The sequence below is a fragment of the Zootoca vivipara genome, chromosome Z2, assembly GCF_965207765.1.
Source record: "Zootoca vivipara chromosome Z2, rZooViv2.hap1.1, whole genome shotgun sequence".
Classification (NCBI taxonomy): Eukaryota; Metazoa; Chordata; class Lepidosauria; order Squamata; family Lacertidae; genus Zootoca; species Zootoca vivipara.
The window spans coordinates 4,487,154-4,557,122 of NC_142585.1; the positions used below are offsets into that span (position 1 = coordinate 4,487,154).

The window sequence follows — 69,969 nt, forward strand, 5'->3', positions numbered from 1 at the left end:
GACAGTGGGGTTTGCTGCCAAGGAGTGTGGCGGAGTCTCCTCCTTCTTTGGAGGTCTTTAAGCAGAGGCTTGACAGCCATGTGTCAGGAATGCTTTGATGGCGTTTCCTGCTTGGCAGGGGGTTGGACTGGATGGCCCTTGTGGTCTCTTCCAACTCTATGATTCTATGAAAGAAGATTCCACCTCAAGATGAGGAAGAACTTCCTGACAGTAAGAGCTGTTCGAAAGTGGGGTTTGCTGCCAAGGAGTGCGGCGGAGTCTCCTCCTTTGGAGGTCTTTAAGCAGAGGCTTGAATGCTTTGATGGTGCTTCCTGCTTGGCAGGGGGTTGGACTGGATGGCCCTTGGGGTCCCTTCCTCTCTATGATTCTATGCAGGGGGTTGGACTAGATGACCCTTGGGATCCCTTCCAACTCTAGGATTCTTGTGTTTCTTCACGGCCTGTTCGCTGCTGTTGCCTTTTTTCGATACAAAAGTCCCCCTTCGCTTGGTCTATTTCAGGCATAGGCAACCTCGGCTCTCCGGGTGTTTTGGAACTACAACTCCCATGATCCCTAGCTAACAGGGCCAGGGGTCAGGGATCATGGGAGTTGTAGTTTCAAAACATCTGGGGATGTTTTGGTCTATTTACTGTATATATATTTGTCTTTCTTGGCTATGGGAAAAGTGCTTGGTGACGAGAGGAGAACAGGAAGAGGCGCTGAGGGCGGGGGGAAGGGAAAAAAAGGCGCCAAAAACATCCCCTCAGAAACTCGCCAATAGAGAGCCAGGCGGCGAAGAAGGGCGTGTGGCGCAGCCATTGGAAGGCCTCAGCCCCGCCCACTTCCGCCTATTGGTTCCGCCTCTGCCGCTACCACCACCAGCAGCGGCCCCGCCTTCCTCCTTTCTCTTTTGCTTGCCTGCTTGCTTCAGAGGCTCCCAACGGCCTCCGCTGCGCCTTACGTCATCCCCGCGCGCCGACCGGCTAAGGAGCGTCGCGTCGGCGTCTCGGCTCTCGCCGGAAGCTTCCGGCTGGCCTTACGTGCGCGCGCGCGCGGCCCCGCGACAGTGCCTGTGAGGGAGCGAGGCAGACGATGGCGGGCGCCTCTCTGTGGAAAGGCCTGGTCGGCGTCGGACTCTTCGCCCTGGCGCACGCGGCCTTCTCCGCCGCGCAGCGTGAGTTGGCCCCCCTCTCGCCCTATGAGCATGCGCGTTCTGCAGGAGGGGGCTCTCCTGGGGGGGGGGCTCCGCCGGGGAAGGGCCGGGAGGGGGGTCCCAAGGGCCGCTCGGGTTCCTCTCTGGCCCGGGGCCGCCGGCGCTTCCCCACCTCACCTACCTAGATTTGATGGTGTTTCCTGCTTGGCAGGGGGTTGAACTGGATGGCCCTTGGGGTCTCTTCCAGCTCTATGATTCTATGATCAGAAAGAACTTCCTGACAGTAAGAGCTGTTCGGCAGTGGGATTTGCTGCCCAGGTGTGTGGTGGAGTCTCCCCTTAAAGACCTCCAAAGAAGGAGACTCCACCACAGTCCTTGGCAGCAAATTCTACTGTTGAACAGCTCTGACTATCAGGAAGTTCTTTCTAATGTTGAGGTGGAATCTTCTTTCATATAATAATAATAATAGAGGGAGGGAGGGAATCAGGGAGGAGGCCCGCGTTGTAAATGGCTAGAATAATAATAATAATAATAGAGGGAGGGAGGGAATCAGGGAGGAGGCCCGCGTTGTAAATGGCTAGAATAATAATAATAATAATAGAGGGAGGGAGGGAATCAGGGTGGAGGCCCGCGTTGTAAATGGCGATAATAATAATAATAGTAATAATATTTTTTTATTTGTACCCCGCCCATCTGGCTGAGCCTCCCCAGCCGCTCTGGGCGGCTCCCAATCAAATATTAAAACAAAACAGCATTGGCCCAATAGGTAGAATATTAAAACAAAACAGCATTGGCCCAATAGGTGGAATATTAAAACAAAACAGCATTGGCTAGGGTAGAATTAACCGGTGGCGGATTGACGTAGAAGCTCAGCAAGCTCCAGCTTGAGGGTCCCACTCTTTTGAGGGCCCCCCCCAAAAAAATTAAGGGAAAAAAACTGGCTGCACACTCCCAAAATAGTTGAATTCCTTGAACTTAGAATCATAGAGTTGGAAGAGACCCCAAGGGCCATCCAGTCCAACCCCCTGCCGAGCAGGAAAAACCATCATAGCATTCTTGACATATGCCTGTCAAGCCTCTGCTTAAAGACCTCCAAAGAAGGAGACTCCGCCCCACTCCTTGGCAGCAAATTCCATTGTCGAACAGGTCTTACTGTCAGGAAGTTCTTCCTAATGTTGAGGTGGAATCTTCTTTCTTGTAGTTTGAATCCATTGCTCCGTGTCCGCTTCTCTGAAGCAGTGTGATGCAGCAGCTCAAATACAGGATGGGAGACACCTGGCTTGAGAGCAGTACGTGTGAAAAGGATCTAGGAGTCTTGGTAGACCACAAACTTGACATGAGTCAACAGTGTGATGCAAGCCAATGCAATTCTGGGCTGCATCAATAGGAGTATAGCGTCTAGATCCAGGGAAGTAATAGTACCACTGTATTCTGCTCTAGTTAGACCTCCCTTGGAATACTGTGTCCAGTTCTGGGCACCACAGTTCAAGAAGGATACTGACAAGCTGGAACGTGTCCAGAAGAGGGCAACCAAAATGGTCAAAGGCCTGGAAACGATGCCTTATGAGGAACGGCTTAGGTAGCTGGGTATGTTTAGCCTGGAGAAGGGAAGGTTAAGGGGTGATATGATAGCCATGTTCAAATATATTAAAGGATGTCCTATAGAAGAGGGTGAAAGGTTGTTTTCTGCTGCTCCAGAAAAGCGGACACGGAGCAATGGATTCAAACTACAAAAAAGAAGATTCCATCTAAAGTTCCTGACAGTAAGAGCTGTTCGCCAGTGGGATTTGCTGCCAAGGAGTGTGGTGGAGTCTCCTTCTTTGGAGGTATTTAAGCAGAGGCTTGACAAGCATATGTCAAGAATGCTTTGATGGTGTTTCCTGCTCGGCAGGGGGTTGGACTGGATGGCCCTTGGGGTCTCTTCCAACTCTACGATTCTATGATTCTAATCCACGAAGGCCAGATTTGAAGACCCGATTGCCGTATTTTTCGCTCCATAAGACACCCTTCCCCCACTCCTAAAAAGGAAGGGCAATTGACTGTGCGTCTTACGGAGCAACGGGATCCCTCGGCTGCTGCTACAGTCGCAAGCGGAGGGATGCATCTGCGGCCGGAGCCATGGCCCCCGGCTCTCGCTCCGTCGGCTCTCGCTTCAAGCAAAGCGGGAGCTGTGCATAGCCTATAAACGGCTCCCGCTTTCTTGCTTTTCAGCGCACCAGCAGGAGGGGTGGACTGAAGCCCCGGGAAGATTTGGGAGCAGTGAGCAGGCTGTTCACTGTTGCCCCACACTCAGAATATTCCCCCCCCCCCTGTTTTCCTGGTCTAGAAACTAGGCGCATCTTCTGGCCGCTGCGTCTTATGGAGCGAAAAATGTGATAATAATCCCGAAAGAGAAACTGAGATGGTGGTGGCTTTCACCTGTGGTAGAGTTGATAGAAAACCCAGCCGTGTGGCCTCTTTTTTTGCTCTGTGAATATAGAAAAGAAATCAGATTAATTTACCAGCCTTCCTTCCTTTTGCAGATCGCTCCTACATGAGATTAACCGAAAAAGAAGATGAAACTTTGCCAATAGATGTAAGTTAAATGTTCATTTTCATTCTTTTCTTGACTGTGATCTGTAAGATGACGCATTTCCATGTACCTCTACCTACGAATTTATGTAATTTTATTACGAAGTAATAGTACCACTGTATTCTGCTCTGGTCAGATCTCACCTGGAGAATGCTTTGATGGTGTTTCCTGCTTGGCAGGGGGTTGTAATGGATGGCCCTTGGGGTCTCTTCCAACTCTATGATTCTATGATTCTACTCCAGACATGGTCTAAGGCAGAATACAGCCATGGTGGCCCAACATAGGAAGAACTTCCTGACAGTAAGAGCTGTTCGACAGTGGGATTTGCTGCCAAGAAGTGTGATGGAGTCTCCTTCTTTTGAGGCCTTTAAGCAGAGGATTGACAGCCATATGTCAAGAATGCTTGGATGGTGTTTCCTGCTTGGCAGGGGGTTGGACTGAATGGCCCTTGAGGTCTCTTCCAGCTCTATGATTCTATGTGGAGGGTGAAAGGTTGTTTTCTGCTGCTCCAGAGAAGCGGACACGGAGCAATGGATTCAAACTACAAGAAAGAAGATTCCACCTCAACATTAGGCAGAACTTCCTGACAGTAAGAGCTGTTCGTCAGTGGAATTTGCTGCCAAGGAGTGTGGTGGAGTCTCCTTCTTTGGAGGTCTTTAAGCAGAGGCTTGACAGACATATGTCAAGAATGCTTTGATGGTGTTTCCTGCTTGGCAGGGGGTTGGACTGGATGGCCCTTGAGGTCTCTTCCAGCTCTATGATTCTATGAGGAGGGTGAAAGGTTGTTTTCTGCTGCTCCAGAGAAGCGGACATGGAGCAATGGATTCAAACTACAAGAAAGAAGATTCCACCTCAACATTAGGCAGAACCTCCTGACAGTAAGAGCTGTTCGACAGTGGAATTTGCTGCCACGGAGTGGGGCGGAGTCTCCTTCTTTGGAGGTCTTTAAGCAGAGGCTTGACAGACATATGTCAAGAATGCTTTGATGGTGTTTCCTGCTTGGCAGGGGGTTGGACTGGATGGCCCTTGCCGTCTCTTCCAACTCTAGGATTCTATGATGACCTTTCAGTGCAGGCGGCAGCGGCGAGGGCCCGATCCGGCCATAGGCTGAACAGCGGGGTGATGGGAGCCCTGTTGGCGGTGGCAAGAGCGGGATCCAGCGGCGAGGACCCGATTCGGCCCAGCGGGGGGGGGGGGCGGGAGCGCTGGCGGCAGCGAGGGCCCGATCCGCCGGGAGCCGGCTGAGCGCGGCTGCGGCGAGGGCCCGTTTTGGCCCAGCAGGGTGGCAGGAGTGCTGGCGGCGAGGGCCCTTCAGGTGTCGAAGACATTCGTGGGCAGGCCCCACTTTTTTCTCCTTGTGAGTAGAATATTTCGTAAGTAGGGTCATTCGTAAGTAGAGCTACCGCTGTAAACTAGTATGGTTGCAATGGAATAAGGTGGGGGGGGGATGAAAAACCCAGGAAGAAATTGAACGTTTTCACTGGCTTGTGGACTTGTATGGTAAGTGCACTTGATTTCTGGCTTTTGTTTTTTAATCTGCCCTATTTCTACAAACTGAACCTGAGCTTTTGTTTCGCCCTGCTCCTTCCCCTAATCAGCAGCCTACATTGCAGTGTGACGGAGAGCCATCTGAAATTTGGCACCTCCCTCTTCTCCCTTAGCAGCATCCCTTGAGGAATTGCCACTCTCTCCAGTCAGTTCTTTGACAGTAAGAGCTGTTCGACAGTGGGATTTGCTGCCTAGGAGTGTGGTGGAGTCTCCTTCTTTGGAGGTCTTTAAGCAGAGGCTTGACAGGCATATGTCAAGAATGCTTTGATGGTGTTTCCTGATTGGCAGGGGGTTGGACTGGATGGCCCTTGGGGTCTCTTCCAACTCTATGATTCTATGATTCTAATAGTATAACCACCTAAACATTAGGAAGAACTTCCTGACAGTAAGAGCTGTTCGACTGGATGGCCCTTGGGGTCTTTTCCAACTCTAGGATTCTATGTTTCTATGAACAATCCTGTCGATCAAAAAAATCTCTGGAGTTAGGCAGTGGGAACGGTTAGTGCGTTACTCTCTGGAAAATTATGATGATGAGTGCATATATAATAATGCACGACAAATATAAACAGAAAATACAATTATGAGAAGAGACAAATGTTCCAACCTTAATCTTAATAGGTAAGGAATACAAAATATTAAGCAGAAGAAACATAGAATCATAGAGTTGGAAGAGACCACAAGGGCCATCCAGTCCAACCCCCTGCCAAGCCTGGAGTACTGTGTCCAGTTCTGGGCACCACAGTTCAAGGAGGATACTGACAAGGTTGTTTTCTCCTGCTCCAGAGAAGCGGACACGGAGCAATGGATTCAAACTACAAGAAAGAAGATTCCACCTAAACGTTAAGAAGAACTTCCTGACAGTAAGAGCTGTTCGACAGTGGGATTTACTGCCAAGAAGTGTGGTGGAGTCTCCTTCTTTGGAGGTCTTTAAGCGGAGGCTTGACAGACATATGTCAAGAATCCTTTGATGGTGTTTCCTGCTTGGCACAGGGTTGGACTGGATGGCCCTTGTGGTCTCTTCCAACTCTAGGATTCCATGATTCTATGATATGATAGCCATGTTCAAATATATAAAGGGATGTCATATAGAGGAGGGAGAAAGGTTGTTTTCTGCTGCTCCAGAGAAGCGGACACGGAGCAATGGATTCAAACTACAAGAAAGAAGATTCCACCTCAACATTTGGAAGAACTTCCTGACAGTAAGAGCTGTTCAGCAGTGGGATTTGCTGCCAAGGAGTGTGGTGGAGCGAGTCTCCTTCTTGGGAGGTCTTTAAGCAGAGTCAGGAATGCTTTGATGGTGTTTCCTGCTTGGCAGGGGGTTGGACTGGATGGCCCTTGGGGTCTCTTCCAACTCTATGATTCTAGGATTCTATGATATGATAGCCATGTTCAAATATATCAAAGGATTCTATGATTCTAAATCACTCAAGTGCTGCTTCCTTTTTCATCTGTTACAGATAGTTCTCCAAACATTGCTGGCCTTTGCAGTCACCTGTTACGGCATAGTACATATTGCCGGGGAATTTAAAGACATGGATGCTACTTCCGAGCTGAAGAATAAGTATGTTTTCACCCATTTCTTTCTGCTGGCATTGTCCCTTTGCTCCGTGCTCTGCTTTTTAGTCTTTCCCCCAGGCAGCCTTCCAGGTCCATTTAAAGAGGGGTTTTTTTCTCTCTCTCCCGATCAATTAGAAGATGTTTAGCAGTCGTAGCTGCCAAGTTCTCCCTTTTTTTAAGGGAAATTCCCTTATGCTGAATAGGCTTCCTCGTGAGAAAAGGGAGAACTTGGCAGCTATGTTAGCAGTTGTTATTTCATCATTTGCACAATGCTGTAATAAAAATTGCTGCACATCCATCTCGCACATGGCAAAGTGAAAAGGAACCTGTTCCGTGCCGCTTGTCTGTCAATGACTATTCTTATTATTAGTAATTATTATGATGATTGGATTCGTTCGTTACTTTTTCTTTGCTGCTGCGACTCAAAGCTACTTACACACCTTAAAACCGGGGCGGGTGGGGTGGAGATCCCCACCCACTCTAAAAGGCCAGATAGTTAAGACAGCTGCCAAGTCTCCCGTTTTCCCCGGGAAATCCCCATTTTTCCAGCTGTTCCTAGCTGAAAAAACTGATTCCCCCCCCCCCGGTTTATTCTGGCGCGGCGGCCATTTTGGAACTGGGCGGCGCATGCTCAGAAGCGACTTTTGAGGCTGCTCTGCCCAGTTCCAAAATGGCTGCAGTGCGACTTATTATTTATTTTTCTCTTAATTTTTACAAATGCTTCCTTTTGGCAATTCTGGCGTGGCGGAAGCTTCCCTCGCCAAGGGTTCGATCAAATGTGAGCCAAACTACGGCTGTGGCAGCTGCTTAGATTAAAAACCGAAGCTCTGTTGCTTCAAAGCAGGGGAGAATGTGCCTAACGGAAGCATAGCTGTCAAGTCTCCCATTTTCCCCGGGAAATCCCCGTTTCCCCAGCTGTTCCTAACTGAAAAAAACGGATTTTTTTTTTTGTTTTCTCCCGGTTTATTCTGGCACGACGGCCATTTTGGAACTGGGCAAAGCAGCATCAAGTGTCACTTATGAGCATGCTCCGCCCAGGTCCAAAATGGTGCCAGCGCTACTTCCGGTCTGCTCTTTCCGGCCCGGCCCCTTATTTCCCCAACAGCAACTTGGCAGGTATGGTTAAGAGCCAGATAGGTGCCTGGTTGAAAAGGAAGGTTTTTTTGCCATGCTGACGATGAAACCTCCATGTTTAGCAGGTGTCCACCCTCTGGACATCAGCAGAAAAATAGCAAGGCTGTAATTTTCATGCCCCATTCCTGATTGATGCAGGAGGAAGGAAGCAGGAGGAAGGCTTGACCCAGCAAGACTGTTCTTGGGGTGACGGGAGCCAAAGGGAGATTTGCTCAGGAAGCGGGGGAGATCTTTGAGGAAATGGCAGAACAGGCTCTTTGCTTTAGCGCCTCCTGGACGCCCGCTGCTTTTTCTGCCTCCCATTATCCCATCTTATTGCCACATTTTTGGTAGCCATCCTGGCCCCGGCATCTTTCTCTGTCTTGATCTCCCAGTGTGCATAGCTGCCAAGTCTCCCGTTTTCCGCGGGAAACCCCCGTTTTTACTTACCTTTTCCCGGTGGTCCCAGAAGCTGCGTCTCCAAGGGCGGAACAGTGTACATCCTGGGAAATACAAGGCTGAACCTGCGTCATAGTTGCCAAGTACCCCGTTTTCCCCGAGAAACCCCCGTTTTTACTTACCTTTTCCCGGTGGTCCCCCGTATCACTTCGTCTCCTGTTTTTCTCCTGCCAGCGGTCTTTTTTTTTTCTTTCCGGTATGCCCTTCTATGGGCACCCAAAATGGCCGCTGCTGGCTTCAAAAGTCGCATCTACGCATGACCGGAAGTGCATAGGCGCGACTTCCGGTGTCAGCGACAGCCATTTTGGTGCCCATAGATGAGCGGGGCGACACCGGAAGTTGCGTCGACGCACTTCCGGTCATGCATAGAAGCGACTTTTGAAGCCTGCGGCGGCCATTTTTGGTGCCCATAGAAGGGCAAAGCAAGACCGGAAGTTACGTCGGCGCAACTTCCGGTGTCACACGGCTGCCGGTCCCGGATTCTGCAGTCTGGGACGTGGAAGGTAAGCCCAGTGTGGTTCCTGTGTTTCGTTGCTGCTGCTGCTGCTGCTTCTACTTCTAAGAACAGATCATATTTTTATCTTGAAGATCGATTTTTAATCTCTCTGCTTGCCACCATTGCCCCATGCTGGTTTCCTCGTGATTTTTAATTTTTATAACAGGCATCCCCAAACTGCGGCCCTCCAGATGTTTTGGACTACAATTCCCATCTTCCCCGACCACTGGTCCTGTTAGCTAGGGATCATGGGAGTTGTAGGCCAAAACATCTGGAGGGCCGCAGTTTGGGGATGCCTGTTTTATAAGATACGCTGAGCAATGCATATTCATTTGAAGGGTGGACTAGAAATTCTGACTAGTATTGGGGCAGGAGGCCAAGCTGAAACTTTTTCATATGTCCCAGGGAGATCTGAAGGTCACCTTGGCTGTGGCGTTTTAAACAGAATGGGACTGTGATTTAAGAGCTATGATAAAATAAGTAAGTCTAAGGGCATGGAGTGCCATAAGTATGGTCTAAGGGCATGGAGACTATTATTACATGCTACTCCCTCCCAGAATTCGACACGCTCTCATCCTGGGACCAACATAAAATCCGGTCCTAAAGTGAAAGTGGTAAGATCACTTGCCAACTACTTGATAGACCTGACGGAGCCCAATTTGAGAAGAGCGTTGACTATGGCCCGTTTCCATTCTATACCCACAGCCTTCCTGCAGGGGACTTACTCAAAGACCCCTATTACTCAGCGCCTACGCCCATGCACAATGAATGAAATAGAGGATTTTCTACATTTCTTTTTCTACTGCCCCATTTATGAGCCAATAAGATCTAAGGTCCTCTTCTTGATCCCGTCCACCATTACATCTAAGGAAGACTGTTTGAAATCGCTTCTTGTGGACGCAAATCCCCAAATTTCACGTGGGGTGGCAATCTTCATAGTGCAGGCTCTGAAACTCAGGGCTACCCTGACGGGGTAGTGTGTCCTAGACCGGGACCTGTTTTAATTTTAATTTTCTCTTATTTCATTTTTAACTGAATGTGCCGAGCCTCTTTTGGGCTATTTTATGCTTTACATATATCTGCATATTAGATTTTTGGGGCTGGCACCTAAATCTTTGCGTTATTGTCTTAGGGTAATTTAAATGTTATTACACCAGCAATATCGCCTTGAATTGTGCTTTGTTGCTTGTCTCTGGCATTTTGTATTGTTTTTATTTTGCTATGGCTGTATGCTAACGCGATAAAGGTTTGAATTGAATTGTGAAGTGTGCATGCACACGAAAGCTCATACCAAAATAAAAACTTAGTTGGTCTTTAAGGTGCTACTGAAGGAATTTTTTTATTTTGTTTCAACTCAGACCACCTACCTGTAACTAAGAGTTATGAGTTGTTGCCAATTGCACTCCTCTCTCCTGCTTTTTGTTTCAGGACATTTGACACCTTAAGGAACCATCCCTCCTTCTACGTATTTAATCACCGGGGCCGAGTTTTATTCCAGTCCCCCGACGCGCTCCATTCTTCCTCCTCCAGCAGGGATACTTTGTCATCTAGCGCATCGCTGAAGTTGCGGAAATTTGAACCTCTTCGCCGTTAAAAGATTTTTTTACACATTCTTCTAAAAATAGAACAGGACACTGAGCTGTAACATTGGAGTTGGGGATGTAAACACGTTTATTTCGTTTCTGGAGCAGTATTTATATTGATCATCCAGACTATATATATATGTGCATATATATATGTGCATATATATGTGTGTGTGTGTGTGTGCATGTATGTGTGTATATGTGTGTGTATATATATATATATATATATATATATATATATATATATGTATGTATGTATGTATATATATATATATGGACCTTCTTCTAACACTGTTAATGACAATGGCTGAATTTTAAATTGGCAAAACACGTGTCAGTTTGTCGCTAGAATTACGCTGTGAAACATCACTTTGCTTTCCGTTTTCCATTAGCCCACCATCACAATTGATTTAGTGAAAGCAACATGTTTATTTCCTTTCTGGAGCAGTATTTATATTGATCATCCAGACTGCATATATATATATATATATATATATATATATATATATATATATATATATATATATATATGTGTGTGTGTGTGTGTGTGTGTATATATATGTATATATATATGTGCATATATATATATATATAGACCTTCTTCGAACACTGTTAATGACAACGACTGAATTTTGAATTGGCAAAACACGTGTCCATTGTCGCTAGAATTATGCTGTGAAACGTCACTTTGCTTTTTGTTGTCCATTAGCCCACCATCCCAATTGATTGAGTGAAAGCAAATTATTTAATTTCCAAAAAAGTAGGCGATTGCTTTAATGCCACAGAAGAAAGGGGTCTCGGCTTACGCCGCTGTTCTGTTGCTGAGTAAGGTTGCATCCATCCCTCCCCTCCCGTCCTTAACACAAAAGACAAGGGCGATTGTGTTTCTTTCCTGCCTTCAGAAGTAATGTGGCCGCTGTTCTAGGATGCGACCTGCCTGGCAAGGGGCACAGTCATTCAGGCAGGCGGTTCTGAAACGGGCGCTTTACCCAAACTGTTGCCAGGGACACAGAAGCTCCCTTTGTTTTATCGCTCCATGTCCTTGAGCTACCTTGAAACGTGCACAGGTTTGGAAGGAAAAGGGATCGTTTTGGAGATCCATTGGAGATCTCACTGGGGGGGGGGTTAGGCAGGAAGGGCGCCGAATCACACCAACTGTAGCCTCATCCACTTTGCGCCAAGTTTGCAGGATTCCTGCTGCGAAGCAGGAGGGCTTGACCTAAGGAATGGCTGTGAGTTCCTGCCGAAGCTGGGAGCAAGGTGGGTCGCAACAGGGTTACTGCTGCAAAGTCTGGGCGAGGATGGGACCGCTCCGCGAGTGAGCGACTTGTAACGGCTCAAGGGCCTCGGGGACCCCTTGGGACGCCTGCCTCGAGACGCCACGAGGCTTCTCGGTTTGTTCTCGTAATGGGGACAAGTTGCTTCCGGGCTTTCTGCTCGGAAGAGTGCATTTGAACCCAGCTCCCCTCCATTTAGAAGCGTGCGCCCTCGCCAAAAAACGTAGGGCGGAGTTTTGTCCAGAGGTGCTTTGGTTTCAACAATTTGCCCCGTTTGCCTCGTTTCCCCACTTTCCTGCCATCTCCGGATCACTCTCCTTGGGGAGCATTTTGGAGAGAATATAGATCCCGGACAGTTCGCTCAATTTGGTTTGCCCCCCATGTTTGTTTGTTTGCCGCAGATTTAAACTGGTTTGGAGCGGGCTGCAGGAAAGCTGTCCGTCCCTCCTTGGCTATGATGGCGCATTTACGTTTGACACTTTCTGCCATGAAAGAAAGGTTTGTGGCATCCACTTGTGGCAGCACAGCATAGACACACGGGCATTGTGATAGATTCATTCTACCCAGTACGGTTTGCTTTTTCCTGGCGCCACAAAAGGCACCCGAACCACAGGGGCCGGGATGGTTGAGCTAGGACTGCAAAGAAGACATGGCCTCGTTTAAACTTGGGATTGCTGCTTGTTCGTGGAAGTTATTTCAGTGTTACAGTCCCGTCCCGTCCCCTAGTACGCAGTGGCAAACAGAACATGAAGCCTGTTGCTATGTAAATGGCCTTACTGTTGTTCCCTTCCCATCCCTTGTCCTGGAGCAGAGATTCCAGCTCCGAGCGCTTCAGAACGAAGCACGGAGATCTCCTTTTCTTGACGAAAGAGGCTCACTTTCTTATTTCCTTTCAAGCCAGCGCCTTTTCAGAATCCAGCTGCTACTCTCGGGAGTTAAGAGGCAAAGTTTTCCTGGGCCCTGCGCGGGCGATCTGCGCTGCGTCAAAGGATCTCGTGGTCCCTCGCGGCAACCCAGCTCTCCCTGGGGATCTTGCGGCATAAAATCTGGGCTGCGTCAAAGGATCTCGTGGTCCCTCGCGGCAACCCAGCTCTCCCTGGGGAATCTCGCAGCATAAAACCGAGGCGGGGCAAGAAAAGGCGCCCAGTCCAGTCTTGAATGTTTGCTAGCTAGATTAGGACTGGCGCCATTTGGCCACCTCTCTATACAAGTCATCAAAGAAGCTAAGCAGGCAAAATTTAGCAACTTAGAGAGGGAAGGCATTTACTCGGCTCAAAGAGTTTAAAGGGAATCTCCCTCGCGCCGCCTTTCCTAGGAATGGTTTGCAAAAGGCTTATTTGGAGAGTGCCGATTGTGGCATTGCACAATGCTCTCTGGATGGGGCCACGGGTGTCCTTCAGTTTGAACTCCCCCCATCCTTAGTACCATGTCTGAAAATAATTTCCAGCTCATTTCCTACAAACCTGGCAAGAACCTGCTTTGGGTTGCCCAAAAGTCTCCGTCGCAGCGGGCATCACCGCATGAACTGGGCCCTCCCCACGTTTGTGTTTTTAAGTTTGGGTTGCCCAAAAGTCTCCATCACGGCAGGAACAGGGCCCTCCCCACGTTCGTGTTTTACGTTTGCAACCTATTAAATTCCCTTATTTGCAAGGAGTAGCGGCTTGAACCTCCAGCGTTAACTATCAGGTGTGCAAAACTTGTTCGTTCCTTTTTGATCTTGCCTTGCCTAATAAAGAACTAATGTCCTTAAAAAGCACATGGGGCGTGAATTCTTTTTTCGAGAAAAATGCCACTTTTATCAAGCTGAAGGGTGGTTTTCAATGCACCCATCATTTTCCCTTTCATTCAGAAAAGGGTTGCGTTTTACTGTACTAGATTGAATCCCTCCTCTATATGACATCCTTTCAAATATATAAAGAGGCAGAATGGAGGTGGGGACCATAGCTGCCAAGTCTCCCGTTTCCCCCGGGAAATCCCTGTTTTTCCAGCTGTTCCTAGCTGAAAAGGTTTTTTCCCGGTTTATTCTGGTGCAGCGGCCATTTTGGAGCTGGGCGGAGCATGCTCAGAAGCGACTTTTGGTGCTCCTCTGCCCAGTTCCAAAATGGCTGCAGTGCGACTTCTGGCGCGGTGGCCATTTTGGAACTGGGCAAAGCAGCACCAAAAGTCGCTTCTGAGCAGGCTCCGCCCAGTTCCAAAATGGCGGCAGCGCTACTTCTGGTCTGCTCTTTCCAGCCCGGTCCCTTATGTCTCTGACAGCAACTTGGCAGGTATGGTGGGGACTCGCTTGAGTGTGGGTTGCGGCAGGAGGGGACAGGATAGGTCATGGATCGGGACAGGGTGGGGGGAATCGCAGGGATGAGCCACAGCAATGCGTGGCCTGGCCAGCTAGTCTTTAAATATTTCGCCGTCAATTTACTTAAGCAAAGGTGTGCCCTGCAGATCCCAAATTTGTGTTTTGCTGCATCCCTCCATAGAATCCTAGAGTTGGAAGAGACCCCTAGGGCCATCCAGTCCAACCCCCGTCTAGCCTGCATTTTACCAGCTTCTTTACAAGAATGTCATGGGGCACCTTGTCAAAGGCCTTGCTTGAAATCAATATAGGCTACATCCACAGCGTTCCCTTCATCGACCAGGCTTGGGGTTCTTTTATTTTGCAGGGGTTCTTTTATTTTCAAGTAGACCGTCTAATGCATTTTGAAATGATAGCCTATTCACCATGCTGGTGTATGTGAAAGCCGACAGCCTCCGTGGTAAAGGCCTCAGACCAGAAGAAATGGGGACCTCACTTCTACTCCGATGGGAGCAAGGAGGTCCGATGGGAGCAAGAGGATGAGGACAGTAAGAGCTGTTCAACAGTGGAATGTGCTGCCAAGAAGTGTGGCGGAGTCTCCTTCTTTGGAGGCCTTTAAGCGGAGGCTTGACAGCCATATGTCAAGAATGCTTTGATGGTGTTTCCTGCTTGGCAGGGGGTTGGACTGGATGGCCCTTGGGGTCTCTTCCAATTCTATCATGACCTACTTCCGGTCTGCTATTTCCGGCCCAGTCCCTTATTTCTCTGACAGCAACTTGGCAGGTATGGTGGGGACTCGCCTGGGTGTGGGTTGTGGTAGGAGGGGACAGGATAGGTCATGGATCGGGACAGGGTGGGGAGGGAATCACAGGGATGAGCCACAGCAACGCGTGGCCTGGCCAGCTAGTCTTTAAATATTTCGCCACCAATTTACTTAAGGAAAGGTGTGCCCTGCAAATCCAAAATTTGTGTTTTGCTGCATCCCTCCATAGAATCCTAGAGTTGGAAGAGACCCCTATTTCCAGGCTGCCCTCCTCTGGACACGTTCCAGCTTGTCAGTATCCTTCTTAAACTGTGGTGCCCAGGTGTGGTCTGACCAGAGCAGAATACAGTGGTACTATTAATTCCCTTGATCTAGATGCTATACTCCTATTGATGCAGCCCAGAATTGCATTGGCTTTTTGAGCTGCTGCATCACACTGCTGACTAATGTCAAGTTTGTGGTCTACCGAGACTCCTAGATCCTTTTCACATGTACAGGTGTCTCCCATCCTGTATTTGTGCCTTTCTCTTATTTTGCCCAAGTGTAGTACTTTACATTTCTCCTTGTTAAAATTCATCTTGTTTGCTTTGGCCCAGTTGTCTAATCTATTAAGGTCATGTGGAAATGTAATCCTGTCCTCTAGGGTATTAGCCACCCCTCCCAACTTGGTGTCATCTGCAAACTGGCTCAGGATGCCCTCAAGCCCATTGATGAGCACCCTTTGGGCTCGGTCAGCCAGCCAGTTACAAATCCACTGAATGGGAGCATTGTCTAGCCCACATTTTACCAGCTTCTTATCCAATAGAAATGGATAAGTGGGAAAGACTATGGAGTGTAACTTGGAAATTTACGGCATCAGAGGCAATGAGAGAAACATTTAATCAAAATGTTTTAGAGGTGGTATTTGACACCAGTTAAAATTTGTCAAATGTATAAAAATAAAAAATAACCAGTGCTAGAGGTGTCAGGAAGAATCATAGAATCATAGAGTTGGAAGAGACCACGAGGGCCATCCAGTCCAACCCCCTGCCAAGGAGGAAACACCATCAAAGCATTCTTGACATATGCCTGTCAAGCCTCTGCTTAAAGACCTCCAAAGAAGGAGACTCCACCACACTCCTTGGTAGCAAATTCCACTGCCGAACAGCTTACTGTCAGGAATAGGCTCATTCACACATATATGGTGGCACTGTGCCAATATTAAGCCTTTTTGGAGTGGGGTATTAGAAGAGCTTAAGAAAATATTTAAATATAATATTAAAAAACAACTCCTGAGTCTTTCCTACTAGGAATGGTTGATAAAGAAGTGGACAAAAAGGATGAAAAGGTATTTTTATGCTCAGCGGCGGCAGTAAGAATTCTAATTGCTAAATTATGGAGGAGCCAGGAGGTCCCAACTATAAGAGATTGGCAAGAGAAAGCAATTAGTTACATCGATTTGGCCAAATTGACAAGTTCGATAAGGGGTGGTTCGAATAACAAGGAAAATTGGGGAAAATTTGGAATATATATGAAGGAACTTGGGTTGAAGACAAATATCTTGTAAAGCTCCCAAGAGGAAAATAAATAGAAGCAGTGAGAACAGTAATAAATTTGAAGCCAGGGAGGAAGAGAAGGGGAAGTTGAAATGTACAAGATATGAATATAGGTGAACGTGAAAAGGCGCAAGTTAAGGCGTCCCCAAACTGCGGCCCTCCAGATGTTTTGGTCTACAACTCCCATGATCCCTAGCTAACAGGACCAGTGGTCGGGGAAGATGGGAATTGTAGTCCAAAACATCTGGAGGGCCGAAGTTTGGGGATGCCTGTTGTAGAAGATAGGTTAAATTATGTTGGATTTATATGATGGATTATTTGTGTACTTGCTTTGTTCTATTTTAGTTGGATGTTTTGTTTTATTTCTATTTTTAAAATCAATAAAAATTATTTTTAAAAAAATTTAAAAAGGAAATAAGATGATCTTCAGATCTGGGACGCTTCCACCTGGAAGGTGCAAGTCGTCTTGATGGGGCGTACGGCGGAAGCTTCCCTCGCAAAGGGTTCGATCAAATGTGAGCCAAACTAGTGCCGTGGCAGCTGCTCAGATTAAGAACCGAAGCTCTGTTGCGCAAATAATGTTCTACATTAACATCAAATAAATTAGCCCATACAAAATATGAGGAGTTATTTCTGGGAAACCGTGGGCGAACCTTGGGCAATTTCAGCATATGTCATTAATCCATAGCTGCCAAGTCTCCCGTTTTCCCCAGGAAATCCCCGTTTCCCCAGCTGTTCCTAGCTGAAAAAACCGGATTTTTTTTTTGTTTTACCCGGTTTATTCTGGCGCGGTGGCCGCATGCTCAGAAGCAACGTTTGACGCTGCTCTGCCCAGTTCCAAAACGGCTGCAGTGCGACTTCCGGTGCTGCGGCCATTTTGGAACGGGGCAGAGCAGTCTCAAAAGCTGCTTCTGAGCCTGCTCCGCCCAGTTCCAAAATGGCGGCAGCGCTACTTCCGGTTTGCTGTTTCCGGCCCGGTCGCTTATTTCTCCGGCAGCAACTTGGCAGGTGTGAACGGAAGGAGTGTCGTGTCCCATTGTAGGGGCCCAAACATAAAGTCCTTGGCATGCTAAACACCACCATGGAACGCAAAAGGACAACCCGCCAGTGACTGGAGAACATACCGTATATTCCGGCGTATAAGTCGAGTGGGCGTATAAGAGCCCCCCCCCCCACTTTTCAAGTTAAAATATAGAGTTTGGGACATACTCTATTTTATGGACTTGCAGCCATGGACAAGCCCTGGCTGACCCTCTGGCATAGCGGCGCGTTATTGGCTGCCTGGCGTGACGCTGACGCCCCTCCCTCCTAACTGGCCCGCCATGCTTCAGCCCTGGAAAACTTTAGCATGTGCGCCGTGCCATCCCACCGCCACCCGGCCACCACCAGCCCCGACCACCACCAGCCCCAGGGGCGCTCGTCGGCTCTCGGTGGCAAGTCGGATGGCAACTCTAGAGTCAAAGCAAACCATGTGAACCGGCTCCTCCTGCAATGAAGAAATGTGTGTTCCAAGTGGTCTTTTGGAGGAAGGAAACAGAAGGGGGGGTCTTCTGTGTTTGGGGGACCGCCTTCTGCTCTCTTTGTTTCCGGCGCTCGCAGGCAACTGGGATTCCTCGCCAGCACCTCATTCCGATTAGGTGCTTCGTAGGAAACCATAAAACGATTTTTATTCTGTAAGGTGCTAAAAAAAAATAATCCATCTCGTACACACACACACACACACACACACACAGAGTTTGATCTATCAAATTAAGGACACCGTCCAAAATAATCTCTTTTCGTGTGAACGTTTAAAAAGTAGAACACACACACACACACACACATAATATTTGGGGGGTATTTCGTTTCGTTTTTTTAAAAAAAAACAAAGATCCCTTCTAAGCGTTTCTGAGGTCAAAGTCCACGTGAAGAGACTCCGTCCTCTTCACAAGATGAAAGAGAAGATGAATGCCACGCGCTTTTCATAAAGTCTGCAGACAAAAGAGAAGAGAGGCTGAGGCAGGTTGCTTTTCCTCAACCCAGTTTCAACAGTTTCTTTATTCTCAAATGCAACGTCACCCTGAAAACTCGCGCCCGGGTCGGCTACCGGTTCCCCGGAGGTTCTGCCTCCGTGTCTGTAGCAGCAGCAATGCGCGCTGCCGTCACGAAGGGATTGATTTCTCTCTCTCTCTCTTTTACCCCCTTTCTGAACCAAGACTCTCTCCGAACAAATGCAGATCAAACGTCTATGCCTTTCTCTTTGGCCAGATCCGACCTGTCGCCTAAAGCAGCTCTTTAAAAAGCGTAAAGGAGTAAATTCTTATCACCTGCGGCCGAGGGCAGCACGGAGTGTTTTTCCCTTTAGCCCCTTGAGCAGAATCAGGCCCTTCAATGCGGGGACGCCAGGCCCCCCTTGCAGCAAGTCCTTCGAGGTCACAGCCCGGTTTCCATCGAGAGAGGCTTGCAAAGGTCAAAACGCCACCCTTCTTCTCGGACTCCAGCAGAAAAGCAGCCCCCGCTGCCGCGTCCTCTTCCACGTAGCAAACTTGCTCTCGTCTCGCTGGGGCGCTATTATCTACTGTTAACATGATTAACTCTGTGGTGCAGGCTGGCAAAGTCTATTTCCTCGAGTATTCTCTCCAAGTGCTGGATTAACACCCGCTTTTTAAACCTAAGAGAAAGAAGGGGGGAAGGGGGAGCAGTTTAAGGTGGGTCTGGCACTTCCGTTCCACGTTTCCCCTCGGAAACCAACAACAACCAACCAACCAACCATAGCTGCCAGGTACCCCGTTTTTCCCCGGGAAACCCCCCGTTTTTACTTATCTTTTCCAGGTGGTCCCCCTTGTCACTTCGTCTCCCGTTTTTCTCCGTGATTTTCCTTTCCGATTTGCCCTTCTATGGGCACCAAAAATGGCCGTCACCGGCTTCGAAAGTCACTTGTACGCATGTCAGGAGGTGAGTCGAAGCAACTTGCAAAAATGGCCGACACCGGTAGTTGTGTCAACGCACTTCCTGACGTGTACAAGCGACTTGCGAAGCTGGCGGCGGCCATTTTTGGTGCCCATAGAAGGGCAAAGCGACACTGGAAGTTACGTCGACGCAACTTCCGGTGTCCCACGGCTGCCGGTCCCTAATTCTGCAATCCGGGACTTGGAAGGTAAGCAAACAACATATGCACATAGCTGCTCGAGCTTTGAACATGTCACCCGGATACAAACCTTGCTGCTTCCTTGATGGCAAACTCAATGAAATATTTCTGAATTTCAACAGGGCCTTGAACTTCTTCGAGGAGAGAGAAAATCTTCTCGAAATCTGCCATTAAAAAAGAAAACAAAGCGTGAGGTCATGGTAGCGTTGCTAAGACCACCAGAATCCTGCCCTCAACCCTGCCCTTTGCTTTCAAGCAGTGGCTGCTATCTCAAACTCTCCCACAGTGCTGGAAGCTAAGCATGGTGGGATTTTTTCCCTTTTCAGACCCTCCGCGTCCTCCTAAAGCCACTCCTCTTCTCTCCGGGGCATAGCTGTTTGTGCATGGGAGAAGCCTGGTGAGAAATGAGCCAGTCTGCTGCCTTAGAATAATAGAATCCTAGAGTTGGCAGAGACCACAAGGGTCATCTAGTCCAACCCCCTTCATAGAATCATAAGAGTTGGAAGAGACCCCAAGGGCCATCCAGTCCAACCCCCTGCCAAGCAGGAAACACCACCAAAGCATTCTTGACATATGGCTGTCAAGCCTCTGCTTAAAGACCTCCAAAGAAGGAGACTTCACCACACTCTTTGGCAGCAAATTCAACTGCCGAACAGCTCTTACTGTCAGGAAGGTATTCCTAATGTTTAGGTGGAATTTTCTTTCTTGAGGTTTGAATCCATTGCTCCGTGTCCGCTTCTCTGGAGCAGCAGAAAACAATATTTCTCCCTCCTCCATATGACATCCTTTTATTTATTTGAACATGGCTATCATATCACCCCCTTAACCTTCTCTTCTCCAGGCTAAACATGCCCAAATCCCTCCCTAAGCCGTTCCTCATAAGGCATTGTTTCCAGGCCTTTGACCATTTTGGTTGCCCTCTTCTGGACACGTTCCAGCTTGTCAGTATCCTTCTTGAACTGTGGTGCCCAGAACTGGACACAGTACTCCAGGTGAGGTCTGACCAGAGCAGAATACAGTGGTACTATTGAAGAGAGTGATTTGCAAATTGTATTATTGAGCTAGATCGGATCCTATAAGTTTGCATTGCCTGCATTGTATAATTGTGAGTGTATGGCTTAGCCCCCCCATATCCCTGGCTTAGCCTCTATGCCAAAGGGTAAGCCTGAGAAGGAGGCATTGCATAAGAACTGACTGGAAGACAGAACAGCCTTGTAAAATGAAAACATTCCTCTTATCAAAGGGAATGATGTGTTAGCTGCCGAAGACATGGAACTTACCCAAGGGCACCAGGGCGAGCCAGAGATATGAATTCGACAATAATTGACAATACGCATAGATGATGTGAAGGGGGGGAAGATGTCGCCTATAGTCCTGTTTATGTTACCCCTGCCTTTGCCCCGATGTTTCTGACCTTTTGCCTTTGCGTCTATGCACTCAAGGCGGCTGGAAGTGCTAGCTTGACGCGTAAACTGAAGGCTAAAGGCTTTGTTAAGCCAGCATGTGTTTACGCACAGGACGTGTACTAGTGACCCCCTTGCGTGCGTGAACCCCTTGCGTGCGCACATTTACAGGGAGGAGGAAAGAGCCCAAAAGAAGGGTATAAGAGAGCTTTGCAATTTGTGTTTCTTTACTCATGTCGTGGAACTAGCCACCTTGAGTCTCTTATTAATAAGGAATAAAATTCCTTCTCTGGAAGAACTCAACCCCGGTGTCGTTTTGACTATCTTTTGTCCTTGCCTGGGTGCAACTTAAATGGACCCTTACTAGCTGATAAGGCTACACTATTACTTCCCTTGATCTAGACGCTATACTCCTATTGATGCAGCCCAGAATTGCATTGGCTTTTTGAGCTGCTACATCACACTGTTGACTCATGTCAAGTTTGTGGTCTACCAAGACTCCTGGGTCCTTTTCACATGTACTGCTCTCAAGCCAGATGTCACTCATCCTGTATTTGTGTCTTTCTCCCCCCCCCCTCCAGGTGTAGTACTTTACATTTCTCCCTGTTAAAATTCATCTTGTTTGCTTTGACCCAGTTGTCTAATCTGTTCAGGTCATTTTGAAGTGTGATCCTGTCCTCTGGGGTATTAGCCACCCCTCCCAACTTGGTGTCATCTGCAAACTGGCTCAGGATGCCCTCAAGCCCATCATCCAAGTCATTGATAAAGATGTTGAATAAGACTGGGCCCAAGACAGAACCCTGTGGTTCTTCCCACTAGTCACTACTCTCCAGGGTGAAGAGGAGCCATTGATGAGCACCCTTTGGGTTCGGTCAGCCAGCCAGTTACAAATCCACTGGATGGTAGCATTGTCTAGCCCACATTTTACCAGCTTCTTTAGAAGAATCTCATGGGGCACCTTATCAAAGGCCTTGCTGAAACCAAGATACGCCTCGACTTGACCCTCCTCATTGGAGAAAGGACGTTTTCTCCTGCTAGCACCGATTTCCTCCTCTCCCCTTTTGTAACAGCACCCCACGCCAAAGGGACAAATCACTTTCCCTCGTGGTTTCTAAATGTGAATTCCACTATGACGGGCGGCTCCTGCCATTTACAGACAAACTCTACAATTGCATTTCTGCCAACTCAAAAAAAAAATTCCAAAAGGTGCCAAGCAAGACCGGGGCCGTAGCAATTGCCCCGCACCTTTCTTCCGCCCGGGAACTGAAGTGTCCCTGCCATAAATGCTAGCAACGGAGACCGAAGTGCCACAAGCTTCTTCGGAGCCGCTTGTTCCATTTCACCCCTGTGGGGAAAAAGAGGCGGCTTTCGGCTGCCCTGGTGCTCTATCTGGGCTGGTGGGACTTCCCTTCAGACAAGGGTTGGAGGATAGATGGCGGCTAACAGATTGAGGTTGAATCCTGACAAGACAGAGATACTGTTTGCGGGGGACAGGATGCGGGCAGGTGTGGAGGACTCCCTGGTTCTGAATGGGGTCACTGTGGCCCTGAAGGACCAGGTGCGCAGTCTGGGAGTCACTTTGGACTCACAGCTGTCCGTGGAGGCGCAGGTCCATTCTGTGTCTATCAGCTCCATCTGGTACGCAGGATGAGACCCTACCTGCCCACAGACTGCCTCGCCAGAGTGGTGCATGCTCTGGTTATCTCCCGCTTGGACTACTGCAATGCACTCTACGTGGTGACTCGGAAACTACAAGTAATCCAGAATGCGGCAGCTAGACTGGTGACTGGGAGCGGCCACCGAGACCACATAACACCGGTCTTGAAAGATCTACATTGGCTCCCGGGACATTTCTGAGCACAATTCAAAGTGTTGGTGTCGACCTTGAAAGCCCTAAACGGCCTCGGTCCAGGATACCTGAAGGAGCGTCTCCCCCCCCATTGTTCTGCCCGGACCCTGAGGTCCAGCTCCGAGGGCCTTCTGGCGGTTCCCTCGCTACGAGAAGCCAAGTCGCAGGGAACCAGGGAGAGGGCCTTCTCGGTGGTGGCGCCCGCCCTGTCGAACGCCCTCCCACTAGAGGTCAAAGAGAACAACAACTACCAGACCTTTAGAAGGCATCTCAAGGCAGCCCTGTTTGGGGAAGCTTTTAATGTTTGATGGATTTCTGTATTTTAATGTTTTGTTGGAAGCCGCCCAGAGTGGCTGGGTATAAATAATATATTATTATTATTATTATTATTATTATTATTATTATTATTATTATTACCAAGCCCCCCCCCTCCTACACTCACTTCTCCCGGGCTTGCGGACCTCCTTCATCACTTTGATTTTGATCACTTCGTTGCTCCCTTCAAACATGCTGGGCGTGAGCTTCACCGCGTGGGGCGCGGCCCCGGGTGCGGATCCGGGCAGGAGTTTGGCGTCCCCTGAAGACACGCTGTAGCTGACAGGCCGGCGAAGCAGGGAGCCGGCAACAGGCCGGAGATCTAACCCGTCTTCCCCGAGGCAATTCAGCTCGCAGGGCAGGGAGTCCACCTCCTCGCCGGGCAGGTCATCGTCCGCCAGGGCGGCCGGGGGCGGGGGGATCAAGGCCATTGCCGGCACAGGCAGCCCGTCTCCCTGCCTGTCCGGGGACTGGAAGTGCTCTGCTTTCTTCTCGGCGTTGCTATCCGGGACCACGTTGCTGTTTGGATCTGCCAGAAGAAAGATCTCTCTTAGGAAAGTTTCTGAATGTTCAATGCAATACCACAGGACACCTGTGGTAGATCACTAAAGGTAAAGGGACCCCTGACCATTAGGTCCAGTCGTAACCGACTCTGGGGTTGCGTGCTCATCTAGCATTATTGGCCAAGGGAGCCAGCATACAGCTTCCAGGTCATGTGGCCAGCATGACAAAGCCGCTTCTGGCAAACCAGAGCAGCACATGGAAACGCCGTTTACCTTCCCGCTGCAGCGATTCCTATTTATCTACTTGCATTTTGACGTGCTTTCAAACTGCTAGGTTGGCAGGAGCTGGGACCGAACGACGGGAGCTCACCCCATCACAGGGATTCGAACCGCCGACCTTCTGATCAGCAAGCCCTAGGCTCAGTGGTTTAACCCACAGTGCCACCTGGTGGTAGATCACTGGCTCCCCCAAAAAAGGTCAACAGCTTTGACCTGACCCCGCCAAAAGCAGGCATTCCCTTCCCAAAAAAGCTCAGCATCTTAAGACATGAACCCCCCCCCCAAAAGCAGCTTTCCTCCTCCCGAAAAGCCCAACAACGTAGACCTGAACTCCCAAAAGAGGGCCTCCCGGAACCCATAAAAAAGAGGGGGTCTCCTGCCTAAAAAAAATGTCCAGCAACTTTGACTTGAAAACCCCCCCCCCAAAAAAGGTGGTACTGTATTTTCCTGCGTATAAGCAAGGTGGATAAAAATCAATGATTTAAAATAAATAAATAAATAAAAATCGGATTTTTTAAAATAAAATGCTTTTTGAGGAACATATATTACCATCCAAAGGTTATTCCATCTTGAAATAAAGATTAGATTTTTAATTATGTAGAATAAGGTTGCATATGTTTAATTTTTTGGGTAAATAAATTCCATTAATCCATTCACAATGCAACGCACTTCCAGAGGTTTTTGGGCAGTTTCTCTGCCTGCTAGATATTATCACAGATGCTTGGTTTACTTTTGCAGTTCTCAAAACTGAATTTGACTCAACAGAGATGCCTCTTCTTCACAGCAAAAATGTTATAACATGAACAAAGTTGAGAAAAAGACCTTAATCCTATTGTTCTACAAACCTATGAATACAGAAACAACCCCTTCAGTGCCAAGTTTCAAGAAGTTCCGTGAATAGAATAGAAACAATATTTTTCTGATTGTTTGGAGTGGACAGTATTTAAGTTTTTCATGTGTAGTCTGGGCTGACAGTCTAAGTTTCTTAAAATATATATATTTTGTTTTTGTTTAGCCAAATTACTTAACAAACATGGATGTTTGTTTAAGCGAATAACATATGCTGTAATGTTATTGTTTCAGTTGAATAAATCTATTTAAATTGTTATTATTAAGGTAATGATTATTTTTCTCCTTCCTAAGTACAACAGAAAAGTTGCCCAAATATGAATGATTACTCTATTAAACTGGGGGTAAAAAAACTAATATGAAAACCCTAAAAATCTTCATCTACCAGCATATTAAAGTTATACCAGCAAGGATTAGTCTTTATGTAGAAAACTATGATTTAAATCAAGCCTTACTGACTAGTGATTTAAATCGTGATTTAAATCAGTTTGATTTAAATCAAATCCACCCTGCGTATAAGACTACTTTTTAACCTAGGAAAATCTTCTCAGAAGCCAGGGGATGTCTTATAGGCAGTGGCAGAAGCGATTTCTGGCACTGCGAACATTTTGGAAATAGGCAGCGCGGCGCCGGAAATCGCTTCTGCGCATGTCCAGGCGCGATTTCCGGCTTCCGGACATGCACAAGGGCGGTTTTTTGGTGCTGCGGAGATTTTTTGATATGGGCAGCGCGGGCATGTCTGGCCCACGGATGATCATAGGAAGAGGGGTAGTCTTATATACAGCAAGAATATCCCAAACTCTATATTTTAATTGGAAAAGTTGGGGGTGGTCTTAATACGACAGAAAATACAGTATCACTGGTATCGCTGCCGGTCTTCAACTCTGTGAGAGTGGCCCCCGGAGAATGGCCCCCAGCAACCCGGGAAGTGCATCGGAAATGACAATGGCACATGGGCGGAAGCTCTTTCTGGTCCTCCGGGACCCTGGAGGTGCACCAAAAAGGATCATAGAATCATAGAGTTGGAAGAGACCACAAGGGCCATCCAGTCCAACCCCCTTGCCAAGCAGGAAACACCACCCAAGCATTCTTGACATATGCCTGTCAAGCCTCTGCTTAAAGACCTCCAAAGAAGGAGACTCCACCACACTCCTTGGCAGCAACTCCCACTGCCGCACAGCTCTTGCTGTCAGGAAGTTCTTCCTAATGTTGAGGTGGAAGCTTCTTTCTTGTGGTTTGAATCCATTGCTCCGTGTCCGCTTCTCTGGAGCAGCAGAAAACAACCTTTCTCCCTCCTCTATATGACATCCTTCTGGCATCGTTTATTACAATAGCCTCAAACAGTTCAGGTACTGTGCTTAGAAAAAGGATTCCGGAAGACAAAAGCTCCGTGCACACAAGGCCAAAATAAAAAATAAAAAATGCATGCGGCAATTGCTCAGGGAGCCTTTAGGAGGCCAAGCACAAATTACCATTGAGAGCTGGCATGGCTTTGAGGGTGGGGTTCGCTGGGGCTCCTGAAGCAGAAGGGGGGCCCTTCCCACTGACGTGGTTGGCTATCGCCGGGGGGGACTGGGGCCGTCTCAGCAGCGGAGACAAGCTGCGCCTCCTTTTCAGAGAAGCCGGCGTGTTGGGCTCTCCTGGGCGCTTGACTTTGTTCTGGGGACCAGCGACAAACTCGTCCGCTTCGTCGATCATCATGCCCTGGAAGACAAGTCGCCAGCCGTTAAGAACAACCCACATAGAATCCTAGAGTTGGAAGAGACCCCAAGGGCCATCCAGTCCAACCCCCGGCCAAGCAGGAAACACCATCCAAGCATTCTTGACATATGGCTGTCAAGCCTCTGCTTATCATTCTTTAAAACACTTTAAATTGTCAATTATTGGTAAGACCTGGAATAAAAATAACATTCTCGGCAATACGTTCTCTTGATAACTGATAATTCTACCCATCAAGGACAATTTCAAATTAGACCATATATCCAGATCTCTCTTGATCTCATAGAAACATAGAGTTGGAAGAGACCCCAAGGGCCATCCAGTCCAACCTCCTGCCGAGCAGGAAACACCATCAAAGCATTCTTGACATATGCCTGTCAAGCCTCTGCTTAAAGACCTCCAAAGAAGGAGACTCCACCACACTCCTTGGCAGCAAATCCCACTGCCGAACAGCTCTCACTGTCAGGAAGTTCTTCCTAATGTTGAGGTAGAAGCTTCTTTCTTGTAGTTTAAATCCATTGCTCTGTGTCCGCTTCTCTGGGGCAGCAGAAAACAACCTTTCTCCCTCCTCTATATGACATCCTTTGATATATATTTGAACATGGCTATCATATCACCCCTTAACCTTCTCTTCCCCAGGCTAAACATACCCAGCTACCTAAGCCGTTCATCATAAGGCATCGTTTCCAGGCCTTTGACCATTTTGGTTGCCCTCCTCTGGACACGTTCCAGCTTGTCAGTATCCTTCTTGAACTGTGGTGCCCAGAACTGGACACAGTACTCCGGTACATTCTCGGCAATACATTCATCTTGATAACTGATAATTCTACCCATCAAGGACAATTTCAAATTAGACCATATACCCAAATCTCTCTTGATCTCGTTCCACATTTTTCCATCGTTACCTTTGTACAAATTCAAGTTTTTTGCTATCGTATTTACACCCAAGTACTTCTTCTTTACAAACATCAAGCCACTAGTCTCCTGTAACCTATTTTCCCCCTCTAATGTGAGGTTTTTTCCCTAAGACTTTCGTTTTAGTCTTGTTCAATTGAAATCCTGCAACTTGTCCGAACTCCTGTGTTATATCCAGCGCTTTAATAAGGCTGGTTTCTGGGTCCTGCGTTGTCAAAACTAGATCGTCCGTCTGCAAAGGCTGTTTAATTTATATTGCTTAGCCCCCACCACAATTCCATTGGCCTTTTCTTCATCCCTAATCATAGACAGCAAGACTTCCAGAACTGTTATAAACCATGCCTGAAGTTGCTGTCCGAGAAATAAGGGACAGGGCCGGAAGTAGCAGACAGGAAGTAGCACTGCCACCATTTTGGAACTGGGCGGGGCATGCTCAGAAGCGACTTTGGATGCTGCTCTGCCCAGTTCCAAAATGGCCGCCGCGCCAGAATAAACCGCGGGGAAACAAAAAAAAATCTGTTTTTTCAGCTAAGAACAGCAGGAAAAAACAGGGATTTCCCGGGGAAGACAGGAGACTTGGCAGCTATGCTTCTCACTCCTGCTGACCCCTGCCCTTGTCCAATCATCAGAGCCTGTCTAGGAGAAAGCAACTTGGCAGCAACTTTGGTTTGAAGTCGCTGGGTGTCAATCCTCCACAAATCTGGGTGGATTGGATTCAAGTCAAATAGATTTAAATCGCCAGTAAGGCTTTAAATCATTGATTTATTCCTTTTACAGAAAGGTTGAACCTTGCTTGCATCCTCTTCATATCGACAACCAGGGGAAGCTTTCATTTTTGGAATCATCAATTGTCAGAGTACTTTTTACTGTTAGGTAAAGGGACCCCTGACCATTAGATCCATCTGGGAAAACGGGGATTTCCCGGGGAAAACGGGACACTTGGCAGCTATGGTTACAAACAACAAAGGGGAAAGTGGGCACCCTTGCCTGGTTCCTTTTTCAATTCTTATTTCATCAGCCACCACATTAATAACTATAACTTTTGCATTTCGCTCAAAATAAATTGCATTCAACCCATTCGTGAAATTTTCCCCAACTCCCAAATTTTCCACATTTTTCTTCATAAAACTCCCAAGAGAGCTTATCAAAGGCCTTCTCAGCATCTATAAACGTCAATATCGCCTTCGTATACCTCTTGGCCTCTAGAAATTCCAGAACGTCTACTAAATTCCCGATATTATCCTTTATATGCCTGGCAGGCAAAAAACCTGCTTGGACGTGGTGTATAAAATCATCCAGTACCTTCTTCAACCCTGTAGCCAGAACGCTTGCAAAAATTTTATAATCCACATTTAATAATGAGATTGGACGATATAATGGGATTGGCAACTCCGCTCACTCGCGGGTCGCGAGGAGTGGCGAGGGGAAGGGGACCCCATAAAATAGGCCTACCTTCTTATCCTGCTTAAAAGGGTTCCCAAAAGTATGGAGTCTTTTGGGCTGGTCTGGGTCAATTTCTCGTAGTGGAGCGGGCATCATCTTCAGGTATTCCTGGTAGTTCCCCATTTGAGCCACAGGAACACTATGAAGGCAGTCTACAGCAGAAACAAAAAGGATAGCACCCTTCATTTCCAGAAGGCAAAACTTCCCGAAAGGGTCATTCCACATCACGTCAAAACGTGGTCATGTCATCCACCATCTTGGGATTCGGATGAAACTTTCAACTTATGGTTGAAAGAAACCCCCCTAATTTCCCCCCCTCTATCTCAAATGGTTTTTAAGAAGGAGACTCCACCACACTCCTTGGCAGCAAATCCCACTGCCGAACAGCTCTTACTGTCAGGAAGTTCTTCCTAATGTTTAGGTGGAATCTTCTTTCTTGTAGTTTGAATCCACTGCTCCATGTCCGCTTCTCTGGAGCAGCAGAAAACAACCTTTCACCCTCCTACATTTCCCCCCTCTCTCTCAAATGGTTTTCATTTTATAGCACTTCTACATTTCAAAAAAATCGGCGGCATCTGTCTCTCAAGACCCTCGGCACACGTACATTTTATTTTATTTTCTCCATAAAAAGGCATTTATAAAGTCTATTGAATGGTCTGAAGCTCAACATCAAAAAAGCCAAGATCATGGCCACTGGTCCCGTCACCTCCTGGCAAATAGAAGGGGAAGAAATGGAGGCAGTGAGAGATTTGACTTTCTTGGGCTCCTTGATCACTGCAGATGGTGACAGCAGTCACGAAATTAAAAGGCGCCTGCTTCTTGGGAGAAAAGCAATGACAAACCTAGACAGCATCTTAAAAAGCAGAGACATCACCTTGCCGACAAAAGTCTGTATAGTTACAGCTATGGTTGTATGGAAGTGAGAGCTGGACCAGAAAAAAGGCTGATCGCCGAAGAATTGATGCTTTTGAATTCTGGTGCTGGAGGAGACTCTTGAGAGTCCCATGGACTGCAAGAAGATCAAACCTATCCATTCTGAAGGAAATCAGCCCTGAGTGCTCACTGGAAGAACAGATCCTGAAGCTGAGGCTCCAAGACTTTGGCCACATCATGGGAAGAGAAAAATCCTTGGAAAAGACCCTGCTGTTGGGAAGGATGGAGGGCAGAAGGAGAAGGGGACTCCCTGGAAAAGAGCCTGATGTTGGGAAAGATGGAGGGCACTAGGAGAAGGGGACGACAGAGGACGAGATGGTTGGACAGTGTTCTCGAACATGAGTCTGACCAAACTGCGGGAGGCAGTACAAGACAGGAGTGCCTGGCGTGCTCTGGTCCATGGGGTCACGAAGAGTCTGACACGACTAAACGACAACAAAGTCTTTTGAAATCCTCATCCTCTTATTGAGATCTGTGTAAAATTTCAAAGAGATCTGATAACTGGGTTATGGAGGAAAGAAACCTTGGAGTATGCTGGGAGATGTAGTTGGGGGGGGGATCGGAAAAAAAAGCTGGGGGGGGGAAATGTGATTGTGCCAATCCAAGTGGCAATTGCAGAACCGTTCGCGGGCCGGATCCAGAGGGCAATTGGGCTGGATCCGGCCCACGGCCTGTGGTTTGCTGGCCCCTGACCTAAAGGAACCAAACAACAACCTCCATTCAGCGCTACGCCAACATGGCACCCACCTTCGTCTTGGCCCAGAATGAGCTTATGTGTTTTCAGCAGGTTCGTCCTCATGCGAGTCAGCTGGTCTAAAAGGCTGCGGCGAGGAATATCGTAAGCGTTCCTGTAAGCCTGCGGCTTCAGATCCTGTTTTCCGTCAAAACAAAACAGATCATTTAGAATCATAGAATGACTTTATGTTTGGCCCCCTGCAATGGGATACGAAGCTCCTTCCGTTAGGCACAGTCATAGAATCATAGAATTGGAAGAGACCACAAGGGCCATCCAGTCCTACCCCCTTGCCAAGCAGGAAACACCATCAAAGCATTCTTGACATATGGTTGTCAAGCCTCTGCTTAAAGACCTCCAAAGAAGGAGACTCCACCACACTCCTTGGCAGCAAATCCCACTGCCGAACAGCTCTTACTGTCAGGAAGTTCTTCCTAATGTTGAGGTGGAAGCTTCTTTCTTGTAGTTTGAATCCATTGCTCCGTGTCCGCTTCTCCGGAGCAGCAGAAAACAACCTTTCTCCCTCCTCCATATGACATCCTTTGATATATTTGAACATGGCTATCATATCACCCCTTAACCTTCTCTTCTCCAGGCTAAACATACCCAGCTCCCTAAGCCGTTCCTCATAAGGCATCGTTTCCAGGCCTTTGACCATTTTGGTTGCCCTCCTCTGGACACGTTCCAGCTTGTCAGTATCCTTCTTGAACTATGCTGCCCAGAACTGGACACAGTACTCCAGGTGAGGTCTGACCAGAGCAGAATACAGTGGTACTATTACTTCCCTTGATCTAGATGCTATTCTCCTATTGATGCAGCCCAGAATTACATTTGCTTTTTGAGCTGCTGCATCACACTGTTGACTCATGTCAAGTTTGTGGTCTACCAAGACTCCTAGATCCTTTTCACATGTACTGCTCTCAAGCCAGGTGTCTCCCATCCTGTATTTGTGCCTTTCATTGTTGTTTTTTGCCCAAGTGTAGTACTTTACATTTCTCCTTGTTAAAATTCATCTTGTTTGCTTTGACCCAGTTGTCTAATCTATTAAGGTCATTTGTGAAGATCATAGAATCCTAGAGTTGGAGTCTGTATTATATAGCTGTTGAATGTTAGTTTAAAATATTTGCAAAAAAACTAATAAAAATGATTAAAAATATGAAAAAATAAACAAGGGGAACAAACTGCTTGCTTTGCAGCTTCCATCTAAACATTAGGAAGAACTTCCTGACAGTAAGAGCTGTTCGGCAGTGGAATTTGCTGCCAAGGACTGTGGTGGAGTCTCCTTCTTTGGAGGTCTTTAAGCAGAGGCTTGAAAGCCATATGTCAAGAATGCTTTGATGGTGTTTCCTGCTTGGCAGGGGGTTGGACTGGATGGCCCTTGGGGTCTCTTCCAACTCTATGATTCTAAAAAAACCTTAACTGCTTCAATCCTAAATAAAGCACAGGAATTTTCAGGGGAAATCCCCAAAAAAGGTCTCAACAACTTCAATCCTGAATAAAGCTCAACAACTTTGGTCGGCCCCCACGGCCCTTCACTCCATCCAATCTGGCCCTCTTTGGAAAAAGCTTGGACACCGGTACTTAAAAATCCCCTCCCTTTCCCGTTTCCCCCCCTTTTTTCTTTTCTTTCCATTCCCAATGACTCCCCGTTTCGGTGGACGTCGCCGTACACCCACCTTGTTGAAGAGCCCTATGTGGAAGCCGGCAAATTCCTTGGCGCTCGTTTCTGACAGCCTGAGCGGCGATTCCCCCGAGATCCCTCGCAGCAGCTGTTTGAAATCCCGGTTCTGGATTGGCGAGAGGCCGCTGGCGTGGTTCTTGACTTTAATGCCCGTCTCCTGGGGCGCTTTCTTGCCCACGGACCCAATGATCCTCTCCGACTCAATTTTCGTCTGCGACAAAAGCATGCAGCGCGTTAAGCGAATGGCAGGGGAGACAACTCTGGCGCAAAGCAAATTCTGGCCGCGTCAGTAGGCAAGCCGAGCCTCCTGTCTACGTGCTGAAAGAGTCGCAAGCTTTTTCGGCAGGGGGCCGGTCCCCTGTCCCTCGGACCTTGCGGGGGGCCGGACTATATTTTTTGGGGAAAAATATGAACGCATTCCTATGCCCCACAAATAACCCAGAGATGCATTTTAAATTAAAGCACACATTCTACTCATGTAAAAACATCAGGCAGGCCCCACAAATAACCCAGACATACATTTTAAATAATAGGGCGCATTCTCAGGGGCGTAGCCAAGATCAAAATTAGGGGGGCAAGGGGCGGGGCCAAGGCACGGGAGGAGAGGGGCCACAGTGGGGCAAGGAAAGCCATGGTCGTTCAGGGGCGAGGGGGCGCCAGGATCAGCCCGAAATCTGACCTCCCCTCCTCCACGATCGGCAGGGGCGAGGGGGCGCCGGAATCAGCCCGAAATCGGGCTGTTCCGATCCCCTCCTCCCCGTCCACCCGCCCCACAGCCAGGCCAGGGAGAAGGGAGACGTCCCTTCTAGCCGGCTGGCTGTGGGGTGGGTGGAGGGAAAGCCCCAGAGCTGCGCAAAGCGCTCAGACAAAAATGCATTCTGGGAAAAGAACCAGGTTGCAAACCAGCGCCCTCTAGCAGCGGCTACACTGGTACTGCCCCTATAAAACCTTCCCTCTCAACAGCACCTCTGCTCCCGTTTACATACTAGGCTGAAGCCTTTACAGACTAGGCCGAATGGAGGTACTAACTCGCCTGGGTGGGGGTTTGGGGGAGGAGGGGACGGGATAGGTCAGGACACAGTGAAATCAGTCACAGGGATGAACCAGGGGTAGGGGGAAGTGGGGGCGTGATACATCATGGGATGGGACAGGGTGGGTGGAATCACAGGGATAAGCTGGGGGAGGGGGGGAGGGGGCGGGATACATCATGGATCAGCACAGCACAGGACTCGCATGGATGTGCCTGCATAAACAGAACACGCGTAGGATACTGACAAGCTGGAACGTGTCCAGAGGAGGGCAACCAAAATGGTCAAAGGCCTGGAAACGATGCCTTATGATGAATGGCTTAGGGAGGGAGCTGGGTATGCTTAGCCTGGAGAAGAGAAGGTTAAGGGGTGATATGATAGCCATGTTCAAATATATATCAAAGGATGTCATATAGAGGAGGGAGAAAGGTTGTTTTCTGCTGCTCCAGAGAAGGGGACACGGAGTAATGGATTCAAACTACAAGAAAGAAGATTCGACCTCAACATGAGGAAGAACTTCCTGACAGTAAGAGCTGTTCGGCAGTGGGATTTGCTGCCAAGGAGTGTGGTGGAGTCTCCTTCTTTGGAGGTCTTTAAGCAGAGGCTTGACAACCATATGTCAAGAATGCTTTGATGGTGTTTCCTGCTTGGCAGGAGGTTGGACTGGATGGCCCTTGGGGTCTCTTCCAACTCTATGTTTCTATGAGATCAAGAGAGATTTGGATATATGGTCTAATTTTAAATTGTCCTTGATGGGTAGAATTATCAGTTATCAAGATGAACGTATTGCCGAGAATGTTATTTTTATTCTAGGTCTTACCAATAATTGACAATTTAAAGTGTTTTAAAGAATGATAAGCAGAGGCTTGACAGCCATATGTCAAGAATGCTTGGATGGTGTTTCCTGCTTGGCCGGGGGTTGGACTGGATGGCCCTTGGGGTCTCTTCTTTGGAGGTCTTTAAGCAGAGGCTTGTGGTGGAGTCTCCTTCTTTGGAGGTCTTTAAGCAGAGGCTTGACAGCCATATGTCAAGAATGCTTTGATGGTGTTTCCTGCTTGGCAGGGGGTTGGACTGGTTGGCTTATAAACATATAACTTAAAAAAATTAACTTCCTACCACTCCTAAATCACTTCCCTTTTCTTACTTTCTTCTAATCTTGCTTTACATTAATTACCAAATTAAAAAATTCTTTCTCTAATACTATTTTCCTATTTATATTAATTCTTATTCCTATTTCTATTTTCTTATCTCAATTTCTTTAATTCCCTACTCTTCCCTGGACACTGCTTTTTGACATATGTTAAATCAGATCTGGAGGTGTAACAAAGTGGGAGGGGACATACATATGTGATGGTCTTGCCAAAAAATCAAAAAATTCCGGGACATGGTGTATGAAGAACTAAAGAAAATGTTTAAACAAAATGAAACAAAAGCATCCTTTATGCTGCAGGGACTGCGAGAACACTCATTGCCAAAAATTGGAAAAAAAGAAAAATTGGGGAAAAAGATATAACACCGCCCCAAAAAAATAAATTAATCAATCATTTGATTATATTGAACTGGCCAGACTTAACAGAGGCAATTGGGGGTCAACCCGAGCAAAGAATGGGGAAAATGTGGAGTAATTATATATACCTTGCGGACATATAGAGGAGGGTGAAAGGTTGTTTTCTGCTGCTCCAGAGAAGCGGACACGGAGCAATGGATTCAAACTACAAGAAAGAAGATTCCACCTAATCTTCCTGACAGTAAGAGCTGTTCGACAGTGGAATTTGCTGCCAAGGAGTGTGGTGGAGTCTCCTTCTTTGGAGGTCTTTAAGCAGAGGCTTGACAGGCACATGTCAAGAATGCTTTGATGGTGTTTCCTGCTTGGCAGGGGGTTGGACTGGATGGCCCTAGGGGTCTCTTCCAACTATGATTCTATTATTCTACTAGATGACCCGGCCACGCGTTGCTGTCAGCCATATGTCAAGAATGCTTGGGTGGTGTTTCCTGCTTGGCAGGGGGTTGGACTAGATGGCCCTTGGGGTCTCTTCCAACTCTAGGACTATGTTTTGAGACGACAATTCCCATCACCCCTGACCACTGGTCCTGCTCGCTCGGGATCATGGGAGTCGGAGGCCAAAAAAAATCTGGAGGGCCTGTCTTGCATGAAAATGGAAACACAGGCCAGTCTTTATCCATCTCAAAAAACAGGGGGGGGGGAGGAATCCATTAAGCAAGGCATTTATCCAACCAGAGCAACACACGCTAAAAATAAAAAACAAATCATCATCATCTATGTACAGTGGTACCTCTACTTACGAATTTAATGCGTTCCGAACGCACATCCGTAAGTCGAAATAAATTGTAAGTCGAATCCCATAGGAATGCATTGGGAGAAAAAATTCGTAAGCAGAAAAAATCTTATCTAAACTGCATCCAAGACGGTGGACGGAGCTCCGTTCGTAAGTAGAAACATTCGTAAGTCGAGTTATTCGTAAGTAGAGGTACCACTGTGCTTCTCATTGCAAAGGTTTGGTCAATACTACCTGCTGGCTGAGTTTCTTCAGGTACGAGATCACACTGTAGCTAAGTCCGTAATCTAAATTATCCGAGATCAGATTCGGAACTCCCATCATCCTTAGGGCTTTCTTTAACGGCTAGGAGGGAAACAAAAGACAAAAGAGGAAGAAGAAGAAGAGGGTCAAATCGTTTCTTTTTTTAAAAAAAGTTTTTCCTTTTTTTTTTCTTTTTCCCAAAGTTCCTCACGGGGATCAGTGTGACACCGAGCGTAGCTCGGCTCCCCAGACGTTTTGGGACTACAATTCCCATCGCCCCTGACCGCTGGTCCTGCTAGCTAGGGGTCACAGGAGTTGTAGGGGCCAAAAAACGTCGGGAGGTCCGAGGACGCCTGGCGTGGAAGCACGGTGGGTTTCGGCTGGAATGTGGCAGGTAACGGGCTACTTTGCAGCTGATTCCACCAGCTGATTCCACCCAGGGCCAGAGTCCGCGCACACATCTTGCCCAAGCAATGCGGGAGGATTCTGCCGCTCCCACCGCCCCCCCCTTCCCAGCTTCCCTAGCCCAGCCCATTCTTAAATGAGATTTATCTGGGGGCAGAGGGGGGCTTCGCTACCAGCTTTCCCACATTGCCAGTCTTGGCAAAGAAATATTCCCAAGGGGGGAGGACTGGAAAAAATAAACGCTAGGCTTGCACCGGACGGCAATCGCAACGAGGAGGGGGGGGGCCAGTAAGTCACGCCAAGCTGCAAAGCATTGATGGCTTTTGAACCCCATTTGGTTCCCAGCCGAAGACACGCGAGAACCGTTCTGCAAAGGACCGCCAGCCACCCATCGAGTTTGCAAGAGGTACGTACCAGCAAGTAGTACGGAGGCATAGTTTTCAAGTAGTTGTCCAAAGATTGCCGCCACTTCGGATTGGGTTTCAGCTTGTGAACCTTGAAAAAGTCGTCTGCAAGGAGAAACAAGACCAGTCAACCATGCGCCCCACGTTCCAGTCCCAGTATCCTGCTCCGCGGGAACGACCCTTGAGAACGGCGAGCTGGAGAGTTTTGATGCTTCCAATAACTTCTCTCACTCTCTTTACGCCTCTCTCCTCCTTATGTATCCGGTTGTGCCACAGGCAGCAGAAATAATCCACAGAGCCAAAGGTTGGGCCCAGTCTTATTCCACATCTTGATCAATGACTTGGATGATGGGCTTGAGGGCATCCTGAGTGGTGCCTATTTAATTACTTGCACTTTGACGTGCTTTCGAACTGCTAGGTTGGCAGGAGCTGGGACCGAAGAACGGGAGCACACCCTGTCATGGGCGCTTACTGGCGCGGCAGCGCGCTTCCAGGGTGGGAAAAGCGCCGAAAATCGGTTGTGTGCATGCGCGTGGGCCTCCCCCGACCCGGAAGTGCACCAGAAATGACTTCTTCCGGGTCGGGAGAAGCCCATACGCATGCGCACAAAGGATTTTCGGCGCGGCGGGCGGCGGGGGTCGTCGCGGGCAGGATTGGCAGGCTAATTGGGCCGCATCTGGCCCCCGGGCTGTAGTCTGGGGACCCCTGAATTAGACAACTGGGCCAAAGCAAACCAGATGAATTTGAATAAGGAAAAATGTAAAGTACTACACTTGGGCAAAAAACAACAACGAAAGGCACAAATACAGGATGGGAGACACCTGGCTTGAGAGCAGTACATGTGAAAAGGATCTAGGAGTCCTGGTAGACCACAAACTTGACATGAGTCAACAGTGTGATGCAGCAGCTCAAAAAGCAAATGTAATTCTGGGCTGCATCAATAGGAGAATAGCATCTAGATCAAGGGAAGTAATAGTACCACTGTATTCTGCTCTGGTCAGACCTCACCTGGAGTACTGTGTCCAGTTCTGGGCACCATAGTTCAAGAAGGATACTGACAAGCTGGAACGTGTCCAGAGGAGGGCAACCAAAATGGTCAAAGGCCTGGAAACGATGCCTTATGAGGAACGGCTTAGGGAGCTGGGTATGTTTAGCCTGGAGAAGAGACGGTTAAGGGGTGATATGATAGCCATGTTCAAATATATCAAAGGATGTCATATGGAGGAGGGAGAAAGGTTGTTTTCTGCTGCTCCGGAGAAGCGGACACGGAGCAATGGATTCAAACTACAAGAAATAAGCTTCCACCTCAACATTAGGAAGAACTTCCTGACAGTAAGAGCTGTTCGGCAGTGGAATTTGCTGCCAAGGAGTGTGGTGGAGTCTCCTTCTTTGGAGGTCTTTAAGCAGAGGCTTGACAGGCATATGTCAAGAATGCTTTGATGGTGTTTCCTGCTTGGCAGGGGGTGGGACTGGATGGCCCTTGTGGTCTCTTCCAACTCTAGGATACTATGATTCTTTAGCCTCTCTCCTCCTTATATATCCAGTTGTGACACAGGCAGCGGAAAGAATCCACAGAGCCAAAAGTGAAGCTGGATCTTAGCCGAGTAACAATCGCAGCTTTGAATGAAGGGACCCAGAAGGGCTCAGTCGGAAGACCTCTTAAGTCATAAACAACTTAAGATTCTCCCCTCCTTTTAGATGCCAACACATTCCCTATATTCCCCTTACAAAGGGGAAGCGCACACTTTGAACTATTGTTGTGGAACTGTTGAAAATGAAATGGTTTTAAGTGTTTACCATATTTTTCCATGTACACACGACCCCTATTTTGGGGGGCACACATTTATGAAAAGGGGGGGGGAGATGACCGCCATGTTTAAGACAACCATCGTTTTTTAACATTATTTTAGGCAGTGGTGTGCAAACGTTTTTCAAGGAGGGCCGGATTTGATGAAGCGAAGGGCCGTTGGGGGTGACCAAAGGGCCATCCAAACTTGTTGACCTTTTGAAGTTGTTCGGCTTTCTTGATGATTTTACCCCAAAATCAATAACCCCCCCTCCCCACACTCACAAATGAAAGGCCATATTGGGGTGCCCAAACTTTTTTTAAAGTTTCTCTCTTCCCCATGTGCCCCCTTTGGAAATGTGCACCCCAGTTCCCAAAGCCCAACAAAAAAACAAACGGGCGATGCAACGCTGCTGCAAAAGACCGCTGCTCCAGAGAAGCGGACACAGAGCAATGGATTCAAACCACAAGAAAGAAGATTCCACCTAAACATTAGGAAGAACTTCCTGACAGTAAGAGCTGTTCGAAAGTGGAATTTGCTGCCAAGGAGCATGGTGGAGTCTCCTTCTTTGGAGGTCTTTAAGCAGAGGCTGGACAGGCATATGTCAAGAATGCTTTGATGATGTTTCCTGCTTGGCAGGGGGTTGGACTGGATGGCCCTCGTGGTCTCTTCCAACTCTAGGATTCTATGATTCTATGATATGATAGCCATGTTCAAGTATATAAAAGGATGTCATATAGAGGGAGAAAGGTTGTTTTCTGCTGCTCCAGAGAAGTGGACATGGAGCAATGGATTCCAACTACAAGAAAGAAGCTTCCACCTCAACATTAGGAAGAACTTCCTGACAATAAGAGCTGTTTGACAGTGGAATTTGCTGCCAAGGAGCGTGGTGGAGTCTCCTTCTTTGGGGGTCTTTAAGCAGAGGCTAGACAGGCATATGTCAAGAATGCTTTGATGGCGTTTCTTGCTTGGCAGGGGGTTGGACTGGGTGGCCCTTGTGGTCTCTTCCAATTCTAGGATTCTATGATTCTATGATATGATAGCCATGTTCAAGTATATAAAAGGATGTCATATAGAGGAGGGAGAAAGATTGTTTTCTGCTGCTCCAGAGAAGTGGACATGGAGCAATGGAATCAAACTACAAGAAAGAAGATTCCACCTAAATATTAGGAAGAACTTCCTGGCAGTAAGAGCTGTTCGCCAGTGGGATTTGCTGCCAAGGAGTGTGGTGGAGTCTCCTTCTTTGGAGGTCTTGAAGCAGAGGCTTGACAACCATCTGTCAGGAATGCTTTGATGGTGTTTCCTGCTTGGCAGGGGGTTGGACTGGATGGCCCTTGGGGTCTCTTCCAACTCTAGGATTCTATGATTCTAAGACTACGCAGGCACCGACGTCCTGAAAGAGGGGGGAAAGAACGGAGGTTGAAGCTTACTCCGAATAAGGAAGGAGCTACGACTCGAGGAGGTGAGCAGCGTCAGACACGCCCAGGCGGCAGGCGGCTCTCCTGCTCTGCTGCAGAGAGAAAAAGGGGAGAGGGTGGGTGTAAAAATCCCTCTCCTTCCCGCCTACGAAAACGGCTGGCAAGTCGACGCCGCGGGCGAACAGGCTCCCTTTCCCTGCTCGCTCTTCACCACACTCACCTAGCAGGGGGAGGAGGACGGGGTAGTTGTAGGGCATGACAAAGAGATTGACGCACGTCAGGGTGGTGCTGGCTTTCAGGTATCCGAAGGGGTGGCCCAGCTCGCTGTACTTGCCGCTGGTGCTCACAAACACCTGGAGGACGACAAAGGGAAGAGGCAAAGGTTTAGCACACGCTGCTGGCCTTCGGAGGCACCAGTCTGATTCAACATCTTTATCAACGACTTGGATGATGGGCTTGAGGGCATCCTGATCAAGTTTGCAGATGCCACCAAATTGGGAGGGGTGGCTAATACCCCAGAGGACAGGATCCCACTTCAAAATGACCTTAACAGATTAGACAACTGGGCCAAAGCAAAGAAGATGAATTTTAACAAGGAGAAATGTAAAATACTACACTTGGGCAAAAAAAACGAAAGGCACAAATACAGGATGGGAGACACCTGGCTTGAGAGCAGTACATGTGAAAAGGATCTAGGAGTCCTGGTAGACCACAAACTTGACATGAGTCAGCAGTGTGATGCAGCAGCTAAAAAAGCCAATGCAATTCTGGGCTGCATCAATAGGAGTATAGCGTCTAGATCAAGGGAAGTAATAGTACCACTGTATTCTGCTCTGGTCAGACCTCACCTGGAGTACTGTGTCCAGTTCTGGGCACCACAGTTCAAGAAGGATACTGACAAGCTGGAACGTGTCCAGAGGAGGGCAACCAAAATGGTCAAAGGCCTGGAAACGATGCCTTATGAGGAACGGCTTAGGGAGGGAGCTATGCTCCATGGGGTCACGAAGAGTCGGACACGACTAAACGACTAAACAACAACAACAATTACTTCCCTTGATCTAGATGCTATGCTCCTATTGATGCAGCCCAGAATTGAATTGGCATTTTTGCACGTCAAAGTGCAAGTAATTAAATAGGCACCGCTCCGGTGGGAAGGTAAACAGCGTTTCCGTGCGCTGCTCTGGTTTTGCGGCAGTCATCTTACTCTATAGGCCAAGGGAGCCGGCGTACAGCTTCCAGGTCATGTGGCCAGCATGACAAAGCTGCTTCTGGCGAACCAAAGCAGCGCACGGAAACGCCGTTTACCTTTCCGCCAGAAGGTAAGCCCTTTACCATCCCTATTTATCTACTTGCACTTTTGACGTGTTTTCGAACTGCTAGGTTGGCAGGAGCTGGGACCAAGCAATGGGACCTCACCCCGTGGCAGGGATTCGAACCGCCGACCTTCTGATCAGCAAGCCCTAGACCAGGCATCCCCAAACTTCGGCCCTCCAGATGTTTTGGACTACAATTCCCATCATCCCTGACCATCCCTACAATGGGAGTTGTAGGAAAAACATCTGGAGGGCCGCAGTTTGGGGGTGCCTGCCCTAGACTCTGTAGTTTAACCCACAGCGCCACCTGCGTCCCATAAAGAGCTGTAAGGGATTAGCAACTCTGCAAATTTCGTGATGGCACGTGGGTAGATGTCTAATCAGCCACGAAAACCTACGTTTCAACAGTCCTCAGGGAGAGAAAGTTCTTCTCCAGCTCTACTAAGCTGGACAGCAAGTGCTGAGGTCCCAGCCTGGGGTCTTCAGCATGCCGGGGGGGGGGGGGGGGTGCAGACTAATACAAGGCATTCTCTCTACTGTCCTGGACTGGCTCGGGAACCCTGCAATGGGTATATCACAAATACCTGCCAGCACACCCCGGGCGACTTCCGCTCCAAGATGTACTGCGTGAGAGGCGACGGTTCGAGCTCGTACTTGTCAAAGGGGAGCTTGTCGATCACCATGGGCTCGCAATCCATGCAGGAGAACCTCACAACAGGGTGGGCAGTCCGGGGAGGCTAGGAGGGGGGGGGGAGGAAGAAAGGGAATTAAGAACCGTTTGGAGGAAAAGGGAAATTGATAAGAAGAAGAATAAATTACAGTGGTGCCTCGCTAGACGAATTTAATTCGTTCCATGGGTCTTTTATTACAACGAAAAATTCGTCTGGCGAATCCCATAGGAATGCATTGAATTTTTTTTTTACCCACAGGAACGCATTAATTGAATTTCAATGCATTCCCATGGGAAACCGCGATTCGCTAGACGAATTTTCCGTAAAACGAATTCGTCTAGCGAGGCAACCTCCGCTCGAAAAGTCCTTTCGTTAAGCGGAAGTTTCCTTAAGCGGAAATTTTGTTAAGCGAGGCACCACTGTTTATACCCCGCCCATTTGGCCACTCTGGGCGGCTTCCAACAGAACACTAAAACACAAGTCCGTCAAACATTCAAAGCTCCCCTAAACAGGGTTGTCTTCAGGTGTCTTCTAAAAGTCTTGTAGTTGTTTTTCTATTTTGACATCTGGTGAGAGGCCGTTCCACAGGGTGGGTGCCATCACCGAGAAGGCCCTCTTTGGCCTGGTTCCCTCCTTCGCTTCTCGCAGGAAGGGAACCACCAGAAGGCCCTCGCCGCCAACACCGGAAGTTGCGTCTATGCACTTCCGGACATGCGTAGGTGCGACTTTCGAAGCCGCCGGCAGCCATTTTTGGCTCCCATAGAAGGGCAAATCGGAAAGGGGAAAAAACGGCCGCCGGCAGGAGAAAGTAACAGAGAAAAACGGGAGGTGAAGTGATACGGGGGACCACCAGAAAAGGTAAGTAAAAACGGGGGTTTCCCGGGGAAAACGGGGTACTTGGCAGCTATGGATTATGAACAATTTTTTTGGGGAGCCCCCATTGGCGAAAGCAAACCACCTGTTTTGATTTACAAATGGACCTCCATAACGGATTATGGTTGTAAACCAAGGTACCACTGTAGTTGATAAAGTCCACCTTACAAAACTAACAAAAGTAACAATGGGGGTTTCCCGGGGGAAACGGGGTACTTGGCAGCTATGGGGGGGGGAAGGCGCCTGAAAAAAATCCAAAAATATGGTGCAGCCCCAAAAATCACGCCAAGCGGCGATTCCAGGACTATCCGCGGGCAATTGGGCTTGATCCGACCCGTGTATCAGGTCAACCCGTGTATCAGGTCTACCCAGTGAACCTTGAGATTGTATGGGATTTGAAAACAGAGAATCAGAGCTGCAAGGGAACGCAAGGGTCATTTGGTCCAACCTTTTTTGCCCAAGGTGGGGCTCAAATCCAGCGACCCTGAGATTAAGAGTCTCATGCTCTACCGATTAAACCAGGCACCCCCAAACTGCGGCCCTCCAGATTTTTGGCCTACAACTCCCATGATCCCTAGCTAACAGGACTAGTGGTCGGGGACGATGGGAATTGTAGTCCGAAACATCTGGAGGGCCGAAGTTTGGGGATGCATCGGCTAAACTGTCCAGCTACCTTCCACCAACGCTCACCAAGAGACATTTGCATTGATCGTATCTGCAATATGTGACATACCAATGTTGGCGAATTCTGATCGGGCCAAAAGGATTCTGGAATTGGCCAGTGCCCGACAGGAACACCCGTTTTCGGATTAGGCCTCACGTAGATGAGCTTGTGGCAGCTGTGCCATGGCTGAGAACCAAAAGAATTGATAGGCCTGGTGACATCGACAAGTCCATCTGAAATCCAAAAGGAGAACAACAAGAAGTTAGAATCGTAGAATCCTAGAGTTGGAAGAGACCCCAAGGGCCATCCAGTCCAACCCCCTGCCAAGCAGGAAACACCATCAAAGCATTCTTGACATTCTGCTTAAAGACCTCCAAAGAAGGAGGAGACTCCACCACACTTCTTGGCAGCAAATCCCACTGTCGAACAGCTCTTAATGTCAGGAAGTTCTTCCCAATGTTTAGGTGGAATCTTCTTTCTTGTAGTTTGAATCTGTTGCTCTGTGTCCGCTTCTCTGGAGCAGCAGAAAACAACCTTTCACCCTCCTCTATATGGCATCCTTTGATATATTTGAACGTGGCTATCATATCACCCCTATATAAGGGAGACAATTCCCTACGCTCTTGGTGGTGTTTTCTTAGCCAGGTCAACTTCTGACTGCATATACCAGGCACCTCCAAACTGCGGCCCTCCAGATGTTTTGGCCTACAACTCCCATGATCCCTGGCTAACAGGACCAGTGGTCAGGGAAGATGGGAATTGTAGTCCAAAACATTTGGAGGGCCGAAGTTTGGGGATGCCTGGCGTATACTCTGCGTGAAGCGTACTTTACAGGGCCGCTATAAACTGGGATATATGATTGAGATTAAGCAAGTTTCAATACCCAGTTTTCTCCAATATATATATATATATATATATATATATATATATATATATATATTCTTTTTCCAATAAACTTAGGCGGTTTTGCACCTATGATGATTCGGGGGCAGGGGTCATACCTGCCAAGTTGCTGTCAGAGAAATAAGGGACCAGGCCGGAAGTAGCAGACCGGAAGTAGCGCTGCTGACATTTTGGAACTGGGCGGAGCATGCTCAGAACTGGACACAGTACTCCAGGTGAGGTCTGACCAGAGCAGAATACAGTGGTACTATTACTTCCCTTGATCTAGACGCTATACTCCTATTGATGCAGCCCAGAATTGCATTGGCTTTTTGAGCTGCTGCATCACACTGCTGACTCATGTCAAGTCTACCGAGACTCCAAGATCCTTTTCACATGTACTGCTCTTACCGACTAGTGGTTTAAATCGTGATTTAAACTGTGATTTCAATCAAATCCACCCTCAAGAACGCTAATATTTCCCCAGCTGTAACCTCCTCGGGACTATGGATTGTGATAGATATGCATTCTACCCGTATTAATGTCGGAAAAATATACTACCACTCAGCCTCTACTCCAAGGCAGGTGGCCCTGAAAACTCCTTATTTTTCTAGCATGGAAAGAATATTCATTCTTATTAAAAGGAAAGAGGAATGACGGTTTCTCCCATGCAGACGCAGTCAAGCTCCGTCGTATAAACCTGTTGCAAAGGAAGGTCATATTACTCTGGATATTTTAACGGCAACAAAACCTGAAAACATCTTCGGTGGCGGCTAAAAAGAGTCAAAGCACTATTTATACAGTATTGTATTCAGTAATAACAACACTTGGCTGTTGTGCGCAGGCAGACTTCTTCAGATACACTGAAGCGGAAGTCCCCAGACCCTGATATATAGAGGGAAGAGAAGTCCCCAGGCCCTGATATATAGAGGGAGGGTGGGGAGGGGTTTTTCTCCGAAGGGTAGTAGGGCTCAATGGGTATGGTCAACCTGCTGGCAACTGTGAACGACTGAAAAAACACAGGGTGGTCTGCAGATGACCCAAAATAGCTTTAGCATGTGTAATTAAACAGGAATCCAATACAGTGGTCCCTCTACTTACGAATAACTCTACTTGCAAATGTTTCTACTTACGAACAGAGCTCCGTCCGCCATCTTCGATGCCGTTTAAATAGGATTTTTTTCTACTAACGAATTTTTAGATAGGGTTGCTTCGACTTACGCTTTTTTTCTCCCAATGCATTCCTGTGGGATTAGACTTACACATTTTTTCGACTTACGACTGTAATACAATATTGTGCATAGAATGCACTCTGGTTTTGCAACATCGTCCTTTTAAAAAAAAAACTGAAGACGTTTGCACATTTGCGAACCTTAAGGGTTGACAACGGTCATAAAGGGCTCGCCGTACCTTCCCCAATGTAGGGTGGATCGGGACCCGATTTCTCAAAGTTGATGACGACCCCGCTCTGGACTTTCTGAGCGAGAGATTCTAAACACTGGTTCAGCATCCGCTGCGTCCGAACGCAATAGGAACGTCCTGTAATGGAAAGCGAAGAGATCAGGAGACAATAGGAACGTCCTATAACGGAATAGACAAATAGCAATGGATTCAAACTACAAGAAAGAAGATTCCTGCTTGGCAGGGGGTTGGACTGGATGGCCCTTGGGGTCTCTTCCAACTCTTGGATTCTATGATTCTATGACAGGCATATGTCAAGAATGCTTTGATGGTGTTTCCTGCTTGGCAGGGGGTTGGACTGGATGGCCCTTGTGGTCTCTTCCAACTCTATGATTCTAAGGCCCGCGGGCCAGAACTGGGGCGCTTGGCCCCATCCAATCCGTTTCTTGCAGTCTGCTGCAACTATGGGACCGACATAGGAAATTCCCCATTTCCCAGAGAGAAACAATCGAAAGAGGCACTGAATGACCATCAAAAAATCTATCACTTGAGGAATGAATGGAGCAATGGATTCAAGCTACAAGAAATAAGATTCCACCTCAACATTAGGAAGAACTTCCTGACAGTATGAGCTGTTCGGCAGTGGGATTTGCTGCCAAGGAGTGTGGTGGAGTCTCCTTCTTTGGAGGTCTTTAAACAGAGGCTTGACAGCCATATGTCAAGAATGCTTTGATGGCGTTTCCTGCTCGGCAGGGGGTTGGACTGGATGGCCCTTGGGGTCTCTTCCAACTCTATGATTCTAGGATTAAAGCGGAGGATATTTAACTTCGCACACAGGCTTATGAATCTTGTTCACCTCCTTTGTGAGGTAAAGAAGTGCCACTGAACAGAATACAATCCTACACGGGCTTCCGTTTTCTCATGCCTCAGAACAGGCATCCCCAACCTGTAGCCCTCCAGATGTTTTGAACTACAATTCCCATCATCCCTGACCACTGGTCCTGTTAGCTAGGGATCATGGGAGTTGTAGGACAAAACATCTGGAGGGCCACAGGTCGGGGGTGCCTGTCCCAGAACAAAACTATGGCAAGGTTTAGCACAGGGCACATGCGGCAGGGGCCCATGGCATAGCTGCCAAGTCTCCCGTATTCCCTGGGAAATCCCCGTTTTTCCAGCTGTTCCTAGCTGAAATGCAATTTATTTTGAGCGAAAAGCAAAAGTTATAGTTAATAATGTGGTGACTGATGAAATAAGAATTGAAAAAGGAACCAGGCAAGGGTGCCCACTTTCCCCTTTGTTGTTTATAACCATAGCTGCCAAGTCTCCCGTATTCTCCGGGAAATCCCCGCTTTTCCAGCTGTTCCTAGCTGAAAAAACAGGTGTTTCCCCCCGGTTCTGGCACGGCGGCCATTTTGGAAGTGGGCAGAGCATGCTCAGAAGCGACGTTTGGCGCTGCTCTGCCCAGTTCCAAAACGGCTGCGGCGCGGCGGCCATTTTTGAACTGGGCAAAGCAGCATCCAAAGTCGCTTCTGAGCATGCTCCGCCCAGTTCCAAAATGGCGGCAGCGCTACTTCCGGTCTGCAATGTCCGGCCCGGTCCCTTATTTCTCCAACAGCAACTTGGCAGGTATGGCCCATGGGAACGCGGACACGCGGATCTCAAACTTGGGAAGATTGAATTGAATTGAGAAAAACCATGCGGAGCGTTCAGCGCCTCGGTAACAGGAGAAGAGGGAAGCTTGGAATTTCCCACACTCGGGAGGAGAGGCCGAGGTTGCGCACTGCAGAAATACAATTCTCAGAACTTCCTGACAATAAGAGCTGTTCGGCAGTGGGATTTGCTGCCAAGGAGTGTGGTGGAGTTCTACTTCTTTGGAGGTCTTTTAAGCAGAGGCTTGACAGGCAGATGTCAAGAATGCTTTGATGGCGTTTCCTGCTTGGCAGGGGGTTGGACTGGAAGGCCCCATGGGGTCTCTTCCAACTCTAGGATTCTATGATTCTATGTTCCCTAGCTAACAGGACCAGTGGTCGGGGAAGATGGGAATTGTAGTCCCAAACATCTGGAGGGCCCACTTTCCCATCTGGCAGTCTCTACCACCCCACTTCCAATTCTCAAGCAAGTCAGTACTGAAAGAGGACGGTTGTACATATAATAATAATAACTAGCTGACCCAGCCACGCGTTGCTGTGGTTTTTTCCTGTGATCCTCCCCCCCCATCCTGTCCCGATCCATGACGTATCCTGCCCCTCCTCCCCGGCTCATTCCTGTGTTTTGGTAGGATAGCCTTTCCTCTGTTGTCCCTGGGGAGTGTTGGCCCCTCCCCCATGTATCTCCATACCTTGGCCCCCACCATTGGAGAAGGAACTGTTAGTTTATGGGTTGGGTTTGTTTAATATTTTTTTAATGTGATAGTACTTGTGGGTAGACAACATTTTTAGTTGTTCCATTTGTTGTGAAGATGTAGAGATTATCTGGTTTGCCGACTCTTGAGCATGCAACATATAGTTGTCCATGTGAGAAGCAATCTGATTCTAGGTATAATCCACAGAATTGTAATGATTGGCCTTGTGATTTGTTGATGGTGATAGCGAATGCTAAGCGAATAGGGAATTGTAGTCTTTTAAATTGAAAGGGAACATCTATTGGAATGATCGGAATGCAAGGAATGAGGGTATCTTCACCTTTGTTAGGTCCTGTTAAGATTGTGGCTATTACGTTGGGTAATAAGTTTTTTACTAATAGTCATGTGTCATTGCAAAGTTTAGGCTGGTTTATATTTCTTAACATGATGATTGGTACACCAATTTTTAAATGTAGTAAGTGTGGTGGTATTCCTGGTAGTTCGAGGGAGTTTAAGAATTCTGTAGGATAGTTAACTGCTTCATCCATTTCGACAACAGTGTCGATTGATTTGTATGTAATTATTTCGTTGTCAAGGTAAGATTGTATGGTATAGTTTAGTTCATAGACGTCTTTGTTTTGGGGTGGAAGAATAGCTCGTTCACTGAGCCAATCGTGATTTTTATAATTGTGTTTAAGATTAGGGAAAACTTTCTCAATCATTTCTTCTTTTGATGTTACTAAATGGCAGAAGTTAGTTTGGAATGTAATTCTTCCTGAGTTTGGATCAATGGGAAGGTCACCGTTTCCAATTTGGTTTGCTGTGGGTTCCCCCCCCCCAGCCTGTCAGGGGCATACATAAAAGAAAACCCTAGTGGAAGCCTTGGTTTACTGCGGGTCCCCCCCCCCGGCCTGTCAGGGGCCTACATAAAAGAAAAGCCTAGTGGTGTGATAATGGCCGCTTTGGAGGTTTGATTTGCTTGGTTGATGATAGTGTCATTTGGTTTGTGGGTGTGGCTTAGATTTCACAGGAAGGGAGGGGGTGGAGGAGGGTACTACGCCACTTGAGGGCGCTGTTTGACTTGGTGGTAAAGCAGGTCTGCACCTGGGCAGGTGTGAGATCTGAGGGATTTTTGCCCCCAACAACGCTCTAGGAGTGGCCTGGATCGTTGTTTCAAAATTTCAGGACGATAGGTCAAGCAGTTACGGAGAAAAGTGTTGAACGGAATTTCACAATTTTTACATTTTTATATATATAGATAAGTATTTTGGTGTTTTGTTGGAAGCCGCCCAGAGTGGCTGGGGAGGCCCAGCCAGATGGGCGCGGTAGAATCATAGAATCCTAGAGTTGGAAGAGACCCCAAGGGCCATCCAGTCCAACCCCCTGCCAAGCAGGAAACACCATCAAAGCATTCTTGACATATGCCTGTCAAGCCTCTGCTTAAAGACCTCTAAAGAAGGAGACTCCACTACACTCTTTGGCAGCAAATCCTACTGTTGAACAGCTCTTACTGTCTGGAAGTTCTTTCTAATGTTGAGGTGGAATCTTCTTTCTTGTAGTTTGAATCCATTGCTCCGTTTCCGCTTCTCTGGAGAAGCTATTTATTCCTTTTATGTACAAGCTTGACAGAAGACTTCACATCCAAGACAAGACAGTACATAAAAAAACCTTGAGTCTCATATTTTCGTTTGGACTGATTCTTCTCAAGATTCCCTTATTTTAAAAAAGGTAAAGGTAGAATCATAGAATCCTAGAGTTGGAAGAGACCACAAGGGCCATCCAGTCCAACCCCCTGCCGAGCAGGAAACACCATCAAAGCATTCTTGACAGATAGCTGTCAAGCCTCTGCTTAAAGACCTCCAAAGGAGAAGACCTCCAAAGGAGGAGACTCCACAACGCTCCTTGGCAGCAAATCCCACTGTCGAACAGCTCTTACTGTCAGAAGTTCTCCCTAATGTTGAGGTGGAACGGATTAAACCACTTTCCATTACTTTCAATGGGAAAGTTCGCTTCAGTTTATAATAATAGAATCCTAGAGTTGGAAGAGACCCCAAGGGCCATCCAGTCCAATCCCCTGCCAAGCAGGAAACACTATCCAAGCATTCTTGACATATGGCTTTCAAGCCTCTGCTTAAAGACCTCCAAAGAAGAAGGAGACTCCACCACACTCCTTGGCAGCAAATCCCACTGTCGAACAGCTCTTACTGTCAGGAATTCCATTTCATGTCACTTGTCTAAGGAAGACACCAGGCAAAAAAAAACACGAGAAGATGGCGAAATTGGAAAATAACATACTACAGCGCTGACAAAATAGGACTTCTACTTTGTACACACTGGACCTGGGTGAACTGAAAAGCTACTTTTGAATGGTTGGCAACCAAGGAAAAGGTGCAAAAAAGGCCTACCTCCTGTGACTTCACACATCTGTGTAATGGCAGACTCGTCTGTCGGGACGCTTCCTAGCTGTTCGGGCTCCACCGAAGAGGCTCCGGGTAAGCGCAGCACGAGGGCAAACAGCCTCTGGTCCCAGCGAAACGGCTCTTTGGTTAACTCACTTCCAGGCAGGGGAGAATTCAGAGGAAGGTGGAGCTGAAAAGGAAGGCAAGACATCTAGAGACTTCGCTAGAGCAGTAAGCATCTGAAAAGGAACCGCAGGCGCACAAATAAGAGAGCTGGAAGGGACTGCGACGTACATCTAGTCCAGGGAATATACAGTAACTAATAATTCCACACGCAAAGGTTATCAAGCGGCTCTAACTGCAGGGAATAGCAGACAGGTTTGCTTTTTAAACTCCGGGCAGAAAACACATTCAGGGCAGCCATATTCCAGCCAAAAGCTCACCTCCTCCTGCACGCCGGCCGTATTTGTCAACTTGTTTCCATCCGTGATGGTGATTAAAATCGAGGGCTCTAAAAAGAACGGGTTCCTTCCCTACAGAGAGGAGGGGAAAATATATCCGTGTTAATGTTTGAAACACAAAAGGATCCCTTAAAGACAGGGATGCCGACAGCGTTCTACTGGAAGATCCCTGTGAGGTGTGTGGTGGAGTCTCCTTCTTTGGAGGTCTTTAAGCAGAGGCTTGACAGGCATATGTCAAGAATGCTTTGATGGTGTTTCCTGCTTGGCAGGGGGTTGGACTGGAAGGCCCTTGTGGTCTCTTCCAACTCTAGGATTCTATGATTCTAAGTAGCAGTGAGTTCCCCAAGCTTTATTTTAAGTTTGCTTTATTTTAAGCGTGCCAGCAAAGATTCACATCCTAAAGAGATGCTGAGGTTTTTCAGGCGAGGAAGGGAGGAAATTAAATCAAATTAAATCCATTACCTGTCCATAGTTGTCTATTCCAGACACCAATCGGTTGAGGTTGAGCAAATCAAACGAAGATCGGAGGGCCTGCCCGAGCGTGGTCAGTCCCGACGCTTGCAGATTTTTCAGTTCATTCATAAAAGTGGCATGGTTCTCCTTCCAGCCAGCCTGCAAAATAGCATTATTCCACACTTGCTTTGTGACAGCCCTACTTTTTTAAAAAACAGAATCGTAGAATTGGAAGAGACACCAAGGGCCATCCAGTCCAACCCCCGGCCAAATGTCTGCAATGTATATATAAGTACTCCACATTTTCCCCATTCTTTGACATTTTTTGCTTGGATTGACCCCCAATTGCCTCTGCTAAGTCTGGCCAGTTCAATATAATCAAATGATTTATTTATTTGGGGGGGGGGTTATTTCTTTTTTTCCCAATTTTTGGCAATGAGTGTTCTCGCAGTCCCTGCAGCATAAAGGAAGATTTTCTTGTTTCCTTTGGCTATATCTATATCTGTTATCCCTATGTAGTCCCCACATAGGCCAACTGGGCCCTCCAGCCATTTGGGGACTACAACTCACATCCCCCCGGACCGCTGGCCCTGCGAGCTAGGGATGCTGGGAGTTGTAGTCCCCACATAGGCCAACTGGGCCCTCCAGCCGTTTGGGGACTAGAACTCCCACCTCTGGCCCTGCGAGCAAGGGATGCTGAGTTGTAGTCCCCACATAGGCCAACTGGGCGCTCCGGCTGTTTGGGGACTACAACTCCCCTCCCCCCGGCCCGCTGGCTCTGCGAGCAAGGGATGCTGGGAGTTGTAGTCCCCACATGGCCCAGCCTGCCTTTTGGCCTCTCAGGCAGGCCTAGGCCCACTGGGCCCTCCAGCTGTTTGGGGACTACAACTCCCAGCAGCTCGGACCGCTGGACCTGCCAGCTAGGGATGCTGGGGGTTGTAGTCCCCACATGGCCGAGAGGCCAGGCCTAGGCCAAGTGGGCCTCCAGCTGTTTGGGGACTACAACTCCCATCCGCCCGAACCGCTAGCCCTCCGAGCGAGGGATGCTGGGAGTTGTAGTCCCCACATGGCCCTGCCCTCTTCCTCCATCTCCCCAGCGCCCTCCGCCTCCCTCCAAAAGCAAAATGTCCGCCATGTTCGCCCGCGCCCGGCTTACCTTGATGCAATAGGGCGCCTCGTCGAAAGTGACCAGCATGTACCTGTCGCCGCGGCTGGCCGGGTCGCGGGCGCGCAGCTGGGGGGGGGGAGAAAAGGAGGCGCGTTAAAACGGAGGGGGGGGGCTCGGGCGCGCGCACGTGCGCGCGGAATCGGAAGAACACGTCAAGCGGCGGGGGGGAGGGGGAGGGAACGCGCGCGCGCATGCGCACCTTCATGAACAGCTCGACGGCGCCCTTGGCCACGTCCAGGTAGCTGGTGCCCAGGTAGGCCCGCTGGTTCATGGAGGCGGACGTGTCGATGAGGAAGAGCAGGATCGGCATGGTCCTCCCAGGGAGGCCCGGGCAAGGCGGCGACGAAGAGCGGCTGTTGCGCGTGCGACTGCCTCGCTCGAGCCGCACAGAGCAACTGAGAGGCTCTCGCCTCCGCCCGGCCGAGCCGGCGCTCGGGGGCGGCGCGTGACCAGAACTCCGGAGCGCTATTGGCCGCCGCCGAGGAGGGGAGGGCGCAAGCGCAAGAGAGCCCTCGGCCGCCTAGGGTGCCGCGATATGCATATGCATGAAGGGCGGGGACTGCTGCTGCTAGCGCTGCCGAGCTCGAGCTCGGGGGCGGCGCGTGACCAGAACGCCGGCGTGCTATTGGCCGCCGTCTGCATATGCAGGAGGGGAGGGCGCAAGCGCAAGAGAGCCCTCGGCCGCCTAGGATGCCGCGATCTGCATACGCAGGAGGGGCGGGGGCTGCTGCTGATTGGCAGATCTGCGTCGCGGGCGGGCAGGAGGGAGCGGGGCTGTGAGGGGTGATTGGCGGGCGAAGGCATTAGTGCACACTCGGCCCTCCAGCTGTTTGGGGACTACAATTCCCATCGTCCCTAGCTCACAGGACCAGCAGTCGGGGACGATGGGCATTGTAGTCCCAAAACAGCTGGAGGTTCGAGTTTGGCCACCACTGTTCTAGATCAGGCGTGGCCACACTTGGCCCTCCACCCCTTTTGGGATTAAAACTCCCATCACCCCTAGCTCACAGGACCAGTGGTCAGGGACGATGGGCACTGTAGTCCCAAAACAGCTGGAGGTTCGAGTTTGGCCACCACTGTTCTAGATCAGGCGTGGCCACACTCGGCCCTCCAGCTGTTTTGGGACTACAACTCCCATCGTCCCTAGCTCACAGGAGGAGTGGTCAGGGACGATGGACATTGTAGTCCCAAAACAGCTGGAGGGCCGAGGGTTGCCTAGGCCTGGAAGAAGGGGAGGGAAGTTTGGGGACGGGTAGGTGGGCTTCTCTCCCACGAGCCCCTCTCAGGTCTCCCAACACTCGCAGGCTTCCTCAAACTCGGCCTACAACTCCCATGATCCTTAGCTAGTGGAACCAGCGGTCAGGGACAATGGGAATTGGAGTCCTCAAACAGGTGGGCCAGGTTTGGCCACCACTGCACTAGATGAGGCATGGCCCAACTTGGCCCTCCAGCTCTTTTGGGATTACAACTCCCATCGTCCCTAGCTCACAGGACCAGTGGTTAGGGACGATGGGCATTGTAGTCCCGAAACAGCTGGGGGGCCGAGTTTGGCCACCACTGTTCTAGATCAGGTGTGGCCACACTTGGCCCTCCAGCCCTTTTGGGACTACAACTTCCATCACCCCTAGCTCACAGGACCAGTGGTCAGGGACAATGGGCATTGTAGTCCCAAAAGAGCTGGGGGGGCCGAGTTTGGCCACCACTGTGCTAGATCAGGCGTGGCCACACTTGGCCCTCCAGCTCTTTTGGGACCACAACTCCCATCGTCCCTAGCTCACAGGACCAGTGGTCAGGGATGACGGGCATTGTAGTCCCAAAACAGCTGGAGGTTCAAGTTTGGCCACCACTGTTCTAGATCAGGCGTGGCCACACTTGGCCCTCCACCCCTTTTGGGATTACAACTCCCATCGTCCCTAGCTCACAGGACTAGTGGTCAGGGACGATGGGCATTGTAGTCCCCAAACAGCTGGAGGGCCGAGTTTGCCTAGGCCTGGAAGAAGGGGCAGGGGAGTTTGGGGACGAGTCCCCCTCAGGTCTCCCAACACTCGCAGACGTCCTCAAACTCGGCCTACAACTCCCATGATCCTTAGCTAGCAGGACCAACGGTAAGGGACGATGGGAATTGGAGTCTTCAAACAGGTGGAGGGCCAGGTTTGGCCACCACTGCACTAGATGAGGCATGGCCCAACTTGGCCCTCCAGCTCTTTTGGGACTACAACTCCCATCGTCGCTAGCTCACAGGACCAGCGGTCAGGGACGATGGGCATTGTAGTCCCCAAACAGCTGGAGGTCTGAGTTGGGCCACCACTGCAGTAGTCCAGGCGGGAGATAACCAGAGCATGCGCCACTCTGGGCAGTGAAGGGTCTCATCCTGCGTCCCAGATGGACCCAGAAGGAACCTGCGCCTCCATGGGTCCAAAATGGGCCGGGCAGCTGGTCCTTCAGCGGCACAGGTGCCCCGTTCAGTACCAGGACAGGTCCTACTGCCTTGCCAGGATCCAACCTCAACCCGCTAGCTGCCATAAAATCATAGAATCATAGAATCGTAGAGTTGGAAGAGACCACAAAGGGGGCCATCCAGTCCAACCCCCTGCCAAGCAGGAAACACCATCAAAGCATTCTTGACAGATGGCTGTCAAGCCTCTGCTTAAAGAGCTCCAAAGAAGGAGACTCACTCCACCACACTCCTTGGCAGCAAATCCCACTTTCGAACAGCTCTTACTGTCAGGAAGTTCTTCCTAATGTTTAGGTGGAAGCGTCTTTCTTGTAGTTTGAATCCATTGCTCCATGTCCACTTCTCTGGAGCAGCAGAAAGCAACCTTTCGCCCTCCTCTATATGGGTTTGGCCATACCTAGGCTGGCCCAGCCTGGCAGAATTAGCGCAACTGCCCCCTTTTCGGCCTGCTTGGCGCACTTGCAAGTGCCAGAAGGGAGGGAAGGTTGGGTTGCAGCCACCGGGGGCGGGGCAATCCGGCCTTGCTGCTGCTGCCGTGCCCCGTTTTACACGGGTGCAAATGCCGCTCCGAATTCAGAGGGAGCCCAAGCCCAGTTCAGCGTCAGGCTTCACATCCCTGCTGAGCCCATTTGCTTTCAACAGGCCTCCTTTCATGTGCGTAGGCAGGGGGGCAGGGGGCAGTTGCCCCCCCCTAGAAGCAGGGCCGCTGGCCAGCCTGCCCTACCGCCCGCCGCCGCTCCTTTTACGCGCCCCACAGCCAGCCGGGGAGAAGGGAGACGTCCCTTCTAGCCGGCTGGCTGTGGGGCGGGTGGAGGGAAAGCCAGCCAAACGCTTTGCTTTGGGGCTTTCCCTCCACCCGCCCCGGCGATCGACTTCGGGCTACTACTGGCGCCCCCTCGCCCCTGCTGGTCGCGGAGGGGGAGGAGGGGGTCAGAGCAGCCCAATTCTGGGCTGATCCTGGTGCCCCCTTGCCCCTGCCGGTCGAGGAGGGGGAGGAGTAGCCCAATTTCGGGCTGATCCCGGCACCAACCTCGCCCCTTAACGACCATGGCTTGCCTTGCCCCCCCCATAGCTGCCAAATACCCCGTTTTCTCCGGGAAAATCCCGATTTTACTTACCTTTTCCCGGTGGTCCCCCGTATCACTTCGTCTCCCGTTTTTCTCCGTTATTTTCTCCGGCCGGCGGCCAATTTTTTTCTTTCCGATTTGCCCTTCTATGGGCACCAAAAATGGCATCTATGCATGTCCGGAAGTGCATAGACGCGACTTCCGGTGTTGTCGGCGGCCATTTTTGGTGGAGCGACACCAGAAGTTGTGTCGACGCACTTCCTGACATGCGTACAAGCGACTTTTGAAGCCAGCAGCAGCCATTTTTGGTGCCCATAGAAGGGCAAAGCGACACTGGAAGTTACGTTGACACAACTTCCGGTGTCACACGGCTGCCGGTCCCGGATTCTGCAGTCCGGGACTCGGAAGGTAAGCCCTCCCCCAGATTTCATCCTGGGTACGCCCCTGCCTCCTTTCCTTTCCGAAGAAAGGCGCCTTGCTAATGAGGGTCAAAGCGTGCATCGTGGTGTAATTTGGTAATGCTGTACAAATGCCCAGGATGGCCAAACTTGGCCCTCCAGCTGTTCGGGGACTACAACTTCCATCACCCCTAGTGAACAGGACCAGTGATCAGGGATGAGGGGAATTGCGGTCCCAGAGCAGCTGGAGGGCCAAGTTTGGCTCGCAACTCGGGTAGGGCGTTGCAGGCAGCCCTTGGATGCTTGCCAAACCCAGTGGGGTTTCCAGGTAAGTGTCCATGTCGAGTAAACGTGCATTGGACAGTGACAGATTGACGTTTAATCTCAACAAGCTCTAGCTTAGGGCCCCAATCCCTTGGGGGCTCCAAAAAAACTTAAAGGAAAAGGAACACCTCAACATACCTGCCAAGTTGCTGTCAGAGAAATAAGGGACTGGGCCGGAAATAGCAGGCCAGAAGTCGCGTTGCAGCCATTTTGGAACTGGGCAGAGCAGCATCAAAAGTCGCTTCCGAGCATGCTCCGCCCAGTTCCAAAATGGCTACCGTGCCAGAATAAACTGGGGGGAAAAAAATCCGTTTTTTCAGCTAGGGACAGATGGAAAAATGGGGATTTCCCGCGGAAAACAGGAGACTTGGCAGCTATGCACCTGGATATACATTTCCAAAATATCAGATAAAAAACAAATAAAACAAACCCGACGTGCAGCAACAGCTTGAGATACCTATTAGGTCCATCAATTACCATATAGCATATATTCAACACATAAAAACAGCAACAATTGGTTGCTGAGAGCCTCATCAAACCTAAATCCAGCCCTCTATCTATCTAATCTATCTATCTATCTATCTATCTATCTATCTATCTATCTCTATCTAGCATCTATCTAATCCAGGCATCCCCAAACTGCGGCCCTCCACATGTTTTGGCCTACAACTCCCATGATCATACCGTGTTTCCCCTTTTTTAATACGTAGTCAGAAAGTAAGCCATGGCAGGGTTTTTAACCATTTGAGAGCTATAAGACATACCCCGAAAATAAGCCATACTTCCGCACCAGCTAGCAGGACCCAGCATGCCGGCCGCGACAGGAGGAGGAAGCCTGCCGGGTCGGGTCAGTGCCCGGAAGCGGCGGTGGCTGCTTTAGTGCCAATAAAGCGTGCAGCAGTGCCGCACGGAGCACCAGCCAGCAGGACCCAGCTCCTGCAATGCCGGCCGCGGCAGGAGGAGGAAGCCTGCGGGGTCGGGTGGGTGCCCAGAAGCGGTGGCGGCTGCAGCGCTGACAAAGCGTGAAGCAGCGCCGCACGAAGCACCAAGGGCACGAGCGGCAGGAGGAAAGAGAGAGAGGCTCGTTACTTGCGGCACTTTAAGAGAAGCAGCCAGAACCGATCTCCACATTCCGAGCCTCCCTTTTGCGCGTGCGGGCATGTTAAAGCCCCGATCACTTCACTCCCCACTTCTTCCTCGCCATCCCTCCCTTTCACGCGTTGCCTTGACCCCGCAGCCCCCCTCCCTGGCCATCTTCCCCTAAGTGCAGCGCTGCTTCGTGAGCGCTGCAGCCGCACGCTCTCTGTGTGTGCTGCAGCCGCACGCTCTCTGTGTGTGCGCGCGTCTCTTTCTTTCTCTCCCTGTGCGTCCGTCTCTCTCTGTGTGTGCGTGTGCGCGCGCGTCTCTCTCTCTCTCCCCCGTGCGTCTCTCTCTCTGTGTGTGTGTTTGTGCGCGTCTCTTTCTTTCTCTCCCCGTGCATCCGTCTCTGTGTGTGTGTGTGCGCGCGCGCGTCTCTTTCTCTCTCTCCCCCGTGCGTCTCTGTGTGTGTGTGCGCGCGCGTCTCTTTCTTTCTCTCCCTGTGCGTCCGTCTCTCTCTGTGTGTGTGTGCTCGTGTCTCTTTCTCTCTCTCCCCCGTGCGTCTCTGTGTGTGTGTGTGTGTGCGCGCGCGTCTCTTTCTTTCTCTCCCTGTGCGTCCGTCTCTCTCTCTCTGTGTGTGTGTGCGCGTCTCTTTCTCTCTCTCCCCCGTGCGTCTCTCTGTGTGTGTGTGTGCGCGCGCGTCTCTTTCTTTCTCTCCCTGTGCGTCCGTCTCTCTCTCTGTGTGTGTGTGTGCGCGTCTCTTTCTCTCTCTCCCCCGTGCGTCTCTCTCTGTGTGTGTGTGCGCGCGCGTCTCTTTCTTTCTCTCCCTGTGCGTCCGTCTCTCTCTCTGTGTGTGTGTGCGTGCGTCTCTTTCTCTCTCTCCCCCGTGCGTCTCTCTGTGTGCGCGCGTCTCTTTCTTTCTCTTCCTGTGCGTCCGTCTCTGTGTGTGTGTGTGTGTGTGTGCGCGCGCGCGTCTCTCTCTCTCCCCCCCGTGCGTCTCTCTCTGTGTGTGTTTGTGCGCGTCTCTTTCTTTCTCTCCCCGTGCGTCCGTCTCTCTGTGTGTGTGTGTGCGCGCGTCTCTTTCTCTCTCTCCCCCGTGCGTCTCTCTGTGTGTGTGTGTGTGTGCGCGCGTCTCTTTCTTTCTCTCCCTGTGCGTGTCTCTCTCTCAGTGTGTGTGTGTGTGTGTGTGTGTGTGTTTGCGCGCGCGCGTCTCCCCCCCCCACAGAGAAAAGGTTCCGCTTCGGCTCGTCATTCAGCCGCGCGCGCGCGCGCCAGGGGCATGGGCCCAAGCCTCGTCCCCCTCGCGCTTCCCTCACAAGCATCTCAGAGCGGGACGGGTCACGGCCTCCCTCCTCATTCCTCGGCCGGCGTGAGAGAGCCCAGGGAGCAGAAGGATCCCAGGTTTAACCCCCAGGTACCCCCAAGTTTGAAATTCTGGAGAGCTGCTGCCAGCCTGGTTGACAGTAAAACCTGGATAGCACAGTAGGCTAGAGTGTGGTGTTTATAATGTGCGCGGAAGAGAGCACCGAGTGTCCTGAGCCAGTGGGACCCAGTTGTACCAGCACTTAAAAAAAAAAAGACACCCCCTGAAAATAAGCCACCGTGTGTTTTTTTGAGGAAAAAAAGTTATAAGACGGTGTCTTAAAAAAGGGGAAACACGGTACCTGCCAAGTTCCTGTCTGAGAAATAAGGGACCGGACCGGAAGTAGCAGACCGGAAGTAGTGCTGCCGCCATTTTGGAACTGGGCGGAGCATGCTCAGAAGTGACGTTTGATGCTGCTTTGCCCAGTTCCAAAATGGTCGCCGCGCCAGAAGTCGCACTGCAGCCATTTTGGAACTGGGCAGAGCAGCATAAAAAGTCGCTTCTGAGCATGCTCCGCCCAATTCCAAAATGGCCGCCGCGCCAGAATAAACCGGGGACAGCTGGAAAAATGGGGGTTTCCCGGGGAATACGGGAGACTTGGCAGCTATGCCCATGATCCCTAGCTAACAGGACCAGTGGTCAGGGAAGATGGGAATTGTAGTCTAAAACATCTGGAGGGCCCAAGTTTGGGGGTGCCTGATCTAATCTATTAATCATCTATCTATCATTTATTTTCTCTAATCCAGTGGTGTCCAAACATTTTTCGAAGAGGGCCAGATTTGATGAAGTGAAGGGCCATGAGGGCCCACAAAAGGGCCCACAAAAGTTGCTAACCTTTCTTAGGATGGAAGTTGTTGAGGTTTTTATTATTATTATTATTTTACCCCATGAAATAAACCGCCACAGGGGCCGGATTAAACAGACCGGCAGGCAAGATTAGCTTACCTTCCAAGTCCCGGACTGCAGAATCTGGGACCGGCAGCAGTGTGACACCAGAAGTTGCGTCGCCGTAACCTCCGGTGTCGCTTTGCCCTTCGATGGGCACCAAAAATGGCTGCCGCCGGCTTCGAAAGTCGCTTGTACTTGTACGCATGTCAGGAAGTGCGTCGACACAACTTCCGGTGTCGCTCCGCCCATCTATGGGCACCAAAAATGGCCACCGCCGACACCGGAAGTTGTGTCTATGCACTTCTGGACATGCATAGATGCGACTTTTGAAGCCGGCGGTGGCCATTTTTGGTGCCCATAGAAGGGCAAATCGGAAAGAAAAAAATGGCCACCGGCAGGAGAAAGTAACAGAGAAAAACGGGAGACCACCGGGACCATACGGGGGACCACCGGGAAAAGGTAAGTAAAAACGGGGTTTTCCCGGGAAAAACAGGGTACTTGGCAACTATGGATTAGGCCCCCGAAAATGACTTCAGACATGCCTGATCTAATCTATCAATCAATCATCTATCTAATTTATCAATCAATCATCCATCTATCTGTTTATCATCTATCTAATATTTTTAAAATTATTTTTTATGAAAGATTTCTTGAATTACAAAGGTGTGTGCAGTGTCTCATATTTTTACATGTATCGTTTTTGCAAATCAGTTTCATTTGTTAAGACACTAAGAAGAAAGAGGGAAAACAAGGTAGATAGGGGGTGGGAGGGTGGGATGGGGGTGGGATTAGGTGACAATGTTTGTGTTTTGCTTAATATATGTAGGGCTTGATGTTAGCTTTGTTTGTGTAGGTTATCCTTTATTCTTTGCTGCCAAGTATCCCGTTTTTCGCGGGAAACCCCCGGCTTTTAATCCGTTTCCCACTGTTCTCCTGAATGGAGAAAAATCCCGGCAGGATTTCCTACCTGCCAGGGAGCCTCCATTTTGGGTGCTGCTCTGCCCATGTGTGGGCACTGGAAATTGGGCAGAGTGGCACCGGAAGTCGCTTTGACACATGCGGCTACAACCAAGATGGCCGCTGGGCATGCGTAGAAGCAGCTTCTGATGCCGCTCTGCCCAATTTCCGGTGCCCACATATGGGCGCATACCCTGTTTCTCATATTTTAAGACATACCCATAAACTAAGCCATAGCAGGATTTTTAAGCATTCAAGGAATATAAGCCATACCCCGAAAATAATACATAGTGATAGGCACAGCAGCAATGCCGGCTGCGGCAGGAGGAGGAGAAAAAAAATTAGACATCCCTTGAAAATAAGCCATTGTGTGTGTTTTTTTGAGGAAAAAATAAATATAAGACATGTCTTATAATATGAGAAACACGGGTACCTGCCAAGTTGCTGTCGGATAAATAAGGGACCGGGTCGGAAGTAGCAGACTGGAAGTAGCACTGCTGCCATTTTGGAACTGGGCGGAGCATGCTCAGAAGTGACTTCTGATGCTGCTTTGCCCAGTTCCAAAATGGCCATCGCGCCAGAAGTCGCACTGCAGCCATTTTGGAACTGGGCAGAGCAGCATCAAAAGTCGCTTTAGAGCATGCTCCGCCCAGTTCCATGCTCCGCCGTGCCAGAATAAACTGGGGAAAAACAAAAAAAACACAGTTTTTTTCAGCTAGGGACAGCTGGAAAAACGGGGGTTTTCCGGGGAAAACGGGAGACTTGGCAGCTATGCGGAACAGCCGGGGAGTTACTTCCGGTGCCACGCCGCTGCCGATCCCGCATTTTTCAGCGGGAGACTTGGCAGGTATGCTTTATTTGCTTGTGTTATTTTTGGTGGCGAGAGAGATTGGAGTTGGCCATGGGTGTGGTTCTTCATTTGTGATTGGCTATGATGGTCTTTGTTTTCATGTGTGTGTGAATGGGGTGGGTGTTTTTGGTCAGGTTAGCAATACCGATTTGTATGCTGGCGGTAAAAATTTGTCATTATCTTGTTGGGCTGTGTGTGTGTGATAATGGGGAATCATACTGCGTACCTGCCAAGTTGCTGCTAGAAGTAGCAGACCGGAAGTAGCGCTGCCGCCATTTTGGAACTGGGCGGAGCATGCTCATAAGTGACTTCTGATGCTGCTTTGCCCAGTTCCAAAATGGCCACCGCGCCAGAAGTCACACTGCAGCAATTTTGGAACTGGGCGGAGCAGCATCAAAAGTCGCTTATGAGCATGCTCCGCCCAGTTCCAAAATGGTCGCCGCGCCAGAATAACCTGGGGGAAAACAAAAAAAAATCCGTTTTTTCAGATAGGAACAACTGGAAAAATGGGGATTTCCCGGGGAATACGGGAGACTTGGCAGCTATGCCATACTGGGGTGAAGGCATCCTCTTCTCTTTGTCCCCGGGCCAGTTTCAGCTTGTTGGTTAGTTTTTCTAGTAAGGCTGTTTCCCATACTATTTGGTACCATTGGTCCATGCTTACTCCTGACGGGTCTCTCCAATGCCTGGCTATGATGTTTCTGGTTGCTGAAAGTAGGTGGGTTAAGAGGTCTTTGTGGTATAAATGGGCATTATTATCTTGCTTAGTAGGGCCAATTCTGGGGTAATTTATATTACTCAGAATCATAGAACCATAGAGTTGGAAGAGACCCCAAGGGCCATCCAGTCCAACCCCCTGCCAAGCAGGAAACACCATCAAAGCATTCTTGACATATGGCTGTCAAGCCTCTGCTTAAAGACCTCCAAATAAGGAGACTCCACCACACTTATTGGCAGCAAATGCCACTGTCAAACAGCTCTTACTCAGAATAATTGGATTTTGGGACATTCCCACCACATGTGGAGGTATGTACCTGTGGAGGTGCGCCCTCTCCAGGATTTTGGTGAGGTTCCTGGGCGTACCAGCGTTAGATTTTTTGGTGTTAGGTACCACCTGTAGGTGAGTTTTAGGGTGAGTTCTTTTTTTTCCATTGATATGGATTTAAAGGGGGGTTTAGACCACACTCTGGTCCAGTGTGTAGGGTTGATTTCATATCCTATGTCATCCTCCCATTGTCTTTTTATTGTGTCTAGGGGGTTGGTGGGATTTTGGAGTAGTATTTTGGATATTGTATACTAGCTGGCCCTGCCACGCGTTGCTGTGGCTTAGTCTGCGAAATGGACTTCCGGGTTGGTTGCGAGGACTTCCGGGTTGGTTGCGAGCGCCGGCGGCTGCGGGAGAGATTCCTCCCGGTCCTTTGAGGGGTTCTGGGGGGTCTGCAGAGCGCGCAGCCCCCCCAAACTTCGGATAGAGAGTTCCGAAGACTTGGGGAACCCGGCAGTTGTCTTCTTTTTGCCTCCCTTCCCCCCGAAGAGCTCTAATAAGAGCGCGAGTGCGGGAAGGTGGAAGGCACGGCACAGCGGGTACAGCGCTTTCCCTCAAAGGAGAAGCTCCGTTTACTGGCGGCGGAACAGCAACCAATTTCCTTCAAAATCTACAACATCAACTTGGAACCATCTGGCCATTGTGAGTAGCGAATTTAAAAAGCTTCTAAAATCTTTAATTTGGACGGATTTGGCTAAAGGGGAACCTAAAATTACGGAGGTCGGGTTCTTCCCCTCCCCCCTGTGGAAGATTGAAAGCAAAGACAGTCTCCGCAGCGTTCTAAACATAAGGCTTTGCAACTTTATTTCTTGGACTTTGTACTATTTAAAGGAGAGCAGGGCTCTGGAAAATACCCTGCAGTGGACAGCAATATTTATGTCTGAGACTGCTTGCTCAAACTGGAAGCGGAACTTCGCTCTGATCTCTCTAGCCGATCGCCATTGTGACGGCATAAAAGAAATTTCCATATGAACTTCTGTTTACCCCTTGACAGGCTTCGATTTGCCTGCAACCTTCCTTTGAGGATTTAAGGATGTTTTTCCTCTATAGCAGTGGTTCCCAACAGGTGGTCCGGGGACCCCCAGGGGTCCGCGAGCTATGCCAGAGGGGTCCTCAAGATGCTATTAGATGCCAAGCCTCTGGCCCGCCGGAACCGGCGGAACTGCCACCGCCGGTGCGCGGGCACCAAGCGAGCCCAGTGGATCAACCGGGGAGCCGCTGAAGGCCCCCCGGCGACCCCACCGGACCGAGGCTGAGTGCGCCCGGCTGGAGACTCGGTGGAACCCCTGGGCCTAGAGGCCCAAAACCGCCTTCCAGCCCGCGGACCCCGCGGCAACCGCGTGGGCGTCGGAAACGTCCGGCGGAGCAAGCGAGGAGCCACTGAGGCCCCCCGCAGACCTGCCGGGCTGAAGCCGAGGGTGCCCGGCCAACGGCCGAGCAGAGCTCCGTGGCCCGAGACCTCCCACCACGCAACGATCCTGGGGGGCCTGCCTCGCGACTGCAGTCGCCATCACCCCTAGCTGCCCAAGAGGGGGAAGGAGCCCCCCCAAGCGAAGGCCCCCAATCCCGCAGCTCCTGCGCGCCACACGGGGAGCCTCGTGGGGACCCGAAGAACAAAGGCCGCACCGAACCTGCTGGCGCTGGCGCTGCTACCGCTGCAAATACAGCCACCCCCAGAGGAGGAGAAAAGAAGAGGGGACGACAGGGAAGAGAGGGCCCCACCACCACCCTCAAACCAGGTGAAAGGGTAGAAACCTCCCCCCCTCCAGAGGGAAACCCCCCGACCCCCAGACGGCCATCACACCGCCGCCACCACAGCCACCACCACACCAACGCCCCCCCCCGAAGGATAAAGAAAAGAGGAAAACAACTGAAAAATAAATAAAACCACTTTTTAATTTTAGGATTAGGAATTAATGGGGGTCCTTGTCACAATAGCGGCTCGATGAGGGGTCCTCGAGAAAATTTTGTTGGGAACCCCTGCTCTATAGACTATGCTACGTATTGACTTTCGAGTTATAAAGTGACTGTGTGAAATATTGTTCCTTTGCCTTGAATCATTTTAATGAGCCAGTTTCAGTTTCAATATTCAGGCAAGCATACAGAGACTGTATTATAAGTTCAGCAGTTTGGAAGTCCCATGCCAGCATTGACCTTGAAAAGACTGCTAGCTTACACTTGTTTATACCTTCTCACTGATAAAAAAGACATCTGGACTACTGGCGGTGAAAGAGCTTTTACTGACTGATTTGAAGCAATTTATTGAGTGGAATTTTCCGCTGAACGGCTTGCTCTGCCACTAGACTGAATGGTTTATACTTTATTTTCTTGCTTTGATTAAAAGACATCTGAACTACTGGCTAAGACAGAGGGCTTAAGGCCTAAATTGGGATTAGTATCTGAGTGGAAACTTTTACTGAACTGTGTGCACTGAGATTGGATTGACTGGAAGTATGGCTGGAACAGAGACTGGCAAAGAGACTGGCAAAGGAAAGAAAAAATCATCCATCTCTGCTACTTTGGAGGAGCAAATCCTAAGTGCTCTTGATCGAAACACGAAAGAACAACGGACTACTCAGGAACTTCGGCAACTGCGGGAGGAAGTTGGAGCAATATCTAAGGATATTGCGCGGGTGAAAGCACAGGTGACTGGCGTGGAGAAGAGACTGGACCATCTCGAGGAGGAAAAAGTACCTGACTTGGAGAAGCAAGCCTATCAGACCCAGGTGGCTTTGGCCTTTGTACAACTACGTCAAAGAGAAGGAAATCTCAGGATAAGAGCATTCCCTAACATTGAGAAGAGTGACTTGAAAGAGGCAATAATCGAAGAATTTGTGAAGGCCTGGAATCTATCAAAGGAAGAGCTGGAAGGACAAATGAGAAAAGCATTCAGATTTGGAGCAAAATCAAAAGGAGATAAGAAACTGGTTAGTGATCGCTTGGTGTCATTTCAAACAAGAGAACAAAGAGATAGAATTTTGGGCCTACACTACGAGAAGACCTTAAAGGTTCAAGGAACGCCAATAATAATTTTCAAAGATTTACCAAAATTCTTTTTGGACCTGAGATCCCAATATTCTGATTTGGTAGCCATCTTGAAGAGACAAGGAATTAATTACAAGTGGGAACTACCGGAGGGCTTGAATTTTCAATTTCAACAGAAGAAGATTAAGATCAGTTCAGTTCAGCAGAAGAGAGAATTCCTTCAGAACCACGAGAGAGAGTTGTTAAGAGTTGGCCTAGCAACCTCCACTCCAGGTCAACCAGGACACCCGATTGAGCTAGATTCGGACTCTTTCTTGGGAGCAGGAGCTGCGGCAGCAATTTAAATATGTCACTGAGGATTTTGTCATGGAATTCGAATGGATTGAATTCGAAACAGAAAAGGAATGAAGTTTATCATACTTTAGCAAAACAAAGATTAGACATAATATGTCTTCAGGAAACTCATATTACAAGAGCGCATCAAAGACTTTTACAGAACAACAAGTTTGGTGAAGAATTCATCTCTTCGGATGATGTCAAAAAGAGAGGTGTGGTGATTTATGTGAAAGAAAAATTAAAGCCAAAGTTAATATTTAAAGATGAAGAAGGGAGATACGTCGCTGTGGAAATTTCACCGCAAGGCGAAAAAATCTTAATTCTGGGAGTCTATGCACCAAATGATGGAAAATCGGAGTTTTTTAAGAAGCTACATAATAAACTCTTGGACTATTTGGATTACAAACTATGCTTGATGGGAGACATGAACGGAGTGGTCTCTACATTAATGGACAGATCACAAAGACAGTCTTGTACTAAAGAAGGAAGACTGCCGAAGTCTTTCTTTGATTTGATTGAAAATTTTGATCTGATTGATACTTGGAGATTGAAAAATCCATTGGAAAAAGACCAGACTTTTTTCTCAAATTCTCAACAATCGTGGAGTCGTCTTGATTACATATGGATTACAAGAGAGCTAGGACCAAGAATAAATAATGTTGAGATTTGCCCAAGAACTTGCTCTGATCATAATGCTGTACTACTAGACTTAAGGATATCTCTCCAGGGAACTTTCAGATGGAGAATGAATGATGCGTTAGTAAGAAACGAGAAAATAGTGGAGAAAGCTCAAAAAGCATTGAAAGATTATTTTGAGATAAACCTAAGGACTACAACTGAGAAAAAAATTGTTTGGGATGCCAGTAAAGCAGTGATGAGAGGATTTCTAATTCAACAGAATGCAATAAAGAAAAAAGAATCTAATGCGAATAAAGAAAAGATTCTAAATCAAATGAAAGAAAAAGAAAGGAAATTGAGGGAAAACCCTAAGAATCAACAGGTACAGAAAGAAATTAAGGCATTGCAAGTTCAATTTTCTAAATTGATGAATCAATAAATTGAATCCAAAATTAAATGGATGAAACAGAAATCATTTGAGACAGCAAATAAATGCGGAAAGCTACTGGCATGGCAATTGAAGAAGAGGCAGAAATTGAATACTATTGTAAGTCTAGTGCAAGATGGAAAGCATCTGGAACACCCGACAGAGATACAAAAATCCTTTCAGAAATATTTTAAACAATTGTACAAACAAGAAAATCAAAATAAAGAGGAAGTGGAGCAGTTCTTGGATAAATTTGGGCTGCATAGAATCCCAGAAGAGAATAGATCCCTACTTTCCCAACAGATATCAACGCAAGAAGTGGAATATGCTATACAACAAATGCAGTCGGGCAAGACCCCAGGACCGGATGGTTTGACAGATGCATATTATAAGACAATGAAAGACTGGTTAGTACAACCTTTGAAAGATTTATGCAATGAAATTTTGAATGCAGGAGAGGCCCCCGAATCTTGGAAAGAGGCCTACATCACTCTGATACCAAAACCGGACACGGATAGAACGCAAGTTAAGAATTACCGCCCAATATCCTTACTTAATGTGGATTATAAAATATTTGCCAACATTTTAGCCTCCAGATTGAAAAGGGTTTTGAAAGACTTTATTCATCAAGACCAAGCTGGCTTCCTCCCGGGGAGGCATTTGAAAGATAACATTAGGAATATAGTTGACATTCTGGAAATGCTGGAGCAGAAGATAAACAAAAAAGCCATTTTTATGTTTATAGATGTGGAAAAGGCGTTTGATAATATTTCTTGGCTATTTTTAAAAAGAAATTTAGAAAAAATGGGAATGGGCAATGGTTTTTTGAATGGAGTAAAAGCAATCTATTCGGATCAAAAAGCTAAGATAATCGTGAATAATATGGTGTCAGATGAGATTAGAATTGAGAAAGGTACAAGACAAGGGTGTCCTCTCTCTCCTTTGCTTTTTATATCGGTCCTGGAAGTCCTACTCGACAGGATCAGAAAAGATGATGAAATAAAAGGTGTAACTGTAGGGAAGAGACAATATAAACTTAAAGCCTTTGCTGATGATTTGATGTTAACTTTACAAGATCCAGAGTCCAGTGTACAGAGGGCTCTGGAAGTTATTCAAGAGTTTGGAAGGGTAGCAGGTTTCAAACTGAACAAATCAAAAACTAAAGTATTAGATAAAAATTTGAATAAGGAAGAGAGAGAGAAATTGCAAGAAACAACTGGTTTATCTTTTGTTAAAAAAGTGAAATACCTTGGTGTTTATATGACTGCAAAAAATTTAAATCTGTTCAAGGATAATTATGTGAAATTATGGAATGAAGTTAAGAAGGATTTAGAAATGTGGACCAACCTGAAACTGTCTTTGCTGGGCCGTATAGCAACGATTAAGATGAATGTATTGCCAAAGATGTTGTTTCTATTTCAATCATTGCCAATAATTGAAAAGTTGAGTTGTTTTAAGGAGTGGCAAAAGGTGCTATCGAAATTTATATGGCAAGGGAAGAAGCCAAGAATTAAATATAAGATATTGACTGATGATAAACAAAGAGGAGGCTTCTCTCTACCTGATCTTAAAATTTACTATGAAGCAGCTGCCTTTTGCTGGTTGAAATAGTGGTTTACACTGGAAAATGCTAATATTTTGGACTTAGAAGGCTATGACAATGTTTATGGTTGGCATGCATACGTGTGGTACGATAAGGTTAAGGCCCATGGAAGCTTTAAAAGGCATATTGTTAGAAACTCATTGTTCAAGGTTTGGTCCAGATATAAAGATCTACTAGAAAGAAAAACACCTAATTGGCTCTCGCCTTTGGAGGCCAAGGTTCGTAAAAGGTTAAATATGGAGACCGGTTGGTTGAAATATAGAGATTTATTGATCCAAGATGGAGACCAATTTAAATTAAAAACATATGAGGAGTTGAAAGGTAAATTGGATGATTGGCTCCAATACCATCAGATAAATGAAGCGTTTAAAATGGATAGAGTAATTGGTTTCCAAATTGAGAGGTCAAAGGTGGAAACAGAATTGTTAGAACCTAAGATGAAAATACTTTCGAGAATGTATAAATTGCTGCTAGAATGGCATACAAAAGATGAACAAACTAAAAATGCTATGATTTTGTGGGCTAAGGATGTGGGACATAATATTATGATAGAGGATTGGGAGAAGTTGTGGAAGGAAAATATTAAGTTTACTGCGTGTAGTTTATTAAAGGAGAATATAATGAAAATGATGTATAGATGGTATCTTACACCAGAAAAGTTAGCAAAGATTTACCACAACAATGATAATAAATGTTGGAAATGCAAGAAAGAAATAGGCTCATTTTACCACATGTGGTGGACATGTCCACTGGTGAATGACTTCTGGAATAAGATTTATAATGAACTTAAGAAAGTGCTAAAAGGCACATTTGTGAAGAAACCAGAGGCATTCCTAGTGGGCATTGTAGGGAAGGAGATTCCCAAGAGAAAGGTATCATTTTTCATGTATGCCACCGCAGCAGCGAGACTTTTGATTGCTAAATACTGGAAGCAGCAAACGTTACCAACGATTGAGGAATGGCAGATGAAGATGATGGAATTTATGGAACTGGCAGAGATGACCGGACGAATCCGCAACCAGGGAGAACAAGCAATTGAAGAAGAGTGGAAAGATTTTAAATTGTATTTAAAAAATTACGTTAAAGTAATATTTTAAAATAGAAATTAAGTGGTAAATAAATCTGTGGATTAAGTGAAGAGGTTATTTTAGAATAGAAAATAAGAAATTTAGTATTAAAAGTGAATAATTAGAGGTAGAATTTGCTAAATTAGAAGTGTGTTTGAGAAACACAGGGACGGGAACCCGAGGAGGTCCCAATTTTACACTGTGATGAAGATAAGTTATACAGTTGT

General features: G+C 48.4%; 2 protein-coding genes, 1 long non-coding RNA gene and 1 other non-coding gene across 5 annotated transcripts; 2 read left to right on the forward strand and 2 right to left on the reverse strand.

Annotated features, from left to right (window-relative positions):
* Window positions 1–1,043: 1,043 nt before the first annotated feature.
* MMGT1 (membrane magnesium transporter 1) lies at window positions 1,044–10,558 on the forward strand. The gene is made up of 4 exons (XM_060270551.2): window positions 1,044–1,153; window positions 3,655–3,707; window positions 6,710–6,813; window positions 10,306–10,558. The coding sequence occupies exons 1-4, from the start codon at window positions 1,072–1,074 to the stop codon at window positions 10,469–10,471; spliced, it is 405 nt and encodes a 134-aa protein (XP_060126534.1). The 5' UTR covers window positions 1,044–1,071; the 3' UTR covers window positions 10,472–10,558.
* A 3,365-nt stretch (window positions 10,559–13,923) lies between these two features.
* Window positions 13,924–16,943, forward strand: LOC148686537 (uncharacterized). Its single transcript, XR_015948748.1, has 2 exons — window positions 13,924–14,004; window positions 16,737–16,943. It is a non-coding gene; the product is annotated as an uncharacterized LOC148686537 (long non-coding RNA).
* A 1,027-nt stretch (window positions 16,944–17,970) lies between these two features.
* Window positions 17,971–52,720, reverse strand: LOC118084108 (integrator complex subunit 6-like). Of its 2 annotated transcripts, XR_009557034.2 has the most exons (19): window positions 52,482–52,720; window positions 52,271–52,348; window positions 51,124–51,273; window positions 50,644–50,733; window positions 50,207–50,390; window positions 45,470–45,598; window positions 43,247–43,410; window positions 41,554–41,706; window positions 39,877–40,009; window positions 36,462–36,556; window positions 35,634–35,744; window positions 32,070–32,285; window positions 30,408–30,531; window positions 28,737–28,879; window positions 26,123–26,354; window positions 23,147–23,548; window positions 19,523–19,616; window positions 18,632–18,975; window positions 17,971–18,295 (listed from the first exon to the last, which is right to left on the reverse strand). XR_009557034.2 is itself a non-coding variant. In XM_060270549.2 (18 exons), the coding sequence occupies exons 1-18, from the start codon at window positions 52,590–52,592 to the stop codon at window positions 18,876–18,878; spliced, it is 2,709 nt and encodes a 902-aa protein (XP_060126532.1). In that variant the 5' UTR covers window positions 52,593–52,720; the 3' UTR covers window positions 17,971–18,875. The 2 variants fall into 2 exon arrangements, 1 of the variants encoding a protein (XP_060126532.1); XM_060270549.2 differs by having other exon boundaries at window positions 17,971–18,975.
* On the reverse strand, window positions 44,599–44,733 carry LOC118084609 (small nucleolar RNA U109). Its single transcript, XR_004692531.1, has one exon. It is a non-coding gene; the product is annotated as a small nucleolar RNA U109 (small nucleolar RNA).
* Window positions 52,721–69,969: the final 17,249 nt, after the last annotated feature.

What these genes read in the sequence shown, in the direction of transcription:
- MMGT1 (XM_060270551.2), top strand. Translation starts at nt 1,072, where the DNA reads ATGGCGGGCGCCTCTCTGTGGAAAGGCCTGGTCGGCGTCGGACTCTTC. An exon ending in GGCCTTCTCCGCCGCGCAGC is followed by an intron (nt 1,154 to 3,654) that starts GTGAGTTGGCCC and finishes TTCCTTTTGCAG; the next exon opens with ATCGCTCCTACATGAGATTA. An exon ending in ACTTCCGAGCTGAAGAATAA is followed by an intron (nt 6,814 to 10,305) that starts GTATGTTTTCAC and finishes TTTTTGTTTCAG; the next exon opens with GACATTTGACACCTTAAGGA.
- LOC118084108 (XM_060270549.2), bottom strand. Translation starts at nt 52,592, where the DNA reads ATGCCGATCCTGCTCTTCCTCATCGACACGTCCGCCTCCATGAACCAG. An exon ending in TGAAGAAACTCAGCCAGCAG is followed by an intron (nt 32,286 to 35,633) that starts GTAGTATTGACC and finishes CTTTTGTCGCAG; the next exon opens with ACGAAAATTGAGTCGGAGAG. An exon ending in ACATAGGGCTCTTCAACAAG is followed by an intron (nt 30,532 to 32,069) that starts GTGGGTGTACGG and finishes GACGGAAAACAG; the next exon opens with GATCTGAAGCCGCAGGCTTA.